Raw genomic sequence first — 71138 nt, 5'->3', positions numbered from 1 at the left:
TGTGGCCCAGGCCTGGCCAGTGTTCTCCACTGGTCTGTGTTGCAGAATCGCCAGCTGTGAAGGCAGGCAGCCTGCTGATCTGTCCTGTCAAGCGCCTTGATCCTGTTCCTTCAAGCTTCTCTTAGAGCACATTGGGCATGGCTGTGGGCTGGCAGGAGCGGCAGAGTGTAGGGAGAGGGTCTGGGGAGACTTTCTCTTTGTCTCTGCAGAGCTGTTTCTCTTCTCTCCGTTCCCGCTGTAAAGAGCTGGAACAAAGCTAGCAAAATCAGGGTCAGCAGAAAAACCTAATTTTCACCTTAGGCACGTTTGTAGCTGGCGGACAGTAACCCAGCTTCTAGACTTTCCTTCCAGACACGGCTGAGCTGAGTCCTGCCCTGGACATTGGGAGACCTGCTCTGTCACTAATTCCCTGTCTCTTGTGAGGCAAGACAGTTCTCTGTAGGCCTCAGTTTGTCCACCAGTAAAAAGGGGGTGGTGGTGATCGTGGCGGGGTGTCACAAGCCCACTTGCCTGCAGGGGCCCTCCAGGAGAGACAGAGGCGTGAAATAGACCAGGCACAGGGCAGAAAAGGGCGTGGGAATACAGGGGCCTGATGGGCACATGCTCGCCTGGCAGAGTCAGCCCCAGCTCAGGGCCAGCCAGCTGTCGCTATGTAGGGCTTCTTGGGCCACATCTTTGGGGTATTTTCAAGAAAATCCAGAAATCTGAACTATGCTCCAAAATAATTGAAATTTTAAATGTTAGCAACTTATTTGAAATTTTTGAAAGACAGTATAGGCCAATAATAGTAGCTCCGTGGGCTGAAACTGGCCTATGGGGTCACCAGCTTGCAGTGTCTGGATTATTTGGGTCTCCTCCAGCCAGATGAGCTATGGCTACATTTAATAGGCATATAAATAAAAATCAGATATTTGCCTTCTAGATATGTTGATTTGTATTTATTGATGAGGTCTGTGGTTTATAATTTGCATCTGAACTCAGAGTTAATAATGGGGTAGAAGCCTCTTTGAGAAACTTTATTCAGAGATTTAGAATCGGTGTGCTTATACCTCTCCCTCTGGATTACTTCCTCCTCCTAACGTCTATCTTTAATCCTTCCTGCTGCAGACTTAGCCTAGCCTAGTTTCTATGGCAACAGAGTATGCTACCTTTTCTCTCCTCATAGATTCAGAGAGAGAAGCAGGGAGGGTGGCCTTGAGATTTTCATAACTCAGATGGCAGTTCCAGGGACCTCTACTTTCTACCCCTGCTGCAAAATCAGGGGCAGGACAGGTTTGTTTGAAGCCAGTGAGCAGCCCAAGAGCAAGATTTATCGGCTCTCATACATTTTTAGAGACCTCTGGCTAAGAGCTACCGGCTTTATCACACTGGCTGCTACCTTAGTCCCCAGTCTGGAGGATGTTCGTGGATTAGTTTCTTTAGTTTCCAGAGAGCAGTGAGTTTATAGATCCTTTTAAGGGTGGGCTTGGGAAAGACCTATAGGAACCCAAGGCTTAAAAGCGAAGGATCTAGGGGTCATATTGGCCAATGTGCTGGTCCTTTCATTTCTACCTGTGCAGAGCTTGGGAAAGACCTCGGAGAGACAGTAGTGGCAGAAGAGGATCTAGAGGTCATAGTGGCCAGTGAGCTGGTCATTCTCACCATGCACAGTGAAACCAAGATGGACTGTATAGTCAGGGAAGGGAGTGGCTCCACTGGGGCTGTGGTGGTGACAGCAGTTGTCAGTCCTGGGCTCTGACCAGGAAGAATAGGGGAGTGGATAGGGTACAGACATTGGAGTCAGATGCCTGGGTTTGAATCCTGGCTTCACTGCTGTGAGGCTGGGGGCGTGGGCAATTTACTTAACATCTCTGAGCTTCTAAGAACTCATCTGTAATGGGAAGATGACAGCAGTTACCTCCTCATAGGTTATCGTGAGGATTGAGATGATACTTGTAAAGTATATAGAATAGGGGCGGCAAACTTTTTCTGTAAACGGCCAGATTATAAACATTTTGGGCTTTGTGGGCCATATGGTCTCTGTCGGACGCTGCAACTCAGCTGTTCTAACTTGAAAGCAGCCATAGATAGATAATATGTAAATGATGGGCGTGGCTGTGTTCCAATAAAACTTTATTTATAGACATTGAAATTTGAATTTCAGATACTTTTCATGTGTCACAAATAGTCTTCTTTTTCTGATTTTTTTTTTCAACATTTAAAAATACAAAAAACATTCTTGGCTCTCAGGCCATATAAAAATAGGCAGCAAGCCTGATTTGGCCTGTGGGCCATAGTTTGCCGACTCCTAGTATAGAATAATGCCTATTACATGTCTGTTAACTGTCAGTCACTGATATTACCTTGATCTTTATTATTTTTTCATCTCAGGAGGGTGGGTTGAAGACAGTCAGATATTTGGCCCAGAAAGAGATGACTTGGTTTGGGGGAAGGAGCATATAAACCATTACCATTAGGAAGGGAAGATGAGATTTGTTCTGCACTGTCCCAGAGACGTGTCCTCCAGGCCTGATTGGCAGAATTGACAGGGAGGTAGATTTTTGGCTTTGAGGCTCCTAGCAGCTAGAGGTACTGAAAGTTGCTGTAGACTGCCTTGGGCGTAGTTGAGTGCCTGTCACTGAGGGTGTCAAGCAGAGGACAAATGCCCCTGACACGCTGCAGTGGAGGGGGCCTGCTCACTAGCTGGACAAATGGACACTGAGGTGCTGGGGTCCCCACTGTTTCTTGCAGCACTGTCAAGGCTAATGGAAGAGGGGGTGGTTTCATATTCTTCCACAGTGCTTTTCTTAATTCATGAAGTATCTTGTCCTCTTCCTGGCTTCTCAAATAATCCAGCGATGTGCACAGGCCACATTCTCCCCATTTGACAGGTGGGAGAGCCAAGGCCTGGGGATAGAGGATGAGATGGATACTTGGCCAGACCTGCTGGCTTAGGCAGGGAGGTATGGCATGGTGGAAACATGTGGGCTGTGGTCCTGGCCCTGGTTCAAATCCCTTCCCTGCTGCTTGCTATGTTTGTGACTCTGGGTAGAAAAGTCACTTAACCTTGCTGCAGCCTCAGTTTTTGCATCTGTAAAGTGGACGTATATTATCTCCTTGGCCAAGCAGCTGTGAGGATGAAATGAGTTATTGCACACAGAATGCCTAGCTTGGTATCAGGCAGAGAGTAGGTGTCTGAGTAGCGCTCATTCACGTCCATTCTGGTCCTAGCCTTTGATCCCAGGGGCTTCTGACATGTCTTGGGAGGGTCAGGGAAGAGCTTGTCCTTTGGGATGTGGCCTGTCCACTAGTAGTTTGCTGTGGCATAGTCTTCCCCTGACCCTGTGGTGCCAGCATCACTGGGGGAGGGTTGGGGGTTGTAGGGTGGTAACCCAGCCCAACCCAAACATCTCCGGATCTAGCAGGGAGGGGAGGCAGAGTCTAGGCTGCACAAAGTCCCATTCCATGGGCGGGGACTGTGTCTCTGTATCTCTCTTCTGAGATACAGAGATGTGCGCACCAGGCAGGGAAGTCTGTGGCCCTGATGGTGGCTTTTGGATGGATCCAGCAAACTAGAAGTAGACTCTCTTCCTGCAAATGCAGGCTCTGTCCTCTGGCACCTCTGAGTACTATTGGGGAGAAGAACCGGGAGAGTGGGTGGGGTTCAGCAGACACAGTCTGGAGTTATACCTCAGCTCCCCCTGGCACGTCCTATGCTGGGCCCTCTGCCTGATTGACTTACACAGGGGATCCCATTCATCTTCATGACCGCCTCGTGATGAGCATGCAATTTGTACCCTCACTTATGGGTGACCAAACTGAGGCCAATAGCCTAAGTCACCTGTCCAGGACTGCAAAGGAGAAGGCAAGAGAGTTAAGATTTGAACCTGAGTCTGAAAACAAAAGACTCCATCCCCTATCCCCAACCCAGTCCCTGTCTCTTGTCACCTTTTGGCTGGCATCGGAGTCTGCAGTGGGTAGGGTAAGCCTTGATGATGTGGGTAGCCATCATTTTGGGGCGATTACAGGACTCCAGTTACTATTCTCAATAAGCCCTCTTAGAATGGATAATTTTGTAATTCTTGCAGCCTCTCTGAGAGCCATTCCCATTTTACAGATGAGAAAACCAAGGCACAGAGAGGTTGCATAATGTGCTTGAGGTCATAAGGCTAAGCCATAGAGCTGGGATTTGAGCCCAGGAATTCTAACTCAGAAGCCTGGTCTCTTAACCACTCAGCTCTCTTCCTTTGAACTTGGCTATTAAGGGCTCTGCATAGCTCAGGGTACAGAATAGGTGAGCCATGAACATCAAAATCTAAGACCAGAGGGCCGGCACACACATACTAGGATGTTGGTGAGTCTTGACCTGCTCTGGACTTCACATTCCTCTTCTGTGTGTTGGGAACGGTGGTCCCCCACCCGACTGCCCTTGCCTTGCAGCGTGGCTTGTGCACGTGAAGAGCAGCCTGTTCTGCCATAACGTGGCACACGCTTTCCTTAAAACCACTGCGCTACGCAGAATTGCACAATAAAAGCCACAGGGTTTATGGGAAAAACACTAAAACACTTTCTCAGTGACACACACACAAAAGATGGGAATGTAATAAAGTGGTAGCAGAGTCTTATCCATGTTTCATGGTTAAGAAATACATAAGTATGACCATAAATACCATATATTATCTCGAAAAAAGACTGAAGTTTGCTTGTGGAAGTGTGTGCTCACTCTGATTGCTGGCTGCCCGCTTGATTCCCACACCTGCCACCCTGTGTGCAAGGCGAAGAGAACGGGAGGTACAGAGACAGGGAAAGAAAGCAGGGGAACAGGGAGGTGGTGGGAGACAGGACGCAGAGCTCTAACCTTCACTGCGGACGGTGTGGCTCACTGTCCTTGTGCAGTGTGTGCGCTTTGTGTATCCTTGTGAGGCTCAGCTCTGCTGGGTGTGGTTTTCCATGTTCACCTAGTGTTTCTAGGGGACAAATTCCTGCATCAACACATGAGAAGTTTGCATAATGCTGAAACTGTTCCCTAATATATCCATTGCATTGGAACAAATATGCATTTTCAAAATTAATGTTATAGCAGCATGGATATAGCACTTTGGATCAGGAATTATGAGGCGTGGGAGGGTCTTTTCTAGATAAGGACTTCCTTGTAAGGCTCGCCTCACCCCAGAAGGTGGGCTGTTACTCGACATTTCAGGGCCTGTGAAGGTTTCTGGTCTTTCAGTGAGGTTGGTCCTCTCCTAAAGTCGGTTTCTCCCCCAAACCTCAGCAGCTTGTCTTTTGGGATCTCAAGGCACCATACTGGATCCTCTCATAAATTCTGGATCCCACCCTTTATTTGGGAGAAAGCCAACACCAGCGGTGTAGGGGCAGCTCCACAACTCTGACCACACAAACTTGGCAAAGATGTAGTTTATGCAGGATCATGCTGGACCGGAGAGAGGGAACCCAACAGTGGTAGGAGGAGGTGGGGGGGCTCCCTTTTGGACGAGAGGAGAGCAATGACGTTTAGCAGGAATTGGCCATACATCCCTAGCTCCCAGCTCCCCGGAGCCTCTGCCATTTGGCCAGTAAGTCCCACGTGCTCTGGAGCTGCAGGGACCCAGAGGAATCTTTCTGGGGCCAGACCCAGGCAGTCTAAGAACCGCTTTCCTTTGCATCAAAGCCCACACTGTGTGGGTAATGAGGTCTTGTGAGTACATCTTCCTTAGAGCAAAGAGGAAAGGGGAGAAAAAAAAGGATTTTTTTTTCCTGGAATTTATTAGTCTAATTACATTTTCCTAATGTGGTTGACCCTCGCTCACAGCAGCGAGCTTATCAAAGCAGCAGTCACACCAGCATTATTGGAGTTTTCATAAGAGTCAATTGGTGATTGTCCTCGCTGCGTCGGACGCTGTCGACGTAATCCCCCGAAGCCCCTTGGGAAGGCAGGGAGTTTGCTTTCTTTGCTGGAATATTATTTACATTAATAACAAGGATTAGAGGCTTGTTTTATGTGTTTAGGAGAAGCAGAGCTTTTCTTTGTTCGAGTAGCTCCTGGCTGCCGGCTGTGTGCCTACGTGTGGCCCTTCTGAAGTCTGGAGAGCACCAGGCTGAGAGTCGCTAAGAGCCTGGGGCCGTAGCTCCAGCTCCTGGCTCACCGATCGCTGTGCCTTGCTATGTGAGCTTAGCCAAGCTGTCTCACCTCTCTGGTCCCTCCTATGTGAAACGAGAAGACACAAGTAATAACAATTAGCGAGAATGCAGGGGAAGCCTTTCCTAGCACACGGCGAGCATGAACAAATGCAGGCTATTCTAAAATAGACAAATACAGCGGTAGGTGCTGGCTAGCTCTACCCTTATGCATATATTTATGGGGCCATAGAGTGGAGCAGCTTTGTGTCAGGATTGAGCATTTCCAGAGTGCCAGGTTCTGTCCTAGTTACTTGGCACAAGCTGGGGAGCAATTTCGCCTGATGAAGAAGACACAGGGCTGCAAGGCTCACATTTCTGCTCTCCCCTTAGCTGCGTGACTTTGGGCGACATTCTTGACCTCTCTGTGCCCAAGCAAGGATAATCAAAGGGTCTCTCTCACAGGGGTGGTGAGAGGATTAGGAAAGGCAATTCACGCAGAGTCCATAGAACAGCACTTGGCCTATGCTGAATAGATGCTGGTTATCGTGAGATTAACGGGATTTCTGAGCTTCCATCTTCTAGTTTGCAAAAGGAGGGAGAAGAGACTGTGCAGGGCCACAGAGGGTGCACTAGAGTGACATTTATGCAATGCCTGGCACAAGAGGGTAGCCAGAGGTGGTGGGGTGGGCATCACTGTCATGACCTGGAGGTAGCGCCACCTTCCCTCTCACAGATGAGGACTGCAGAGCTGGAACTAAAGCCTGGGGTCCTCTGAGGCCAAAATCTGGGCTCGTTTAGCTCCAGCGGGGGCTTTGGGGGGTGCTTTCTGTGACCGAGGACTCAGCAGCCTGACGAATAATCGCTTCCTGCCTTTCCCTCATTTTGCTAATGAGGAAAGCTCTTCCACCAGCTGCGCAGCTAGGCGCCCTTGCCCGCCCCAGTGGCGGGGGTGGGGGTCGGGGTGGGGGCTGCTGAGTCCCAGGGCCAGACCCAGCACCAGGCACATAGTAGGTGCTCCGTAAATATCAGCCCCGCGTGGAGCTTACAGTATGTCAGATTGGAATGGGGACAGGATACTGGGGGACTGGGGGTAGGGGGTGTTTAGGGAGCCTTGACTATTCAACTTTCTAGAGGTCAGGGAAGGCCCACTGAGAAGGTGCCATCTGAGTAGAGAAATCCAAGGTTATGAAAGAGCAGGGTGTGCCACTGTCAGGGGGAAGGTTGTTCAGGCAGCAGGAAGAGCAGGTGCAAAGGTCCTGGGGTAGGCACGTGCCTGGAGTGTTTGAACAGCAGAAGGGAACCAGGGAGGCTGGAGTGCAGCACGCAAGGGGGGCTTGTGGACAAGGCCACAGCCAACTCTGGGACCACAGCAGCTTGTGGGGCTGGGCTCTGAGCTGCTGTAGAGGTGTTGACAGAGGCACCTGACCCCTGGAGCAGCTGAAAGAGGGCTGAGGGCCGCCTCTTTTGAAGATTTGACTCCAGTATCTTTGTCTCCGTCTCCCAGGAGATGATGCTCCTCTCAGCTGGGTGGATGCATCTGCCATGCCAGGCTCCCCTTTCATCTCTCCAGTCCTCTTCATTTACCTGATTCCTAGACAGGAGGCATGGGCCCTGCAGTCTGGGTGAGGAGAGAGAGGCCTGGAGGTTCCTGGGAGGTGCTCTTTGCTCCTTCCCAAAAGTTCTAGGAGGACATCCCTGCTGGCTTAGCCTTCTGCAGCTGCCCTGTCTGCACTCTGAGAGGACTCATTACATCAGAGCAGAATTTAGCCTGATGCTCTCTAAATACAGGTGGATAGACTGAGGCTAGATGGTACAGGGGTTGGCCTGAGTTCGCCCAGCAAATTAGAGACCCAGAACTGATGTCAGGCAGTACATTTGGAGCCCAGGGGTCCAGCTGGGCAGGGTCCCGGGAATAGCCTGCAGAGGCCACCCCCTCCCTCCTCACTCAGCTGATTGGCTCCTGGAGCCTGAGTCCTCACTGCCTGGAAATGGAGGAGGAGGAGGGTTGGCTTTTAGGATGGGAATGGCCAGGAAGCTCATTAACCAAGCACCGGGCCGGGGAGGTGGAAGATTCTGGAGGGAAGTGAAGAGAGATACCAGAGGCCAGGAGGTCCAGCCAGGGCTGTACTGTCAGCATTAGAAGCTCAGGCAGACCCAGAGGTGACATCGCAAGGAAACCATCACAGGCCTGGACCAGATATGCCACCAAAAGGCTGTCGTTTCCTGCCAAGGTCACCTGTGTCCCATGATAGCTAAATCTAACAGCCACGTCAGTCCTCATCCTGTTCTCAGTAGAGTTAAAGATACTCTTTCTTGAAATGCTCTTGAGCTTTTGGCTGGACTCCACTCCAGGCACCTGCTTAACTTTGAAAATGTCCTTTTTGGAGCTCCTTGAGGCCTCTCCTCTCTTCCCCCATCCTCCTTCCTTCCTAACACTCATGCGCCCTAGGTACTGTGAGTCTGGTAGAGTGGACAGACCAAGGCTAATGAACCTGGCATGAGGCAGGGGGTTCTTAGAGCTAGGACAGAAGATTCCCGGGATGGTATAGGGAAGCACCTGTTCTACCTGGAAGAGTCAGGGAGGGCTTCCTGGAGGAGGCTTCAGACCAGATCTGTCACTGTTTGTGCTATCAAGATGCCGAGGTTCAGGGAAGTGAAGTCTCTCACCCAGGTCACAGCCTGTAAATGACGGGGACAGGGTTTGTCCCCCTTAGCCCTCTTTCCCCAACCAAAACTTGTGACCTGCCTCAGAGGGCCACAGGGAGCCATGGGAAGCTTTAGAGCGGTGGTCAGAAAGCAGCCCAGGATGAAGGCAGCATGAAGGTCCTAGGCAGGATGGGACTCACCCAAGGAACCTTCACCCTGCCCCTTCACCAGGCTTTGGTGACAGCTGCCCTCTCTGAGAGGACCTAGAAGACAGTCAGATCATGGGTTCAAACCAGATCCTGTGTACAGCCACTCCAGGGTCGATGATTTTGGTTGCTCGGTGCCTGGAGCCAGTGGTGAGGACTGCTGGGTTGGTCCTGAACTTGCCTTCCTGCTGTTTTGGTCCTCCCACTGTGCCCCCGGTGTACAGCTAGTTACAGGAGTTGTGGGGTGAGGCCCACTTGCTCCAGCTCCCCTGCAGCCTCGCAGAAGCTTGGACGGCTGCTTCCTTGCAGACCCCCTCTCTGTGGAGCTGAGTCTGCTTCCGTTCCATGCTGCTGTTGTCCCTTCTTCCTGCCATATGTTCCTAATGGCCTCATTTTTCCTCCCAGGCAGAGTCAGTGACCATCTGCAAACTTGGCAGTGTCACATACGTTCCACTACCCAACTTGCTCAGAAGGGTTTTAAATAAGGCTGATTCCAGCACCGGTCCCTAGGGTTACCTCCCATTTTATGAGTTCCTTCCAGAGTACCTTATTTGATCCTATTGTTTGTTTCCTCTTTCCTTTTTCTTTGGACAGGGTCTCGCTCTAGCTCCCAGGCAGGAGTGCAGTGGTAAGATCATGGCTCACTGCAGCCTTGACCTCCTGGGCTCGAGCAGTCCTCCCACCTCAGCCTCCTGAATAGCTGGGACTATAGGCATCCACCACAATTCCTGGCTAATGATATATATATATATATATTTTTTTTGATACAGATGGGAGGTCTTGCCATGTTGCCCAGGCTGGTTTTGAATCCTGGACCTGGGCCCAAGTGATCCTCCTGCCTTAGCCTCCCAATGTGCTGAGATTACAGGCATGAGCCACAGAACCTGGCTATTTCCTCTTTCTAAGCCAATAGCCTACCTGGCAGACCAAGCGCCTCTCTTTAAAAAATGCCAGTCATGTGCCTGTTGTCCTGGGTCAGAACCTTCAGAAAGTCCAAAGTCCCATGTCCTGATTCTCCAGGAACATTTTAGCCTCCCCAGAGTGCCACTGGTTGTTTACATTGTAGAAATGCTGCTTCCTCCACCAGTAACTTCTCCTGGCCAGCAGCTCTTGTGTGGCACACTGCCCCCTGAAATCCTTCATCCCTCAGCCCCAGGCTCGCACCGTTCCCACTTCTAAGTGTGTCCCTGTTCTCTCGCACATTCCACCAGATAAACACGTGCCTGGGCCTGGAAGGTGTCTGAGATCCTTGGCCGGTGATAGCAGGTGTGAGACGTGGTGCTCAACTCTGATAGATTGGCGGTTGCTTACTGGAGTGTGGTGTGGAGCCATTCCAGGCTGTGCTTGGGCTCGTGGGAAAGAATCCATCTGCTGATTGATTCGTGATGTCTGCCACCACTGTGATGGAAAAGACTGGTGGTGTGTGTGCTAGAAAGTGCCATCTGAGGCCTGCTGCCTTTTGTTTTTTGTTTTGAAACAGTCTCACTCTGTCACCCAGGCTGGAGTACAGTGGTGCAATCTCAGCTCACTGCAACCTCTGCCTCCTGAGTTCACGTGATTCTTCTGCCTCAGCCTTCCGAGTAGCTGGAACTACAGGCATCTGCCACCATGCCCAGCTAATCTTTATGTTTTTTAGTAGAGATAAGGTTTCACCATGGTGGCCAGGCTTGTCCTGAACTCCTGACTTCTGGTGATCCGCCGGCTTCGGCCTCCTAAAGGGCTGGCATTACACGCGTGAGTCACTGTTCCTGGCCCTGCCGCCTTTTTGTCTTGGGTTCCTTGTCATGCCATGTGCTGTGGAAGGTGACATTGCTGGATGGTGGTGCATGTTGGCTGCTTTGAGGACTGAATGGGAGACAAGCTCTGCTGGTCTTAACCAGTTTGGGGAACAGTTGGGAATGGCTCTGTGCGTCGCAGCAAAAAGCTGTGGGTTGTCCCCTGCGTTGGGCTCGGGCAGCTTTGGTAAACAGAAAGGGTTTATCCTGGCATGGAGCCTTGGGATCCCTCCAGCCTTGGTGCAGGGCCCGCTCTTTTCCTGGTGGCATCTCACGGGCCCCGAGGGGCTGTAAGGCTGAAGCATTTCCTAAGCCGTACTCCAGGGTGTTTCAGGATCCTGGGTGGGAGGGTACAAAGGGGCCGAAGCTTAGCTGCTCCCACTGAGACTCTGAATCGCCTTTTCATTCCCTTGTGTCTCAGGACTGTAGATCTGATGTCTAGTTGGCTGAAAGCGTGTTGTCGGGTGTGGCTCCTGATTCAGAGAAGGGCCACTTTTGATGAAGCAGAAGTCCCAAGGACCCTGGGATCCCAAGAAGCAGAGTAAAGAATAGTATTCTTGGGGCTTAATCTGCATTCTAGTCACACAACTGTACCTTGGATTTGCTGTGTGACTTTAGGCAAGTTAATTCCCTACTCTGGGCCTATCTTTCTTCTCTGTACAAAGAGGAGGATTGACTAGCGATCTAAGGGCCCTTTCTGCCCTAACTGATAAGATGGGCTGTCTTGGGCACAGTGTATCTGATTAGCAGTCGGCGGGGCTTGTTGGAGAGTCCGAGCCCAGGGATGGTGAGTCCTGGAGGCTGCTCTCCCAGACATGGATTTGGTGCTCGTGTGATGGGTGATGAGTTGAAGAAGAGATGCCGGAGTTTAGTGGCCGGTGTGGGAATGATAGAGGGGCTGATGACACAGGCCTGACCTGGGTCATCAGAAGCTGGGCCCTGCCTGCCTCTCCCCAGAACTGTTTTTGTCTGGAGGTGGGATAAGCACCCGTTCTAGAAATGCCTCCTTCTCTAGCCTCCCCACTTACCTTGCACTCTTTCTCTGCCTCTCCAGCCCTGTTCCTCCTATACATACCTGAGATTCCAGATGTGCTAAATGACTCACAGGCTCACAGCTCAGTGCTTGATTTCTTCCCTGGGCATTTGTACACGCGGACCCCTCTCCTGGACCCCTCTCCTTCCCACAGCCCCTTCTGGCCTCCTTCAACACTCAGCTGGGGTGAGCCTCCACAGAAGCCTTCTCTGACCTCTGCCTTGTACCTTGCACCTGACTTAAGTCAGAAGCCATCCAAGACTGCCTCCCTCCCCAATAAATTCATTTGCTGCCCTGTCTGGGTTTGATTACTGCTTCCGCACATTATAGCTGTGTAAATTTGGGAAAATCCCTTTGTCTTTCTGCCTAGATCCCTCATCATCAGATCTTCAAAAGGAGACAATACTTGTGTTAGGCAGGATAGGCCAGGCTGTGTTGCACTCATACATATATCCTGAAGTCTTGGTGGCTTAAAACACCCAAGTCTGGTTCTTTCCCCTGCAAAGCGATAAGATGAGCTGGGTGACTCTCTGGAGTGGCTCTCTTCCATGCAGTAACTCAGAGATCTAGGGCTGCTTTGATTTATGGCTCTACCCTCTCAACATGGGCCTCCGTGTTTATCGCTAAAGGGGACAGAGGATACAGACGGCCCACTGCTTTTTAACAGTCAGCATGGATGTCATCACTTCTGCTCATACTTTATAGGCTAAAATGTCTCATGGCCCTACCTGGAGTGGGTCTTCCATGTTCCTGGGGAGGGAGACCTGGCTAGGGGTAAGCACTAGGGAATCTACTACAGTCCATGAATCCAAAAAGCTTAAGAACCTTTTGGCTGGGTGCAGCTCTGGCTCATGCATGTAATCCCAGAGCTTTGGGAGGCTGAGGTGGGAGGATTGCTTGAGTCCAGGAGTTTGAGACCAACCTGGGCAACATAGGGAGACCCTTTCTCTACAAAAAATAACAAAATTAGCTGGTTGTAGTGGTGTGCACCTGGAGTCCCAGACTCTTGGGAGGCTGAAGTGGGAGGATTGCTTGAGCCCAGGAGGTGGCAGCTGCAGTGAGCTGTGATTACGCCACTGCACTCCAGCCTGGGTGACAGAGTGAGACCCTGTCTTGAAAAAAAAAACCCCAAAACAAAAAACCCTCTGGTTTAGTGACTGGCTTGTAGCAAAGAAGTGGCATTAGCCTGGGAAGACCTTACGATGTTCCTGTCTGAATGACGGGTGGGAGAACTGAAGCTCAGAGAGGGCTGGGGCCTTGCCTGAGATGGCATGTGGAATCTGCGGAGGGGCTGTAGATCTTAGTTCTCCCACGGTCCAGGCCATATTCTTCCTTCCTTGTTCTGCTCACTGTAGCCTGGCCTCCTACTGTGGGATGCAGGCAGGGATGGGGGCGTCATCTCTGGGCTCCTGTCAAATTATTTTAAGACCATGGAAAACAAATTAGAATTTCAAACCATCCAGCCCTCTTGAAAGCAGACTGGGGGTGTGTTCGAAGTAATTTAATGTTTGCTTTGTTTTATTAATAGGATGTGGGAGGTGAGGGGAGGGTGTGAGCCGATGGTGGCTGAGGATGCTGGCTTCGGTGCCTTGGTTGACAGTGCCAGTCCTGAATCGGGAACACTGGAGGAAGATTAGGGGTGGGAGTGTGTTTGGGGGTGGGGGTGGGGAGGATAAACCCAGTTTGGGACACACTGAGGCTGAAGGGCGTTGAGATAGTTCTGGGGAGCATCCAGGGAGCCCTGACCTGGACATACAGACTTGACAACTCCTGGACTGTATCCAGGAGGTTCTACACTGGAGTCTGTGGTCTCCCTGGGACTGGGGGGCTGTGTTAATTTCCTTTGGTTGCCATAACAAATGACCACAATCTGAATGGCTTATGAGAAATGTATTGTTTTGTAGTTCTGGAGGTCAGAAGTCTGAGATCAGTGTCACCAGACTGAGATCAAGGTATCAGCAGATCCCCAGTCCCTCCGAAGGCTCTGGCAGAGGATCTTCCTTCCTCTTCCAGCCTCTGGGGAATCCTGTTCCCTGGCATGTGGCTATGTGGCTGCGTCACTGCCATCTCCCATCTCCGGCTCTGTCCTTACACGGCCTTCCTCTCTGTGTGTCTGTGTCCTCTCCTCTTCTTAGAAGGATACCAGGAACATTTTTTTTTTTTTTTGAGACAGAGTCTCACTCTGTCACCCAGGCTGGAGTGCAGTGGTGCGATTTCAGCTCACTGCAACCTCTGCCTCCTGGATTCAAGCGATTCTCCTGCCTCAGCCTCCCAAATAGTTGGGATTACAGGTGTCCGCCACCACGCCCAGCTAATTTTTGTATTTTTAGTAGAGATGGGGTTTTGCCGTGTTGGGCAGGCTGGTCTCGAACTCCTGACCTCAGGTCATCCACCTGCCTCGACCTCCCAGAGTGCTGGGATTACAGGTGTGAGCCACTGCGCCCAATCAGGATACCAGGAACTTCTAAGTCACTGGGCCTAGGGCCCGGCTTCAATCCAGGAAGATTTCATCTTGAGATCCCTAACGAGTTACATTTACAAAGATCCTTATTTCCAGATAAGGTTACATTCTGAGGTCCTGGGGTAGACATGAATTTTGGGGGACATGATTCAACCCACTACAAGGGCCATTTATGGGTGGGCTTCAGGAGGGCTGCACATCACCTGGATCCATGCATAAAATCCCATGCATACGCTTCCCCTAGAAAGACACACGGCTCTCTTTGATTTGTTAGAACCCCCACAGATGTGGGGACCCCTGCTCCTCCAGGACCCATCTCTGTCAGGTGGGGCTATTGGGACAGAGGACAGGCCACAAACACGGAAAGAAGGGGAATGTGGAGAATGGGCCACCCATGAAGGAGCCGGATGGAGCCAACAAGATACGGCAGAAAGATGTTTTGGAGGGTTTGGGAGAGTGGCCATACCTCCTAGGTGTTACAGGCATCTTTTAAGAACCTGAATTTTTTGGATCTATTCCCACAAGAATGTGCATAATGAACACACACACTTTTGGTATACAGCTTCAGGGGCACGTGCCTCCTGTACCCCAAAGCCCATCCCAGGACCTCTGGGGACCCTGGTTCAGACTCTAGTTAGGATACCCTGCTAGAGGAGAAGAGTTTGAGGACAGGGGGAGGGAGCAGCACTAAATGCTGCAGACAGCTTGAGGCAGATTGACAATTAGGAAGACAGGGGCCATTGCATCTGCTTCTGGCATTGAAGATTACAAGAGAGAATATGGGCGAAAGTGCTCTGTGGTTTTAAAAGTTAAATGAGTTGGCCGGGCGCGGTGGCTCAAGCCTGTAATCCCAGCACTTTGGGAGGCCAAGACAGGCGGATCACAAGGTCAGGAGATCGAGACCATCCTGGCTAACCCGGTGAAACCCCGTCTCTACTAAAAAATACAAAAAAAAAAGCCAGGCGAGGTGGCGGGCGCCTGTAGTCCCAGCTACTTGGGAGGCTGAGGCAGGAAAATGGTGTGAATCTGGGAGGCAGAGCTTGCAGTGAGCTGAGATCCGGCCACTGCACTCCAGCCTGGGCAACAGAGCGAGACTCCGTCTCAAAAAAAAAAAAAAAAAAAGTTAAATGAGTTATCCTGTCTTTTTTTATTTGTTAAACTATATAAAGCACTATCTGTCCATGGTAGAAAAAAATGAGGAAATATGCAGATAAGCGAAAGGAGGAAAATCCCTTTAATTGTATGATGCACAGATCGCCACGGCGGCCACCTGGGTATGTGACCTTCTGAACCTCCTTCTCTGTATTTTATTTGACATGAATGGGACCATAATGTACACAATGTAACTCACATTTTCACGTGAAGAAGTACTCATGAAATGTTTTTTACCAGCCACATAGAGTTCTGCTGTCTGGTTGTGCTGCACCTTAACCAGTCTTCTGCTTCTGAACAAATTGTTTTACATCATTTCCTTGTTGGTAAACAATTCTGTAGTGAACATCCTTGGGGTTTCTTTTGTGCATCTGCTTCTATAGGGGAAAGTACACTGTAGACTCTAAACCTTAAAGCACTTTACTGATGCACACATCTCACACGCCTTTATTTGACACTGAATCTGTGTGAAGCTAGTCCTCAGCTATCCCATTCCACATCTGGGAACTGGCTTTAGGCAAGTTAATTCCTCACTCAATCAGTGGCACATTGCAGAATGGAATCTTTCCAGTCGACATGGCTCACCATGTGTTTGCCAGCACACATCCAGTATGCCAGGCCAGGTGCTGACTGGGCACATGAGGCCAGACACTGAAGTGGGCCGCATAGGCCCACCAAGAACAGGTGTTGCTTCCAGTCTATGGATGAGGAAACAGAGATGTGAAGGTCATACAACTAGTAGGTAACCCAAAAATCATTCAGACTGGCTCTTCTGGGTACCTGATATGGTTTGGCTGTGTCCCCACCCAAATCTCGTCTTGAATTCCCACACGTTATGGGAGGGACCTGGTGGGAGGTAGTTGAATCATGGGGGCAAATCTTTCCCATGCTGTTCCCATGATAGTGAATAATGCTCATAAGATCTTCTGACGGTTTTAAAAAGAGGAGGGTTTTTTTTTTTTTTTTTTTTAAACTCCAGGGCTTGTGACCCTAACTGGTCCCCTGTGTTGGATAATGCCTGGAGGCTCTCTGTGAAGGTGGTGGTCCTTATTGAAAGCATCATCACCTGTGCTCGCTTTGGCAGCACCACATATACTAAAACACTCATTACTTAATACTTGTGTTGTGTGCTGAACTGGAATAGAGGAAAAGGAGTTCCATTCCTACTGCTGTTTGGCTCTCTAGCTTCTGCAACTCTGGCCTCCTTGTGTGTCCCCGAGGTGAGTTTATTTCTCGTGATGTTAAAGAGATCTAGAACTGCACGGTCGCTGGGCTGGAGATGTCACCTCCAGGCCTCTTCTGCAGTCAAGCTGCTCCTATGTTCACTTTTATTCGAAGGAAAGGCTCCATTTTCTGGAAAAGCTTCTCTTAAGCTCCACTGGCCTACAATTCTGAAATGAGAAATAGCTGTTGCCTTGGGTTGGTGTAAAGGGGATATCTTGGGCCATTGGCTGAAAGCTTTTGAGTTGTTAGCTTGGAGCTTAAGAGTCTCTAGGGTGGGTCTGACATCATCACCCTCTAGATCTAAATGGGTATCCATCTTCCATTCTGCCTCTCACATTGCAGACTGGTTAAGCTGCTTAACCGTTTCGAGCCTTAATTGTCTAGTCTGTGATATGGGAATCATATCAGTCCGTTTTCATACTGCTATAAAGAACTACCTGAGACTGGATAATTTGTGAAGAAAAGGGGTTTAATTGACTCACAGTTCTGCAGGCTGTACAGGAAGCATGGCTGGGAAGGCCTCAGGAAACTTACAATCATGGCAAAATGGTGAAGGGAAGCAAGCACCTTCTTCACATGGTAGAGTGGAGGAAAGAGAAAGAGTGAAGGGGGAATTGCTACGCACTTGTAAACAAGCAGATCTCACGAGAACTCACTATCTTGAGAACAGCAAGCGGGAAGTCCGTCTCGTGATCCAGTCACTTCCCACCAGGTCCCTCCTCCAACACTGGGGATTACAATTCAACAGGAGATTTGGGTGGAACACAGAGCCAAACCATATCAGGAATTGAACTTCCACCTTCCATGCCTCATAGGAACATTAGAAAGCGAGTTACATTGTCCTCTGTGAAGAAAAAGTACCATATGTTTTGAAGACTGATTTATCATAAGCCAGTCTCTCCTGAAGTTATTACTGTTCTGAAATTGAACTTTTGTTCTTTTTATCATATGTTTTGAGAGCAGTATAGAATGTTAGGAAAGATATTCTGCAGCTTCCTATGCTGGGTACCATGAAGTGCTCTTCTCAATACAATGCTATACCCATTTATTCCTCATGGGATAAGCACCACACGTCTTCCCATTTTACAGGTAGAGCAGACTGAGGCTCAAGACATCACATGGTGTGTTCAAAGCATAGGTTGTGGAGTCAAATCAGACATAACATGGGCTTGGGTACTATATTAGCCCATTTTCACGCTGTTGATAAAGACATACCCGAGACTTGGCAAATTATAAAAGAAAGAAGTTTAATTGGACTTACAGTTCCATGTGGCTGGGGAAGCTTCACAGTCATGGCAGAAGGCAAGGAGGAGCAAGTCACGTCTTACATGGATGGCAGCAGGCAAAGGGAGAATGAGCTTGTGCAGGGGAATTCCTCTTTTTAAAACCGTCAGATCTTGTGAGAATTATTCACTATCATGGGAACAGCATGGGAAAGATTTGCCCCTATGATTCAGTTACCTCCCACCGGGTCCTTCCCGTAACGTGTGGGAATTCAAGATGAGATTTGGGTGGGGACACAGCCAAACCATATCAGGTACCCAGAAGAGCCAGTTTGAATGACTGTTGGGCTACTTACTGGTTGTATGACCTTTAAATCTCTGTTCCCTCATCCATAGACTGGAAGCAACACCTGTTCTTGGTGGGCCTATGGGACTCACTTCAGTGTCTGGCCTCATGTGCCCAGTCAGCACCTGGCCTGGCATACTGGATGTGTGCTGGCAAACACATGGTGAGCCATGATGACTAGAAAGATTCCATTCTGCAACATGCCATTGATTCTTGATAGGAACATTTGGACTATCCCCTTTTGTCCTGGGAGCTAAGAGGACACGTCTGGTAGGTTGTTGTGACGATGAAATGAGCAAATGCAGGTGAATTTCCTAGAGCAGTTGATAGCACAGATGTCCACTGCCTTGCTGGTCCTTCAGGGCCTTAGAGTTCAACCTTCCCATCCCACTGTGACAGGGATGCTTGTAGGGTCCTTTGCCCTAACTCACTATGGCTCCAGATGGTTGTTAGCCAGTTTATATCTGCTATTCTCCATCTCAATCCTCACTTCTTACAGTTATTAGTATCTTTTTTTCACTCCACTCTGTTGTTTCTTAATTTGTTGAGTGTGTTAGTTTTTTTCTTGTTGCATAACAAATGACTACAGATTTAGAGGCTGAAAACAGCACTAATTTATTATCTCACCATTTCCATGGGTCAGAAGCCCAGGCAAAGCTTAGCTGGGTCTCCTGCTCGGATCTCACAAGGCCACATTCAAGGTGGTGACTGGGCTGTGTTCTCATCTAGAGGCTGGACTTGCGGGAGAAGTGCTTCCACACTCATCCAGATTGCTGGCAGGATTCATTCCCTGTGGCTGTATGACTGAGGGCTCCAGCTTATTTCTGGCTCTTGGCTGGGCCTATCCTTGGGTGCTGCAGGTCACCCTCAGCCCCTAGAAGCTCCCGCAGGCCTCTGCCACGTGGTCCTCTCCATAGGCAGAGCCCAGCGTGGTGCTTTGCTTCTTCAAGGCAGACGATGTCTCTCTGCAGTCTGTTCCTAGACAGAGTCTAACAGTAACAGGAAATAGAATGAAACGCCATCACAGGAGAGACAGTTTATCACCTTTGCCTTACCCTGTTGGTTAGAAGGAAGCCGCAGATCTCACCCACCCTCAAGGGGAGGGAATTATACAAGTATGTGGATCACTGGGTTCACCTTCAGGCGTGTCTGCCTCAGTGAGTTTGGTAAGCTGACACCTTATTGAAATACAAAATAAGAGTTATTAGTTTAAAGCAAAGACAGTGCATTTTGACTCTCAGATGTCTGTTTGCGTTGTGGTTCTGGAGAGTGAAGGGTGCCAGATAAATAAGTTATTTAGCCTCTTTCTTAGCATCTGTTTGGTTTTTTTTTTGTGTGTCTAAATGGCCTGAAGTGAGGAAGAATGGAGAATACGGGAGGAAAGTGAGCAGGACCTTAAAAGGGATAGAGGAGAGAGGGGACATATACATAGGGCTTCTTTACATATGTATGTAAATGCCTTTTGATAGACAATTTTATTTTTAATTATGATTTTTTTAGAGATATGGTCTCACTCTGTTGCCCAGGCTGGAGTGCAGTGGCATGATCATAGCTCAGCACAGCCTTGAGCTCCTCAAGCAATCCTCCTGCCTCAGCCTCCCAAGTAACTGGGACTACAGGTGTGCACCACCATGCTGGCCTATTTTTTAAAAATGTTTTTTGTAGAGACGGGATCTTGCTTTGTTGTGCAGGTTGGTCTTGAACTCCTGGCCTCAAGCAATTCTCCCGCCTTGGCCTTGCAAAACTTTGGGATGACAGGTGTGAGCCATCACACCTGGCCCTGACAGTTTTAGATAAGTGCATAAATGTTACATTTATAAAGTTCAGTATGTTTTTTCCCTTGTTTGCATATCTCCTAACTCTCCTTCAGGGACATCCCCCCTCACTCCCACCCTGGAACCCATGCAATGATCTCATATAGATCTTTGTCATATTTTTCCATGCCCTTATAGTCAGTCACAAGCATATATGAATGCTTGCACATTCCTGGATCGTTTTTCGTTCAACCATGTCCTACAGCTATTGAGGTCCTTCCACCTCAATAGCTGTAGTTCTAGTGCATTCTCTTTTTTTTTTTTTTTTTGGAGACAGAGTCTCATTCTGTCACTGGGGCTGGAGTGCCATGGAGTTATCTTGGCTCACTACAGCCTCTTCCTCCCAGGCTCAAGCAATTCTCATGCTCAGCCTCCCAAGTAGCTGAGGTTACAGGTGTGTGCCACCGTGCCCAGCTGATCTTTTTTTTCTTTTGCATTTTTAGTAGAGACAGGGTTTCACCATCTTGGCCAGGCTGGTCTCCAACTCCCGACCTCAAGTGATCCACCGGCCTTGGCCTCCCAGAGCGCCGGGATTACAGACATGAGCCATGGCGCCTGGCCTCTAGTGCATTCTTTTTGATGGTTACGTAATATTCCAGTGTTGGGTGTGCCATAGTTCAACTGACCATTCCCCTGTTGATGGGTAGTTGTTTTATTTCTCATTTTTTTTTTGTCGTAATAAATAGCACCAAGATAAACCTCCTTGCGTGCACGTACATCCTACAGAGCTCATTTTATTTCTCTGGGGCATAATCCCAGGAGTTGGATTGCTGGGTCAAAAGGTTTGTGTGCTGTTAATTTTAATAGCTGTTGCCAACTGGATTTCCCCAGAGGCTATCATACTTCACATTTACCCCAGTAATTTGAGAAAGGTCGTTTTCCTGTATCTCGCCAGCAAGAGATGTTATTGGCCTTGTTAGTCTTGCAGGGGCTGAGAGGTATAAAGTGATATCTCATTGTTGCTTTCCATTTCCATTTCCCTGACAAGCAGGGGGGCTGAGTAGCCTTTCATCTTTTTGGCCCTTTGGCTGTGCTCTTGTGAGTTGCATGTGCGGATCCTTTACTCATTTCCCCGTTGTGTCCTCTGCCCCTTCTTGTCCACCGTCAGCCCTGTGTATAGCATAGATATTAACCCTCTTTTTGCCTTCTGTGTAGCAGTTATTTTGCCAGAGATGTTGTGTGTTCATTTTGTTCATGATATCCTTTGCCATGCAGAAGTTCTTATTGTTAGTTTAAAAAATCTGTGTCTTCTGCAGTCTCTGGGTCCCCAGGGTTGGTTAAGAAGCCTCCTTTCCACCCCCTGCTCCTGCTACATGCCTACCTTCCTTTGACATCCATAGCTCTGGGCTGGGGCCGGGAGTCAAGGTGGGCTGCTGCCTCAGCTCAGAGCTTCCCAGTCAGGATACAAGTGTGCCTAGGTCTGATGCTCTCAGCCCTCAGAGCAGCCAGGCAGGGCCTGGGGTGGCCAGAGCCCCCAGGAAGATCACTGCCTGCCACGGACAGCCTCATCCCTTCACCCCGCACAAATATTTCCTGTTTTCCAAGTGTGCATGCTTCAGGGATAATGGCTGAGTGAGCCAGGTGCAGAGGAGAAGGGTGGTGTGAGATAATTCCTGGAGGAAAGAACAGCCAGAGGAGTGAAGTGGGAGGTCTTGTCCTATCTGAGGAGTCCCACCCTGGGCCATAGGGAGGGTTGGGCATGGGGCGAGGTGTACCACCAGGCTGCAGAAAGCCCAGGGCAAACCAGAAAGGGACCCAGAGTGGGTGCCCACCATAGTGGGGACGTGGAGAGAAGAGTTGAACTTGGACACTTTGCCTCCTTTTTAGTACATCTGAGGTGGGAGGGGCAGGGCTCCTGTGTGCCAGCTGACCTCCTGGCGTGGCCCAGGTCGTCTCTGCTGGCTGCTCTTGATCAATGGTCGTCAAAGAGGTGTACACGAATTTGCAGGAGAGTTTGAGAAGACCTGCGGAGTGCAGGATACAGAATTAGAGCTGCATTTCTATTTATGTTCTCATTTCTTCCTCTAAAGGTGTATTTGTGTGTGTGTTTAATGATGTACATAATATTAGGAAGGCAGTGCATGTTCTTAATTATAAATATGTATCAGGACATGTGCACAATGTGAGTTTGGAGACAACTGCTCTTAGTGGGATGATGTATGGCAGCCCTTGGTCCTCTCACCTTCAGCCACCCCCAAGAGAGAGGAGATCCCCTGACATGGAAGGGAGGGATGCTCGTGTGGGCGGGGGAGGCCTGGGAAAGTGATGGCTGGGAAGGGAATAACTTCTCCTGCGCTCCCAGAAGGGTCATCTCCTTCTCACATATCACTCCTTAGAGCAGCCCCTCTCAGTGCTCCTTGCATGTTATTCTAGCCCCCTTTTTTCTTTCCAAGGTATCTTCTAATTTGTAGTTATTTTGCCTATTTACCTTTTTCCTATTTCCCCACTAGACCGTAAGCTCTGTGAAAGCAGAGATGGGAGGTTTCAGTCTTGGTGGTGTCCCCAGCACTTAGCACAGTGCTGGGCAACAAAATTGGCCCTCAATACAGAGTTGGGTGTGTAATGAGTGGATGTTCCAAGCACATGTTAGTGTTTTCCATACCTTATTTATTTCTGTGTCCTTGAAGGTAGATATCATCATCTCCATTTTGTAGGCAAGAAACTTGGGTTCAGAGAGGTTGAGTAATTTATTCTAAGTCACACAGCTGTTTGTGCCTAGAGGTGGGAGAAAGAGAGCTCACATTTTCTAAGTACCTGCTAAATGCCTGACTCTGACCATGCCGTTGTTATGGGACCTTTGGGGTGTCATTTTTTTTTGACTGGAAACCTCTGTGACTGGTGGCACCTTTCCCTGACTTTTACTCAGGCCTGCTGGGCTCATTTCACTCACTCAGCCTGGAAGGCTGCACTTGGCTCACGCCACTGGCCTGGGTCCTATGCCTGCCAAGGGAGAGTCGGGTGTGGAATGGCAAGGGGTGTGTGAGCAAGTGTGGGGTGTGGCCACTGCACACAGTCAGACATGCCAGTTGCTGCAGTGGGGCAGGCAGCTCCAGGTGCTGGCACAGGTGCTGGCTCTCTGTGGGGCCACGGCTGGGCCAGGTGCACCACAAGCAGCTTCCACAGCTAGCACCGGGGAACACAAAGGCACCCGGAAGCTTGGAGATGCCAGGAACCACAGGGTCCCAGTGAGGGAGTCACAGCCCTGGCTTGGGGAGCTCCCAGCTCTGGGCTCCCTGAAGGGCTGCAGCTCTTTTCTCCTCTTCACCCGCAATGTGTTGAACAGGGGACCTATTTCAGCCCTGTTTGTATTACAGCTCTTTTAGCCTCATTCAGCAGGTCCCAAGTTGTTGTCCCATGCCCAGGAAGAATGAGATAGGCAGACAAATGGAGGGTGAGCAAGACAAAAAGGAGCTTTGTTGAGCAAACATAGCTCAGTGGAGGCCCTGGAGTGGGTAGCTCCTCCCTGCTGCTGGTTGTCCTGATGTCTGCTCAGCTCTGGCTGATCCCAGGGCTTTTATGGGCCTCAGAGGGAAGAAAGTGCATGCTCATTGGTCCTTGGGCACCCACGGGTGGGCTCAGAAAAGGCACCACAAGTTCCCACTCTGTGAGACTGGCAGCTGGACCTGCAGCCTTCAGGCCCTCCCTGGCCTAAAGGTGGGGACTCACCAGGGACCCACCCCCTTCTACCTAGGAACTTGTCTGCCTCCTGCTGCTGTTCATGGCACCCAGGCTGTAGGTGCCAAGGGGCACCTGCAGGCCAGTGCCAAGTTGCCCTTAGCCCTCCCTTGGCTTCCCTCCTGTGCTCATCAGCACCCAGAATTCAGAGGGGGCTGTGGCAGCAGGAGGCTGGTGTGTCATCACTGCCCTGAGCGTGTGCACATCTGGCTGGGCTGTGACAGTGCCTGGGCTTGACCTTGGCTTTGCTCTGGGGTTGGAGCAGATGCTGACAGCAGGGAGAAGCCAGGCAGTGGGAACAGGCCTTTCTGAGCCTATGAGGGTTGTGGGGAAGGGGGCCTTCCTGGGCCCCTAAGAGTGCAGAGATGACTGGGTCAGCAGCCATGGTTTGGGTGGCTGCAGCTGTGCCTGGTGGGGAGTGGGGCAGGGCTCCTGCCTACTCCATGGAGCAGGAGGCCCAGGTCTGCTGCCGTGGTTTGGGGAGCTGCAGCAGCACCCTGGGAGCTCCTGCCCCAACTCGGAAGGTGCAGGCCTCCTGCTTGTCCCCACCTCCTGCCAGCTCTACAGAGTGTACAGCCCTGACCACGCCTCCCTGCTGCAGCTTGCATGATGGTAGCAACCACTCCAGACAGCTCACTGCTGCCATCACCTTGATACCACCTCATTGGCTACGAAGAGGAAACCCTGTTCACAGAACAGTAAACTGAGACTCAGAGATAAGAAGCAACTTTCCCAGGGCCACATAATTAGGGAGTGTAAGAGCCAGGATTTGAACCCAGGTCTCTGTGAGGCCTAGGCACATTATCTTGCCACCACCCCAGCAGCAATTTCCTTTATTTTGAGTCAGCTCAAGTGCCTGGTGGTGGCTCTGAGGTCTGCATGGGGCACATCGGGGTGCAGAATGAATGTGGGTTCCCCTGGCAGATGCCTCCCTAAGGGGCCGTCAGTGTGGTGAGGAGGCTGGCTAGATCAAGCCGCCCTGCGAGTGGGCACGGGGCCATGGGCACCAGGCCCCGGAGCCAGCCTGATTTGCCTGTGGAACGAGGAGGGTGATGTTTTATGCATGGTGCCTAATTTTGCCCCAGCAGTCTCTGGCTATATTTAACACCATTAATCATTATTGTTGGCTCCCAGGGGGATGGATCCCTGATTAGTGTCAGGAACACATCTTATGAGGAAGAGAGAGGGAAAAAGTAAGAGCTTCATCCCCAACCTGATTTCTTCCAACTGAAGCCGGGACTCCCATTCCTGTCACCATCTCTCTGCCATCTGCAGAGGTTGTGGCTCGTGGCATCCTTGGCTTGGGATCCTGCCCCTCATTAACCCCATCAGCAGCCCCCATCTTCGGGGCTGGAGCCAGGGCCTCTTACCCCAGTGGGCCCCTCTCAGCCCATCAAAGAAGAGGAGCCTCTCTTCTTTGCATCAAAGCACTGTGTGGCTCAGCCAGGTCAGGTCAGCTGCCCCACGTGGAGCTCAGAAAAGGGTGAACCAGGCACTTATTAGGCTCTTGCGGTAGGCAAGTCTCACTGCTCAGTATCTTACCTGCCTTATCCCAATCATCCCGACTCTCACCGTCCTAGCGGATGTGTTTTTCACCCTTCTTGACACATGGGGAAACTGAGGCTGGGAGTTAGCTTTCATAGGCCCATGGCTGGTTTAATCAAATGTGTGTCATCACCCCCTCTCCATTTATAAAGTACCATGTGAACATTGTGTAACCCTGTGGTTTTGCCTTCAAATATCTGGAAGGGTCTTCAGGCCACATCCAATATAGGCAAGCACCCATCTTTCTGATAATCAAACATCACCATGCACATAGACCAGAGATTCATGTACAACATTCATGTTCTGCTGTCTTCGGGCCCCAGATGGGGAGCTTGAAGACCCTTCTGCTCATCTCCATCCTCCTCCTAACTCTGCCCTTTGACCCCCACTCCCTTGGGGCCCTGCTCATCCTCAAGCTTGACCAATAATCAGACCTTCCTGTCATTCTCCCTTCAGAATGCAGTGTAGTGTGCGGTTGAGAGAATATTCTGGAAGCCCGCAGGCCTGGGTATGGCTCTGGCAGCTTCCTGTACTTGCTGCCTGTTTCCTCTCTGAACCTCAGTTTCTTCCTCTCTCGAGTGGGGAGAGGAATCCCCAGCCTCCCAGGTGGCTGAGAATTAAATTGTGGGATGGAGGCAAAGCGGTTTGCACAGGGCCTGGCCCTCAGTGGGCATCCAGCAAACGGGAGCCAGTGTTCCTGGCAGGGGCTGGGTACGGGGCAGGGGAGCAGGAAATCTGACTTGGCTGCAGGAGGAGAGGAGGAGGATGGCAGGTACTCATCCTGCCATTATCTTTGTGTTGACATTGGGGCAGTGGCTCCTTGTTTCCTCTTGGAGACCATGAGGCTCTTTCCTGAGCAGAGTGTCTGCCCTCCTGCTCATCATGATGGCTTTTCTTGACACGACTTTAGGGCTCACTAAGAACCTTCCCCAGCAGGGGCGTATATGAGAGATCAAAGAGAAGGCAAGGACATAAGACCCTGTTATCATCCAGGGAGGTGGCAGACTGAAGATCCCAGAGAACTAGACAGAGGTCAGTGTAGAGTGGAGACAGGAGGACACGGGCTCTCCCTCTGGGGTATGGGAAGGGACAGGACCACCATCAGGTTCACATCTGCATTTTTAGGGGACCAAAGGCTTCTTGCCCTGGGAGAGGTAAAGCAGGGGTGGGACAGTTGGTAATCCACCAGCTTCCCTCCCATCCACCAGCTTCCCTCCCATCCACCCTGCCCAAGCCTGTCCTGAGTGGTGTCTTCTGACTTTCTTGCACTGTCGAGAGGATGATAACCACACAAATGACATCAGATGCTGGCCTGGGAGTAGAACAGCATTTCCTAAACAAGGGCTGGACCTCCCTCCCTTTTGTGCCAGATCTGGTGTCTCCAGGTTGGACCGCAGTGGGTGCTCTTGGTCTGAAATGTTCAAATCCTGGGGCTCGGAGGGATCCGGAGTGACCACCCAGGGCCCTCTCACTCTTGCATATATGGAGCTGATGAACTGTGAGCACCTACTGGGTGCACAGCGTGTGCAAAGGGCTTTATCTGCAGCTAGTTAACTGAGGAGATTTAATGCTTTATGGGTAAAAATGGGATATGGTTTTCATTTTTCCACTTGTTGCTTTTAATGGAATTCCTTCAAGTTCCCCTTTTTATTTTGAGCCTTAAGGTCCTCAGGCAGATTTCATTATTTTCTGGCCATTTCCAGTTAAAATATAATCCGATTCATTTTAGAACCTGGGCTCTTACATCTCATCTAAAGCACTCTAAACCCTTCCCCTACAGCTTTTCCAGGCTGCTCCAGGAGTGGGGAGAAGGAAGGAATCTCACTCTCTATTGGACAGGCAGGTTGCAGAGGGTGAGTGGCCACCTACCCTGGTCTGGGTTAGCTCTGCCTACCCTGGTGGTCTTCTGCTGTGGTGGCACCTCCTGGCTCCTGTTTCCTGACAGCCTCCACCTCCCGGCCTGTGTCACCTCTCATGGCCCATGCTCTGCTCTCTGCAAGGATGGCATCCTTTGTGTGGAATACATGTGGGGAGAAGTGGTATTGGGGGTGATTCTGTTGGCTTGCGGTCAGTGCTGCCTGGCAGAGGATGGGAAGGGAGCAGGTCTGGCCCCAGTTGTGAGTAGCTTCTTGTCAGCTCTCTTGAGAATCTCGGGATACTTGGCCCTCCTCAGCCTCCTTCATTTTGGCTTCAGCTGTCGTTCCAGGGCATCATGAAAGGTCCTCCTCACGTTCTGTTACATGGCAGTCTCTCTTGCTGACACCTCACAATCACCCTGCTTAGTTTATGGGATTATTCCTATTGACAGATGGGGAAATAGAATCTCAGAGAGATGCAGTCACTTGGCCAAGGCTACTCAGCAGTGGAGAGTAGGTAATATCTGAATCTAGGTCTGGTTAACCTTAAAGCCCGTGGTTAAGAGCCCTGTGGAGTGGAATCACAGTTCTCCCATTTCCTAGCTGTGTGACCTTGGACATAGTTAATTAACTTCCTTTTCCTCATCTATAAAATGAGGAGGGTGACTAGCAACAATACCCTGGGTTTCTGGGAGGATTCAATACATTATATACCATAAGACTCATGATTGCATTAGCTACCAGGAGTGTTGCTGGCATTGTCCATCAATTGCACTGTCCCCTCTAGGCCCCACAGGAGAAATGGCTTTCAGGCCATGATGTCTGGAAAACAGATGTTGAGCAACCAATAGTCACCATCAGTTGATTGTGTTTTCCCCTTTGCTTTGGCTGCTAGGAAGCTCAGTGAAATTGCTCAAAGTATATAGGCCTCCCTGGTCTCATCTTATTTTTTCTACTTTTCTCTTTGCATAAGTTTTATTTGTGTCTTACTTCCTACACAAGTATGAAGTTGTATTAACATTTTAAATTTCTATAACAAGCTCTTGTTATCATAAGCCAATGTTGCCATCAGAGGGGAAGTTGGGGGCAACATAGAGATCCCACAGAGAGTTGCTCTCCCAGATCGTGTCCAGTTCCTATTCCTTAAAGAAAAGCACCTTTGAGAACAGAATTTGCCCTTTTGGGAGTGGGAGAGGGGGCTGGGGGTGGTTAGTGAGACTAGACTTTCCTTCTAACCCTTTGGATGCTGAGGTGTGTGGTAGGGAAATCTGATGATGATGTCGGCAGAAGGAAGAATGCTAATGCTTAGCAACTCGCTGTATCAGTTTAAGATTAATGCAGAAAATCCCCAAATAAGGGGCTTAAAGAATCCAATAGTTGATTTCACTTTCATGTTCAAATAGTTTAGAAGAAGGTCATTCCCGGAGTGGCACAGGGCCCCAGAGTCCAGGTACGTTAATAGCATTCTCGCTCACACTGCTGTGTAATAGCTTCTATTCTCAAAGGCACTCATGTTCCATGTCCAGAGTCACTGTCGTTTGCCCTCACACCCTGCATTTCAGAAAGGAGGGCAAAGCAAATAAGGACACTTCCTAGAAGTTGCAGAGACAGCCCCTCCCCACCCCACTTTGTCCTCATTGACTAGTTTCAGGACCAGCCTAGCTTCTAGGGAGGCCGGGGAAAGGAGTCCTCATTCTGTGCAAACTTTGGCTTCTCTGAGCCTATTTCCTCCACTATAAACAGTCTAACTGCCTTGCAGGGTTCTTGTGAGGATTAAATAAGAATGTAGTAAAATATAACAGGTGTTCTGCAAATGTAAATTTGCTTCTATTTTTAGTTTTCTTCTCTCCATTACTTGGGACTAAGAGAGAAGCTTTAGCTACACGAAGGAAGATTTAGGGGCAATAAAAAAAGAAAACTCTTTGAGAGGAAATGTTGCAGCACACACCAGGAAGCTGGGATAACAGATTCCCTTTGGCTCCAATAAGGGAGGCAGTGAAACTGAAATGAAACAGAAGGGTGGGAGTCCTGCGTCAATCACTAGAGGTTAGATAGGTGTAGAAATGGGGTACAGACCCTCAGAAGGACCTCCCATGCCCTTTGATTCCCAAATCTTGTTGTAATCACCTTCCCCAAGTTCAAGGTGGTGCATGCAATACATGGGCAAGGCGGGTTGGGTTTGAATGTGCAGCTGTTTTCATCCTCAAGATGAGCTCGGGCAATTCCAAGACTGTTTGCACACCAAGCACACTGGCATGGGGTACAGCATTGCTCAGCATCTCATTCCCCTGATACCCCTTTCTGCCAGGGCTGAACCCTCAGGAAGTCCTCTGGGGCCTTTAAAAGCTGAGCCAGGGAGGGAGGGAGCCCAGCTGGTGGCTCGCTCTGCTCAGTGGGGACTGCCAGGAAATGCTGTTCTTCCCTGGGTGTCTCACCAGGGTGGAGATGTTGAAGTCAGCAATGGGGCAGCAGGTCCTGGGGACCCCAGCTGCTCTGGCTACTGAGCATGCTCAGACGGTCTCTGCTGGGGATGGTTTGGTTCCCTGGAGGAGAAGGAAGAAGAGGAGGAAAAGGTGGTTTTGGGTGGGGTGGGCTTTAACTTGATGGAGAGAAGAGGATGGCTCTGTACATGTGTGCACATGTGTTAGAGTGATGGGCAGCTGGAGGTGAGTTGGCTCATACATGCCGATGCCTTCAGTATCTCATTTAATCCTTACCATCCCAAGAGGTCGGCATCACATCCCCACTTACCAGAAGGGGAAACTGAGGCTCACATGGGCGAACAACTTGTCCAAGGTCAGTGGCAGCTAGCGGTATATTTGGAGAGATTCAGATCCAGGTTTGTTAAGTACTCAGCTTTGCCTTCTACCCACTCTGGGGTAAATGGGCATAATCCCTACAGAGGATGCTGGAACTTTCCAACCCCTAGCTCTCACAGCTACCCTGTGGCTCATCCAGGATTCAAACCCCAGGTCCACTTGGCTTCAAAAGCCAGCCATGTGCTTCTTGATCTAGTCTTCCGACCTCTTCAAGCTGGACTCTTCTTCAGCAGCTGAGAGGATGCTGTAGACTTATATTGCAACGAGTAGGGAGGTTTAGGTGGCTACTTGTTGGAGTGTTAACTTCTAAGCTGGGAATTTCTAGAAGGATAGAGTTTGCATAGCACTGGCACTGCCGTGGTAACTGGGCCAGCCCCGAGGGCCTCAGAAGGCAGAAGTCTGCTCTCTGCTCTGGCCCGCTCTAGGGACATGCTGCTCAAGTATGGCTCGTGCAGGGCCTTCCCGAGGGGTGGTATCCACACTCCCAGCATGGTGTTTCCTGGGTTTCAGGCCAGTAGCTGAGATCTGGGGCACCTGCTACTAAGAAGTTCTTGGTTAAGCAGAAAGAGCTCAGACTTCCAACCCTATCAGGGTTGGGACCCAAATCTCTTCCGCCTCTCTGTGGTCCCTGCTGGCTGAGAACTTCAGTTTCTGCACCTCTCCACGCAGGACAGCAGCTGCCACCTGCTAGGGCTGCTGTGGCAATTCGAGGTGATGCTGATGTTGTACCCACACCCTGCCATGAGGGTGCTTGATGCATGGTATCTATTAGTCATAATTTAGGACCTCTCTGTCCCTCCTGTGAGACCATGATTGCTTTGGAGCTAAGGACCCCACCTCTCTGAAGTGCCTGGAGCCTTCTTCGTGCCATATTGGCACTTCCCAGGCTGTGTTCTGCAGACAAGAGTGTTCCTGAAAGGAGTGTTCTGTAACCACCATGCGTCAGAGGCATTGTGCTCAGTAGCCTTCTCGGGGTCTTTAATACGGCAGAAAGCATTGTGACTCTGCAGGCGGACAGGGCCAGGTATCCAGCATTTCTCAAACTTGACCAATAATCAGACCTTCCTGTCATTCTCCCTTCAGAACACAGTGTAGTGTGTGGTTGAGAGAATATTCTGGAAGCCCGCAGGCCTGGGTGTGGCTCTGGCAGCTTCCTGTACTTGCTGCCTGTTTCCTCTCTGAACCTCGATTTTTTCCTCTCTCGAGTGGGGAGAGGAATCCCCAGCCTCCCAGGTGGCTGAGAATTAAATTGTGGGATGGAGGTAAAGCGGTTCGCACAGGGCCTGGCCCTTAGTGGGCATCCAGCAAATGGGAGCCAGTGTTCCTGGCAGGGGCTGGGTATGGGGCAGGGGAGCAGGAAATCTGACTTGGCTGCAGGAGGGGAGGAGGTGGGAGCAGGATCGTTGAGAAACTGAAATGCTGTGGAATCTTGAGTGGGGCAGAGGACGGAGCTGAGTCTCCTTCCATAAAGGCGTTTTGTCCTGGAGTAAATTCACAATCTGTGTTACCTCTACCACATCTTCACTCTGAGGGCACCTGGCTTCTCTCCTAGGATCTCAAGAAATTAGCTAATTAGGCTGGTCTGCCTAGAAGGCAGAGGTCAAGTGGGTCTGTGAAGCTGTGAAATGTGCAGGGAAACGAAGTAGCAGTCATCAGTCCTCGCTCTGCCTTCCCTTTTCCTGAAATAGGCAGTGGAAGTGCTGCAGGGTGTGGCACATGTCATCATTTCATGCCACAAATATCTACCCCAAGATACTTGCCCGAGGTGCCCTAAGGAGCTCATGGTCTAGGGGGGAACTAGATCAGCAAATGCAGAATTAGAATAGGTGACTGGGGAGGGGCCAGGAGGGTAGAGGACCCACTGATGCTAGGAGGGAGGACCCAGACGGGAGTAAAAGTAGATGATGGCAGAGCTGCTGGCTCTTAAAGGAAGCCTGCAGCTCTCCTGGCAGATGCTGGGCTTGGGAAAGGACATTTTAGGAGAGGGAGTTGGTGGAGGGGGCCATTCAAAAGGACCAAAGAGTTTTCTTGGGAGGTCTGTTTTAAGATTTTAGTCTGAGTCACATCCTAATTTCTACCAGGGTGATTGAGATGCATGAGATTGACTTGAATTTGTTCCAAACATGCTTTTCAAAAGTGAAACTGCTTTTTAAAAAATTCTGTTTTTGTTCCCCCAGGTAAAACAAGTTCGTGTCATTCTACCATTTGTCTGGCCAAGGGCCCTCTCTGGTTTTCACTTTTTAAAAGTCTTTCCTTCTCCATTCCAGTTCCTGGACCCTCCCGGTGGGAAGCCACGTGTGTGTTGTCCTCAGATATGTGTGCATCTGTGTAAAATAAGCAGGCGTTTTGCCTTAACCGACATCACTAGTCTCATGCTATTTAAGTCCTTGTTTTACATCTTTACGATATCCACCCCACACTGTTTGAAAGCTCTGTCTGCGCTGCTGTGAAGTCCACTCACAAGAGCTCTCCATGGATGCATTCCTGGCTCAGCCTCTCCCTGAGCGATGTCTACTTTGGTCCCCTCTCTGGTTTTCCACTTCATTAATGATGCTGTAGAGAACGTCCTTGTAGAGTCCCATCACAAGGTTGGAGGACCGTGGTTTCTCTGGGGGGTGTGCTAAGGTTTGGGAAATGCCGAGTCAGCAGGACATGCACATGGAATTCACTGTGTTCCCAGATGCCTTTCCAGCCAGTCCCACTGGGCTCACTCCCGCCAGCGGGGTTGGGAGCTTCCTTTTCCCTGCATCTGCGCCAGCACCTGTTGGCGATTGTCTAGTTTTGCTAATCTGATATGTTTAAAACATCTCATCCCTTTACTGTGTGCGTTGCTGATCCATGTATGGTTGAACATCATCTCCTTATATGCTTGCTGTTTGGATTGCCAGTCTCTGAATGGATGAGTTTATACGCTTTGTCCATTTCCTCATCTGTTTGTCTTTTCTTTTTCTTGTTGGTTTCTAAGTTCGTTCCGTGTCATTTTTAGATGTTGCTAGTATCATCTCCCATTTTGATGTGTTTCTCTTAAAGGTATCTGTGTGTTTTCACTGAACAGAAATCTATTTCTTTGTTGCTTCCTCTCTTTTTCTCTGGCCTTAGAAATTGTGTGTGTGCCTTCTGTCTTGTTTTTAGAAGTCCTTCCCTTTACCAAGGCCAAAAAAATTCTCCCACAATCTCTTCCCTTAGCTTTATAGTTTTACTTTTTATATTTAGGTCTTTAATCCATCTGGGTTCTGTTCTGTGTTCTCTGTCTGATAAGCACACAACCTCATTTTTCTCTGTACTGTAAATCAACTCCGCCCCCGCCCCCACCACCTACATCCATCCTTTCTCCTCCAGTTTCAGGAACCACCTTTATGGTGCTGAATTCAGCTCTTCACACACAGGAGGTTCTATTTCTGAGCTCTCTCTGCAGTTCCGTTGGTCTGTTTTTATATGAATGCCTTAGCTGTTTCTATTGTTGTACCTCTGGGACATCTCTTAATGCCTTGGAGGCCAGAAGTTTTACTCTTCTTTTTCATGATCAAGCAATTGGCAGACCCTTTTCTTCTTCTAGACAGTTTTAGAATTTATTGACCATATTTTCTTTTTTTTTTTTTTTTTTTTTTTTATTATACTTTAAGTTCTAGGGTACATGTGCATGACGTTTATATCATGTATAACTCCCCAATGCAATCCCTCCCTCCTCCCCCCTCCCCATGATAGGCCCCAGTGTGTGATGTTCCCCTTCCCGAGTCCAAGTGATCTCATTGTTCAGTTCCCACCTATGAGTGAGAACATGCGGTGCTTGGTTTTCTCTTCTTGTGATAGTTTGCTAAGAATGATGGTTTCCAGCTGCATCCATGTCCCTACAAAGGACGCAAACTCATCCTTTTTGATGGCTGCATAGTATTCCATGGTGTATATGTGCCACATTTTCTTAATCCAGTCTGTCACAGACGGACATTTGGGTTGATTCCAAGTCTTTGCTATTGTGAATAGTGCCGCAATAAACAAACGTGTGCATGTGTCTTTGTAGTAGAGTAATTTATAATCCTTTGGGTATATACCCAGTAGTGGGATGGCTGGGTCATATGGTACATCTAGTTCTAGATCCTTGAGGAATCGCCATACTGTTTTCCATAATGGTTGAACTAGTTTACAATCCCACCAACAGTGTAAAAGTGTTCCTATTTCTCCACATCCTCTCCAACACCTGTTGTTTCCTGACTTCTTAATGATTGCCATTCTAACTGGTGTGAGATGGTATCTCATTGTGGTTTTGATTTGCATTTCTCTGATGGCCAGTGATGATGAGCATTTTTTCATGTGTCTGTTGGCTGTATGGATGTCTTCTTTTGAGAAATGTCTGTTCATATCCTTTCCCCACTTTTTGATGGGGTTGTTTGCTTTTTTCTTGTATATTTGTTTGAGTTCTTGGTAGATTCTGGATATTAGCCCTTTGTCAGATGAGTAGGTTGCAAAAATTTTTTCCCATTCTGTAGGTTGCCTGTTCACTCTGATGGTAGTTTCTTTGGCTGTGCAAAAGCTCTTTAGTTTAATTAGATCCCATGTGTCAATTTTTGCTTTTGCTGCCGTTGCTTTTGGTGTTTTAGACATGAAGTCCTTGCCCATGCCTATGTCCTGAATGGTACTACCTAGATTTTCTTCTAGGGTTTTTATGGTATTAGGTCTAACATTTAAGTCTCTAATCCATCTTGAATTAATTTTCGTATAAGGGGTAAGGAAAGGATCCAGTTTCAGCTTTCTACTTATGGCTAGCCAATTTTCCCAGCACCATTTATTAAATAGGGAATCCTTTCCCCATTTCTTGTTTGTCTCAGGTTTGTCAAAGATCAGATGGCTGTAGATGTGTGGTATTATTTCTGAGGACTCTGTTCTGTTCCATTGGTCTATATCTCTGTTGTGGTACCAGTACCATGCTGTTTTGGTTACTGTAGCCTTGTAGTATAGTTTGAAGTCAGGTAGCGTGACGCCTCCAGCTTTGTCCTTTTGACTTAGGATTGTCTTGGCAATGCGGGCTCTTTTTTGGTTCCATATGAACTTTAAAGCCGTTTTTTCCAATTCTGTGAAGAAAGTCATTGGTAGCTTGATGGGGATGGCATTGAATCTATAAATCACCTTGGGCAGTATGGCCATTTTCACGATATTGATTCTTCCTATCCATGAGCATGGTATGTTCTTCCATTTGTTTGTGTCCTCTTTGATTTCACTGAGCAGTGGTTTGTAGTTCTCCTTGAAGAGGTCCTTTACATCCCTTGTAAGCTGGATTCCTAGGTATTTGATTCTCTTTGAAGCAATTGTGAATGGAAGTTGATTCCTGATTTGGCTCTCTGCTTGTCTGTTACTGGTGTATAAGAATGCTTGTGATTTTTGCACATTAATTTTGTATCCTGAGACTTTGCTGAAGTTGCTTATCAGCTTAAGCAGATTTTGGGCTGAGACAATGGGGTTTTCTAAATATACAATCATGTCATCTGCAAACAGGGACAATTTGACTTCTTCTTTTCCTAACTGGATACCCTTGATTTCTTTCTCTTGCCTGATTGCCCTAGCCAGAACTTCCAGCACTATGTTGAATAGGAGTGGTGAGAGAGGGCATCCCTGTCTTGTGCCAGTTTTCAAAGGGAATTTTTCCAGTTTTTGCCCATTCAGTATGATATTAGCTGTGGGTTTGTCATAAATAGCTCTTATTATTTTGAGGTACGTTCCATCAATACCAAATTTATTGAGCGTTTTTAGCATAAAGGGCTGTTGAATTTTGTCAAAAGCCTTTTCTGCATCTATTGAGATAATCATGTGGTTCTTGTCTTTGGTTCTGTTTATATGCTGGATTACGTTTATTGATTTGCGAATGTTGAACCAGCCTTGCATCCCAGGGATGAAGCCCACTTGATCATGGTGGATAAGCTTTTTGATGTGCTGCTGAATCCGGTTTGCCAGTATTTTATTGAGGATTTTTGCATCGATGTTCATCAGGGATATTGGTCTAAAATTCTCTCTTTTTGTTGTGTCTCTGCCAGGCTTTGGTATCAGGATGATGTTGGCCTCATAAAAAGAGTTAGGGAGGATTCCCTCTTTTTCTATTGATTGGAATAGTTTCAGAAGGAATGGTACCAGCTCCACCTTGTACCTCTGGTAGAATTCAGCTGTGAATCCATCTGGTCCTGGACTTTTTTGGTGGGTAGGCTATTAATTGTTGCCTCAATTTCAGAGCCTGCTATTGGTATTGACCATATTTTCTAAAAACCCTGCTGTAATTATTATTGAAATTACATGAAAATGTCTACACTACTTTAGGGAGTTAACATGTGACCAATGTTAACATGACAGTTGCTTTTTTGGGTCATTTTAATAATTTAAAACTCTTCTCCATACAAGTCTTGAGCATCTGAGTAAATTTTAAAATAGTTCATATGTTTTCATTGATAATATGAGTGGGATGTCATTTTCTGTTGTGTTTTTTTCTAGTTGGTTATTGCTAGGGCAGAAGAAGGCTATTAATTTTTAAGTTGATCACTTTGAATGTGTTCAGATTCTGTTGGATTTTTTTCTATAAATGATATTATCTTAAATGTGAACAGTAGTGGTCTCTCTGTCTCTTCTTCCAGTTAGTTTACGTGATGTTTCTCCTTTGCCCTACGGCCCTTGCCAGGAGTTTGTTTGATGTTGAGTTGTTGCAGTAGTGGCAAACTTTCTTGCCTTGGTGTCAATCTTGTGTGTGTGTGTGTTTTTTTTTTTTTTTTTTGAGACAGAGTCTTGCACTGTTGCCAGGGCTGGAGTGCCATGGCGTGATCTTGGCTCACCACACCCTCTGCCCCTGGGTTCAATCAATTCTCCTGCTTCAGCCTCCCGAGTAGCTGGGACTAAAGGCACGCGCCACCACGCCTGGCTAATTTTTGTATTTTTAGTTGAGACGGGGTTTCAATATGTTGGCCAGGCTGGTCTCAAACTCCTGACCTCATGATCCACCCGCCTCAGCCTTCCAAAGTGCTGGGATTACAGGCATGAGCCACCGCACCTGGCCACCTTAGTGTCAATCTTAAGAGAAATAAGGTGAAAATCCCCAGATAACAGTGGCATTTGCTGTAGGTTTTACTATGTTGTGTTCATCCAGTCAAAGAAATTCTCTTCAATTCCTTGAGTTTTTAAAAGTAAATATATGTTAAATTTGGTCAAATGCTTTTGCCAATCTATTAAAATAATTTTTGCACTTCTGTGCTAAACTCCGCTCTGCCTAAAAGTACTTATAAAGCTCTGCATGCCAGACTGTGTTGTAGGTGCTTTGTAAATATTTACTTTCTTAATCCTTATGACAGCTCTATAGAGCTAGACACTATTTATTATCTCCTCCTTGCAGATGAGACAAGACACAGAGAGGTTAATTAATTTACTCAAAGTCACACAGCTGGTCAGGCCCATCTCTAGCATTTGCAGTACTGGAGAAGAGTATAAATGGACACACAGATACCAATTCCAGATATTTAAAGCTCTAAAACAGGATAGCAAACTGTTAAATAAAACATCTATCCTCTTATCTGAGAAAGATACATTGATAAAGATAAAATCTACAAGATACCAAGATGGCCAAAGTTAATGATTATTGCACATTTTGGCATTCCATTGTAAGTCTGAGATAGCTGGATGAGTGATAGTCATACATAACTCATAAATTATATATTCCATAAAATGTTTCTCACCTTCAATAAATTCTGATGTAATCAAGACTTTCACATAGTTTGTGTTCTATTGATAGTAGTGATATAAAAGATTAAAAATAAAACATAATTACGCTCAAAGCATACAAAATTAAATTTTTATCACCTAGACATGAAAGTAAATGTAAAAAAAGAATTCCTGAAGCTTTCAAAAAGTTTTTCATCTAAAATTCAGAATTATCTGTAAACATTAAGAAGCAAAATACAAATCAGTAAGAATTTTAAAATTAAATGTATTTAAAACTGAAATGTATTCATGCTTTGAAAATACAGTGTTAGCATTTGGTGTCCATCTAGTTGTCAGCATAAATCATTGGTCTCACGCTTTTACCCTTATAATATCTAGAGATGGGTATATGAAGGGTCGTATGAATTGTTCAGGGTTTCAAAATGTTCCCAAGCTGCAGCGTGGAGCTGTTGTGAACTCTGTTCTAATTTAGCTAATTCGCATACCTCTACTCCCGCAAGGCGGAGCATGAAGAGAAACAAGAAAATGGATGCCGTGCGTTTCTAGGAAATGATTCTTCATTTCGTGGGAATCTGTTGCAAGAGTGCTAAGAGAAAGATGTGATAAGTTGGTTAATTTGTCTTTCGAAGGGCTTTTGCGGCTCAAATCTTCCCTGTACCTCAGAGCCGTGCCCTCCTGCTGTCGGCAGCACTACATACAACCAACTTCCACGCTGTTTAGGTTCAGGTTGCTGCTTGTTTCTGTGAAGTTGAGCCTGGGCTGCTGGGGAGCCGTTTCCCTGGGCCCTGAATGGTATTAGTCATGAGAGTGGACGTGGAGCCAGGAGTTGCATTGTGCCGGCGCTGAGCAGCAGACCCTGGATGACTGTGCGCGCGCGCGCGCGTGTGTGTGTGTGTGTGTTGGAGGGCAGTGGTGCACATATTTATCAGACAATGGGGCTTAGGATAGGATTCCCTTGCCAATCTCCAACATGGGGAGATCACGCCTGGGATTACAGGCGTGATCTCCCCATGGTGGCTCACGCCTGTAATCCCAGCATTTTGGGAGGCCAAGGCGGGCGGATCACCAGGTCAGGAGATCGAGACCATCCTGGCTAACACTGTGAAACCCTATCTGTACTAAAAATACAAAAACAAAATTAGCCAGGCGCAGTGGTGGGCGCCTGTAATCTCAGCTGCTCAGGAGGCTGAGGCAGGAGAATGGCGTCAACCTGGGAGCACCGAGATCGTCCGGACAGAGCTAGACTCTGTCTTAAAAAAAAAAAAAAAAAAAAAAAAAAAAGGATCCTCTCTTACCTGCTTGCCTGGGCTGAAAGGAGTTACCACAGTGGGTAAGGAATGGAGCTGGCTGGGGTGTGACCTCAGGCTGCCTGACTCGAGCCATATCCCCGATCAAAACATCATGTAACTTGTTCTACCATATTGTCTTTAATTAACTCTTAAACTTAGCTAGCTGATACTTGATTTTGCAGAAAAGAGGTCTTCAAACAGTTAGTGATGGCTGGGAGTGGTGGCTCATACCTGTAATCCCAGCACTTTGGGAGGCTGAGGTAGGCAGATCGCTTGAGGTCAGGAGTGAGACTGGTCTGGTTAACATGGCAAAACCCCATTTCTACTAAAAATACAGAAAAATTAGCCGGGCATGGTCGTGGGCACCTGTGATCCCAGCTACTCGGGAGACTGAGGCAGGAGAATTGCTTGAACCCAGAAGGCAGAGGTTGCAGTGAGCCGAGATCACGCCGTTGCACTCCAGCCTGAGTGATAGAGTGAGACTGTTTCAAAAATAAAAATAAAAATAAAAAAATGGTGATGTCTGCTGCTATGGTTTGGCTGTGTGCCCATCCACATCTCATCTTGAATTGTAGTTCCCATAAACCCCATACGTTGTGGGAGGGACTTGGTGGGAGGTAATTGAATCACGGGGTAGTTACCCCCATGCTATTCTCGTAATAGTGAGTGAGTTCTCACAAGATCTGATGGTTTTATAAGGAGCTTTTCCCCCTTTTGCTCGACACTTCTCCTTACTGCCACCATGTGAAGAAGGAGGTGTTGGCTTCCCCTTCCACCATGATTGTAAGTTCCTGAGGCCTCCCCAGCCAAGTGGAACTGTGAGTCAATTAAACCTCTTTCATTTATAAATCACCCAGTCTCGGGTCTGTCTTTTTTTAAGGCGGAGTCTCGCTCTGTTGCCCAGGCTGGAGTGCACTAGTGGTGCAGTCTCGGCTCCACTGAAACCTCCACCTCCTGGGTTCAAGTGATTCTCTTGCCTCAGTTTCCCAAGTAGCTGAGATTACAGATGCCTGCCACCTTGCCCAGCTAATTTTTGTATTTTTAGTAGAGTTGGGGTTTTGCCATGTTGGCCAGGCCTGTCTCGAACTCCTGACCCTAGGTGATCCTTGTGCCTCAGCCTCTGAAAGTGCTGGGATTATAGGCGTGAGCCACTGTGCCTGGCCTGTGGGTATGTCCTTATTTAGCAGCATGAGAATGGACTAATACACCTGCCAAGGGTGTAAGTGGGGAGTGAGAGTGTGTGCTGCATAGGTCATTCCTGACTTAAATCATCAAACTCAGCAGAAGGTCCCTATGATTGTAAAGGCAGACAGAGTGAGCGAGGGAGACTGATAGGGAGTCTCCACAGAGCAGGACTTTGGAGCCAGCAAGACTCGGTTCAAATGTCAGCTTTGCCAATTTCCATCACTACGCCTCTGGACAGTTTATTTTTCTAATTCTCAGTTTTGGTATCTGTAAGGTGGAAAATTGGAAATGCACTTACTTCCTAGGGTCCTCATATGGTCTAAGTGACATCACATACAAACCCTAAGAATTCTGTCAGGAATCTAACCTACCCAAACTGGCTCAAAGGAAACAAGGACATTGATTGATTCAATGAATTTAAAGCCCCAAATGTAGTTCATGCTTCAGGAGCAGTTTGATCCAGAAGTTCATGGTGATGTGCCCTGGCTGTATTTCTCTGTGACATTCTTGGCCCTGCTCTTCTCCATAGGCCTGCCTCTTCCTCAGGCTGTAGTGGGAAACAGTAAAGGCTCTGGTGGTCTCAGAGCTGACACCCACCAGCTGAACACGAGCAAATGGGTCTTTGGGGATCTCGTGTGATAAGGAGTGAGAAAGCGTCTTTCCCAGAAGCCCTTAGTTAGTGTTTCCTCCTCTGATTGGCCTGAGTTGGGTCATATGGTCCTCCCTGAACCTTTACTTTATCAAAAGGTTGGGCTGTACCCCTGAGCAGAGAGTGGGGTGAATACATCCCATTTAGCCCACAGGCTGACATGGGGAAAGGGCAAGACCTGGGTGCTGTTAAACTGGGGAGGCACCGAGGACACAGGGACCCAGCAAATGGCTGCCCCTGACCATTGCAGCCGCCTTCCAGCTAGTCATCCTGCTTCCATCTTTGTCCCCATCTTTTTTTTTTGAAATGGAGTTTTGCTTTTGTCGCCCAGGCTGGAGTGCAGTGGTGCGATCTCGGCTCACTGCAGCCTCTGCAACCTCTGCCTCCTGGGTTTAAGCGATTCTTCTGCCTCAGCCTCCTGAGTAGCTGGGATTATAGGCACACACCACCAAGCTAAGCTAATTTTTGTATTTTTAGTAGAAACCGGGTTTCACCATGTTGACCAGGCTCGTCTCGACCTCCTGACCTCAGGTGATCCACCCACCTTGGGCTCCCAAAGTGCTGGGATTACAGGTGTGAGCCACTGCGCCCGGCAGTCCCCATCTTCTATCCTCAACCCAGCAGCCAGTGTGATTCTCCTAACACGTGGGACAGATGGGACCCACCTCCTGTCTGCTCAGAAACCTTCATTGGCTCTCTCCATCTCTCTAAGGACCAAAGTCGTATTCTTTACAATTTCCTAACAAGGCCCTAGATGGCTCTGTGCACCTCACGCCTCCGGGACCTCACTTCCTCTCCTTCCAGCTCCCTTCCAGCCACACAGGGGCACACCCATTTCAGGGCCTTTGCATTTGCCCAGACCTCTGCCTGGAATTCTCTTCCTGTGTGTGTGTGTGCTTCCTGCCCTCACTACTTTGGGGTCTTGGCCAAAGGGGATCTCCTGAGTCTAAAACAGGAACTCTTTCATCTTCTGTCATCTTCTGCCCCTTACAAGTCTTGGCTTTATTTTTCTTTATAGTCAGTGCTTTATAAAATGCATATATTTTCTTTTCTTTTTCTTTTCTTTTCTTTTCTTTTTTTTTTTTGAGATTGAGTCTCACTCTGTTGCCCAGGCTAGAGTGCAGTGGTGCGGTCTTAGGTCACTGCAACCTCTGCCAGGTTCAAGCAATTCTCCTGCCTCAGCCTCCCGAGTAGCTGGGACTACAGGTGTGTGCCACCACGCCAAGCTAATTTTTGTATTTTTAGTAGAGACAAGGTTTCCTCATATTGCCTAGGCTGGTCTCGAACTCCTGACCTTGTGATCCGCCCTCCTCAGCCTCCCAAATTGCTGGGATTATAGGCATGAGCCACTGCACCCGGCCAAAATATATATATTTTTCAAACAGACACAGACATGTAGATACACCCTCCACTCCAATGTCAGCTTCCTTAGGGCAGCCACTGTTGTCTTGTTCATGGCTGTATCTGCAGAGCCCTGTGCAGTGTCTGGTACATAGAAGATGCTAAGTATTTGTTGAGAGCTGTAGTTCTAACTCCACTGCCTCTTCCTTACAGCCCACTGAGGGTCTCCTCTCTCTCACCTACCTGCCCACTCTTGTCCTAGGGACAGGCTGGGAGGCTGTAGGGACAAGATGTCACCTACCCTGATGATTCGTGACATGTGTCCTGGACATTGGCGTATCTACTCTGGTCCTTAGGAGTGGCTGGTTAAAGGCATCTTCCTGCTTCCTCCTTTTCCTCCTCTTTCTGGGCTGCCAGGATCTTATTAGCCCTGTTTACACAGCCGGGATGTCGAGCGATTAATTTTTAATGGCTTGGTTTATTGCATGTTTGAATGGTTTATTGAGTAATTCCCACATTTAAGTGATTAATTCTCCAGAGTTCAGAACGACTGGTTAGTTTTACATTAATCGGGGTTTCTAAATGCCAAGAGACAATCAATCAATCCTTCCTGCCAGGGAGAGTAATGTTAAGATACCTCAAGGTACAATGAGGTTAAGAAAAGGCATAATTAAAACCCTGTCCTGCCCTCATGCAAATTTGATGTCTTTCCCTCTGTTTCTCCTTCTCTCTTCTGGCACTCTCCCCACTTTCTCAGTTCAGCCCTACCTGAACCCGGTTGCTCTTTAAGAGGTGCAAGTCTCCCTTTGTCCTTGGGGGCTCTGACTTCCCTGGTAATGAGGCCCAGTCCAGCTGCTGCTGGGAGTGGGACTTGCTTAGCTCTTGGCCCCCAGGGAGGGGACTTTGAAGCGGAAGAGGCCTGTAGTGGAGGTTCCTGATTTGCAGGGAAGCTGGGCCACGTCCTCAGGATACAAAGTCCAGTCACACCTTGTAGCCAGACAAAGCCCAGGTGGACCTCAGGGAGGATGTCTGCACAGGGAGCAAGGGAGGGTTTTGGGATGGGATTTTGCCTTTGGATTCTTCCACGGAGCCCTGTGGCCTGCTGGGCTTTGAGCAGGAGAGAAATGGGAGCTGATTTTGCATCTGCAGGAATCTCCTATTATTACTGTAGCAAATTACCAAATGCAATGGCCCCAAACGGCACAAATTCATTATCCTGCAGTTCTGGAGTTCGGAAGCACGGGATGTGTCCCACTGGGCTACAGTCAAGGTGTTGTCAGGGCTGCCTCCTTTTGGGAGTTCTAGGGAAATATCCATGTCTTTGCCGTTTCCAGCTTGTGGAGGCCACTTGCATTGCTTGGCTCATGGCCCCTTCTTCCATCTTCAGAGCTGGCAGCATTGCTGCATCTGCGCATCTTTCTCTGACTCTGGCCACACTCTTCCACATTTAAAGGACCTTTGTGATTACTTTGGGCTCACATGGATAATCCAGGATGATCTTTGCCTTCTGAAAGTCAGATGATGAGTAATCTTAATTCCATCTGCAGCCCTCATTCCCCTTGATCTTGTAATCGGACATAGTCACAGTTTCCATGGATTAGGACATCAGCATCTTTGTGCTGTGGGGACTGCAGCATTGATAGGATGAGAAACAGGGTGGCTGACAGGTTGGAGGCACAGACCCTGGAACCTGATCCTTTGGGTTCAATCCTTGCTCAGCTCCTCAATAGCTGTGGGGACGTGGGTAAATTTCCCAACTGCGCCTCAGTCTCCTTATGTATGAAACTGAGGCAGATGATAGTACCGACCTCCTAGAGTTGTGCTGGGGAAATGAGGAGTGAAGCAGTTGGCCTGGTGTTTGGATCATAGCAAGTATGTCGTGTTACATGCGTTTATTGTGGCACTGTTCACAATAGCAAAGACTTGGAACCAACCCAAATGTCCATCATGATAGACTGGATTAAGAAAACGTGGCACATATACACCATGGAATATTATGCAGCCATAAAAAAGGATGAGTTCATGTCCTTTTGCAGGGACATGGATGAAGCTGGAAACTGTCATTCTCAGCAAACTGTCACAAGATCAGAAAACCAAACACTGTATGTTCTCACTCATAAGTGGGAGTTGAAGAATGAGAGCACATGGACCCAGGGAGGGGAACATCACACACTGGGCCCTGTGTGGGGGCGGTGGGGAGTTAGGGGAGGGATAACATTAGGAGAATTACCTAATGTAGGTGATGGGTTGATGGGTGCAGCAAACCACCATGGCACGTGTGTACCTATGTAACAAAATTGCACGTTCTGCACATGTACCCCAGAACCTAAAGTATAATAATAAAAAAAGTACGCTGTGTTAGCAGCAGTAGCAGTGCTGATACCTATAAAATGAGATGGAAACTGGAACGACGTTGCCTACTTCAAGAGGTTGTCTAGGATTCACTGAGAATGTGGATAAAAGTGCTAAGTGGAAAGTTCCTTGCAAGATGTTTACAATCACAGAGCAATTTATAAGGGTCCAGGATGGAGTCTCGATGAACAAACTCTGGAAAGCTTGTGTGTGCAAACATTGCGCAGACTTGAGAGACAGAAGGCCGTAGGTACACATTAACAGGAGGCAGATGGCAATAAGAGCTCAACAGACCAATGTGAGTGAACACATTAAGGTCTGTACCCTTTTTCCTTCAAATGTTATTGTTAGTCCTTTCATCTGTGAAAGACAGTTATTCTCATCTGAAGACTACGGTTTAGAGAGTTGCTTAACCTCAGGCCACATAGCTAATCATGGCAGTGGTTAAGAGCTTGGGCTCTGAACCCACAGGTATGGATTTGAATCTTGACTGCACTCAAAGGTGGGTGGCGTGGGGACAACTCCTTCGCTTCTCTAAGCCTCATTTCTTTATCTATAAGCTGGCGATGATACTATGCCCTCATCATTGGGTTTTTGTGCAGAGTAAATGAGAGAGATACTATGTGGGAAGTACCATACCCAGTGGCTGGTTCTTAGTAAGTGTGCTCAGCAAAGATTCTGCATTCGTGGTGGTCTGTGGAGGAAGGAGTTCCCGTTTGCAAGTTGTCTGGTGTTAGAAGCTTTATGGAGTGAAGGTTTGGTGTGGATCTTGAAGAACTGAGAGGCATGATGGAAGTGAATTTTAGGCAGAGAAGACATGTAGAAAGGACAGAATTCTCCAGCAGCAAATATTCCAGTGTGGCTTTAGCTTCAGGTGCATGGAGAAGATGGAGAAAGTTGGCCAGAGCCTGGTGGACTTTGTGTGTCAAGCTAAGTTTAGGCTTCAACTTGTTGGCAGTGGGAGCTGTTGAAGAGTTTAGAGCAGGAAAGTAACCAGAAGCCTATAGAAGAAATCCATGTTTTAGGGACACGGGAGTGCAGCCCATATGGAGCTATTATGCCGCCAGCAAACCAGTGTATTTTTAAAAATTTATTCATTCAACACAAACTGATTTAACAAAAATATGCCAGTTATGTGGTAGAGATAGGGAAGTCAAATACAAATATGATGAACTTGTCTTCCTGGAGCCTACATTCTGGTGGTGCTTCGGAGAGGTAGACAACAGCCAGCAAACACACAGCATAATTATGTATGGTAATAAGTGCTATGACAATAATAAAACTGGTCAATGCAGTATTGGCTTGGAGTGGAGTGGTCAGGAGAGGCTCCAGATCTCACTCAAGCTAAACAAGAGTGATGAGAGCTGGTTTCTGGAAGGGCTGGCCAGGGGTTCCAGACAGAGGGTAAGGCAAACGTAGGGGCTGAGGCAAGGAAGAAGCAGGCTGTGGTCCAGGGACAGAGGGAAAGGAAAGGCCGTGGCCTGTTAGAAACCGGGCAACAGGAGGTGAGCAGCAGGCAGGTGAGCCAGTGAAGCCTCATCTGTATTTACAGCCGTTCCCCGTTGCTCACGTTACCTGCCTGAGCTCCACCTCCTGTCAGATCAATGGTGGCATCAGATTCTCACAGGAACGTGAACCCTGTTATGAACTGTGCGTGCAAGGGATCTAGGCCGTGCGCTCCTTGTGAGAATCTAATGCCTGATGATCTGCCACTGTCTCTCATCACCCCCACAGGGGACCGTCTAGTTGCAGGGAAAACAAGCTCAGGGCTCCTACTCATTCTACATTATGGCGATTTGTATAATTATTTCATTATATGTTGCCATATAGTAATAGAAATAAAGTGCACAATACATGGAATATACTTGAATCATCCCGTAAACCAACCCCTACTCCAGGTCTGTGGAAAAATTATCTTCCACAAAACGAGTCCCTGGTGCCAGAAAGGTTGGGGACCACTGATAGTGTCCAGATTTAACTGTAGTTTATTCTGATTTTATTCAACTTTTTCTTCCACTGGATTATTCCCATCAGTATAAAACCTTAATACATTATTTTTTCTCTTGAACAAAACAACCAAAACCTCCTGGGGCCCCAATTCTCTGCACAATCTACTGTTGTCTTTCTTTGCTTCCTTTCAGAGCAGAGCTCTTCAAAGTTGTCTCACTGTCTCCCATATCTCTCCCCCATCCTTTCTTTTCCTAAAAGCTTTTCATTTAGAGAAGGTCCAAGAATAGTTCAATACGCTCTCCAATATCCATCGTATATATTCGCTAGTTACTATCTTTTGACCCCATTTGCTTTGACACTTTTTCTGTCGACACATGCTGGGTTTTTCTTGATCTATTTGAAAGTAAATCTCATGATATTTTACCTGTAAATACTTTTTCATGGATCTGCTTAAAAATAAGAATATTCTCTTTGAAAGCCACAATATAGAGATCAAACACAGGAAATTTAACATTGAAAATATAACCCATATTCAAATTTTACCATCTGTCCCCAAAATGTTCTTTCGAAAATTTCACCTTAAAATTTCATGCGGCGAGACTCGCTTTTTTTGTTGTATAGTTCTCAGTTCTGATAAATGAATGCAGGCACATAACCACTCTGGCAATCAAGATATGAGACAGTTCCACCACCTCCAAAAATTCCTCCAGGCCTGTGTAGTTAACTCTTCTCACCGCCCCAGAAACGACTGATCTGTTTTGTTACTATAGTTTGGCCTTTTCCAGAATATCATATAATTGGGAATATACAGCATGTAAGTCTGGTTTCTTTCATGTACACGTAGTGATTTTGACAGTCATGGATGTTGTCATGTGTATCAGTAGTTTGTTCCTTTTTATTGCTAAGTAGTATTCCATTGTATGGATGTACCACAGTTTGTTCATTTACTGGCTGAAGAACATTTGGGTTGTTTCTAGTTTTTAGTGATTATGACTCAAGCCTCTGTAAACATTGGTGTCAGAGTTTTTGTGTGAACATAAGTTCTTTTTTCTCTGGAGTACATAAGGAATAGGATTACTCATTTGTATGGTAAATATATGTTTAACTTTAAAATAAACTCCTAAACTGTTTTCCAGGTTATACATTTTTATATTCCCACTAGCAGCGTATGAGAGTTCCGATTTCTCCACATCCTTGTTAGCTCTTGGCATTGTCCTTCAAATTTTCTGGTTTTAATTTGTTTTTCTCTAGTGACTTACGACATTTAGCATGTTTCCATGTGCTTATTTACCATCTGTGTAGCTTATTTGACGAAGTGTGAAAATCTTTGGCCCATCTTTGGGAAGTGAGTTGTTTGCTTTCTTATTATGGATTATTATTAGGTCTTTATATATTCTGGATACAAGTCCTTTAGCAGATGTGTGACTTGCAAATAGTTTCTCCCAGTCTGTGGCTTTTCATTTTCATTCTCTTAATAGTGTCTTTCAAAGAGTAGAATTTTAAAATCTTGGTGAAGTCCAGGATATTAACTTTTTCTTTTATGGGTGGTACTTTTGATGTTGTACCTAAGAACACTTAAATGTTCTTAGATCTAAGGTCACAAAGATGTTCTCATGTTTTTTGCAGAAGTTTTATGATTTTCTGTTTTATATGTATATTTTACATGATCCATTTCGAGTTAAATTTTTTTATTTTTTTGTAAATAAGTGAGGAATGAGTCGAGGTTATTTTTACATGGAGGGGTCCAGTTTTTCCAGCACTGTTTGTTGAAAGACTATCTTTTCATCACTGAATTGTCCTTGTACTTTTGTTAAAATCAATTGATTAGATTTGTATGAGTCTATTCTTGGACTCTGTATTCTTTTCTACTGATCCATGTGACTGTGCTTTTACCAACATCACATTATCTTGATTGGGTTTTCTGTCTTTTTTTTTTTTTGAGACAGGGTCTGGCTGTGTCACCCAGGTTGGAGTGCAATGATATGATCTCAGCTCGCTGCGGCCTCCCAAGTAACTGGGACTACAGGCGCATGCCACTGAACCTGGCTAAGTTTTTTCTTTTTTTTGTATTTTTAGTAGAGATGGGGTTTCATCATGTTGCCCAGGCTGGTCTCGAACTCTTGAGCTCAAGTGATCTGCCTGCCTTGGCCTCCCAAAGTGCTGGGATTATAGGTGTGAGCTACCACACCCAGCTCTATCTTGATTATTGTAAACTTATAGTGGGCCTTGAAATCAGATAGTGTGAGTCTTCCAACTTTGTTCTTTTAAAAATTGTTTTGGCTGTTCTAATTCCTTTTCCTTACTAGATACACTTTAGAATCAGCTTGTTGATATCTAACAGTAATCCTGCTGGGATTCTGAGATTTTGATTAGAGTTGAATCTATAAAGCAGTTCAGGTAGAAATGACATTTTAATGATATTGAATTGTCTAATCTGTGAACATAGCATATCTATTTTTTTTTTCTTTTTTTTTTGAGACGGAGTCTCACTTTGTCACCCAGGGTAAAGTGCAGTGGTATGATCTCAGCTTACTGCAACCTCCGCCTCCCAGTCTCAAGCAATTCTCCTGCCTCAGCCTCCCAAGTAGCTGGGACTACAGGCATATGCCGCCACGCCTGGTCAATTTTTTGTTTGTATTTTAGTAGAGAAGGGGTTTCACTGTGTTGTCCGGGCTGGTTGTGAACTCCTGAGCTCAGGCAACCCACCCGTCTCAGCCTCCCAAAGTGCTGGGTTTATAGGCTTGAGCCACTATGCCCGGTCATCTCTCTATTTAGGTTTTCTTTGATTTATTTCATCAGTATTTTGTAGTTTTCAGCATATTTAATGTTTTGTTAGATTTATACCAAAGTATCTCTCTCATAATTTTTGATGCTATTGTAAATTATACTTTTTTAAAGAAATACTTTTCAGCTATTTATTGATAGTATATAAAATATAATTGGTTTTTAAAACATTTAACTTGTATCTTATGACTTAGTCAAACTCACTTATTAGTTCTAAGATCTTTTTCCTAGATTCTTTGGCATTTTCTACTTAGACAATTATGTCTTCTGCAAATAGTGATAGTTTTATTTCTTTCCAATTCATGTGTCTTCTATTTCTTTATTCTTGCCATATTGCACTGGTTTAGGACTTCCAGTTCAATGTTGAATATGCGTGCTAAGAACTGACCTATCTTTACCTTGTTCCCAGTCTTAGGGAGAAAGCATCCTGCTTCTCACCATTACCCATGTGGATTGTAGGTGTTTGGATATTCTCTTTATTAGGATAAGGAAAGTCTTCCCTGCTCCTAGTTGTTAAAAAATTTTATGATAAATGCATGTTGAATTCTATCCATTGATTTTTTTGCATCTGTTGAGACAATCATGTGGTTTTTCTTTTTCAGTCTGTTACTTGTTTGAATCATACCGATTTAAAAATATTGAACCAGTGTTGCATTCCTGGGAGAAGCCCCATTTAGTCATTGTGTGTTACTCTTTTTATATATTACTGGCCTTGCCAAAATCTTATTAAAGAATAATATATCTTCATGAAAGATTTTGGTTTGAGTTTTATTTTATTTTGTAATATCTTTGCTTTTGGTTCAAGGTAATACTGGCCCCACAAACTGAGTTGGGGTGCGTTGCCTCCTCTTTTGCTTTCTGGGAGAGATTGTGTACCATTAGTATTATTTCTTTCTTGAATGCTGGGTAAAATTCTCCAGTGGAAACCATTTAGACCTAGAGTATTTTGTGTTGAAGGTTTGTAACTAAAAAGTCTATTTCTAATAGTTATATGCCTATTTAAATATATATTTCTTCTTGACTGAGCTTTGGTAGTTTATGTCTTTAAAGGATTTATCTATTTTACCTAAATTGTCAAAGCATCAGGTAGAACGTTGTTCCTAATAATCTCTTGTTATCCTTTTTGTGTCTGTAGAGTCTGAAGTGATGCCACCTCATTCCTGATCGCAGGCTTTTGTGTCTTTTCTCTTTTTTCTTAGTCTTTGATCTTTTCAAAGAACTAGCTTTTAGCTTTTGGCTTTATTGACTTTTCACTATTTGTTTTCCATTTTCCATTTCAATTACAGTCATTCACCACATGACATTTTGGTCAACCACAGATGGCATATATGATGGCAGTCCCATAAGATTACAATATTGTAGTTCTACTATACCTTTTCTATGTTAAGATACACAAATACTTACTGGCTGGATATGGTAGCTCATGCCTGTAGTCGTGGCCCTTTGAGAAGCCAAGGCAAGAAGAACCCTTGAGGACAGGTATTCAAAACCAACCTGAACAACATAGCAGACTCCGTATCTACCAACAAAACAAAACAATAGGTACCATTATGTTACAATTGCCTACACTATTCAGTACAATAACATGCTGTACCAGTTTGTAGCATAGCAAGACTCTAGATCTGCCAACAAAACAATACATGCCATTATGTTACAATCGCCTACAGTATTAAGTACAGTAACACACCATACCCGTTTGTACCATAGCAAGACTCCATATCTACCAACAAAACAAGATAATACATACCATTATGTTACAATCGCCTACAGTATTCAGTACAATAACACGCTGTACCAGTTTGTAGCATAGCAAGACTATATATCTACCAACAAAACAATACAATAAGTGCCATTATGTTACAATCACCTACAGTATTAAGTGCAATAACATGCTGTACCAGTTCGTAGCTTAGGAGCAAATGGCTATATCATACAATCTAGGTAAGTAGTAGGCTATACCATGTCTTTGCTTTCAATGGCCATACATATTTTGAGAGGAGAAAAATAGACATCATAATTTTCTAAGTATTTACCATTTCTGTTCCTCTTTCTTCATTCCTGAGTGCTAGATTCAGTATTATTTTCCTTCAGCCTGAAGAGCTTTAATTAGCATTTCTTTTTAAAGCAGTGCTGCTAGTAATATTCTTAGTTTTCCTTCATCTAAGAATATCTTGTCTTCATTCCTGAAAGATTTTTTGCTGGGTATAGAATTCTGAGTTGATATCTCTTTTCTTTCAGTCCTTTAAAGATGCCTGACTGTCTTCTGGACTCCATTTCCCCTGGTGGGAAGTCTGCAGTCATTCAAAGTGATATTCATCTGTATTTAGTGTTTTATTTTTCTTTGGATTCTTTGAAAATTTAAAAAATATTTGGTATTCAGCAGTTGGGTTATACTATGGTTTTCTGGGTGGTTTGCATGGTTTTCTTTGAATTTAGTTTCTATGGGGTGTGCTGAGCTTCCTGGCTTTGTAGATTTGTCTTTGACCAAATTCGGGAAATTTTTAGCCATTATGTCTTTAAAACTTTTCCTGAGCCAATCTTTTTTCTCTCACTTTGAAACTTCAATGACATGAATGTTAGATCTCTTTATATTGCCCCACAGGTCTCTGAAGCTTTGCTCAGTAAATTTTTTCTGTTTTTTAGATTGAATAATTTCTATTGATATTTGAAAATCCCCTTACTCATTCCTCTGTCCTCTCCATTCTACTATGGAGCAGAACTTTTCTTTGTTTTTATTTTTTTGTTGTAAATTGAGAATTTACAATTGTACAAATGCATGGGGTACAACATGATGTTATAATTTATGAATACAAGGTAGAATAAGTAAATCAAGCTGGTTAACACATCCATTACCTCTAATCCTTAACATTATTTGTGATGAGAGCTTTCAAAATTTACTGTCAGCAAATTTGAAACGTACAATACTCTGTTATGAACTGTATTCACCAGGCTATGCAATAGAACTCAAAATATTAATAGCCTTTTTTTTTGTTTCTCGAGACAGGGTTTTACTCCCATTGTCTCTAGGCTGGAGTGCAGTGGCGCAAACTCTGCTTCCAGGGCTCAAGCAATCTTCCCACCTCAGCCTCCTGAGTAGTTGGGACCACAGCACACACCACCACGTCTGGCTAATTTTTTTTGTATTTTTGGGAGAGATGGGGTTTTACCATGTTGCCCAGGCTGGTCTCAAACTGCTGAGCTCAAGTGATCCACCCGCTTTGGCCTCCCAAAGTGCTAGTATTACAGGTGTGAGCCTATGCGCCCAGCCTAAAATTTTAATAGCTTTTTAGGGTAAAAATACTTGAGCATTATGCTGTGAGACTCTGTGTTCTTTTAACATCCCACGGAGAACATTTACTTGGTTGTATTTTAGCCTTCAGTCAACCCTGTTACACGCAGCCTGTAACTCCGTCTTGCCTTTTGTGGGTGGTGATTCCGCTGTGAGTTCAGTACAAAGGCCTGTGCTCTTCTGCCATGGGTGTGTCCCAGCCATGCACAGGTGAGCTGGGACTTGTGCCCGTTCGTATGTAGAATCTGGGGAATCCTGTCTCTGACTGGCTGCCATTTCTTCAGTATTCTTCCCCAACTCTTTGAGTTGCATGGATTCCTTTTCTTGGTCCAGAGAGACAGGATTTCGCTCAGTCTTGGCTGTGCTGGAAACTTGTCTCAGGTCAAAGTTTGAGAGAGGACAGGAAAATAAATAGGAACTTCATCCTCTGCAGGTTGCTTCTCCGAGTTTTGATTCTTTTCAGTCTGCCTATTATTTTTTTCACTCCTTGTCCTCAGGTAGTTGGGTTTTTGTTTGTTTGTTTCTTCATTTTGTCCAGAATTTGTGGTCCTACTCAGTAGGAAAGAAGGCTGAAAGAGGCTTACTCCATCCTGGTGAGCATTAGAAGCCTATGGTAATGTACCTTAATGCTTTTTTTTTTTTTTTTCCTGATCTGGGGTCAGAAAGTGTGCATGGTGTTGGCTGCCATGTCCTTCGGTTTTGAACACTTCTTTACTATTTCATTGTTGTGTATGCTGTGATATTTTTGCAGAGCCTGAGTCAGTTTGGTAGAATCGCTCTCAATGTCTCACCCTTTCTTGAATCAACCTTTTCAAGCTTTTTCTCACCTCTTCAATGGACATGCTTTAGCCAAGGCTGCTGGTAACTTCCATGTTGCTAAATGCAATGGATAGTCCTTTGTCTTCCTCCTAATTTCTCACCCCATTCCATTCTTCCTTTCTTTTTTTTTTTTTTTTTTGAGACGGAGTCTCGCTCTGTCGCCCAGGCTGGAGTGCAGTGGCCGGATCTCAGCTCACTGCAAGCTCCGCCTCCCGGGTTTACGCCATTCTCTCGCCTCAGCCTCCCGAGTAGCTGGGACTACAGGCGCCCGCCATCTCACCCGGCTAATTTTTTGTATTTTTTAGTAGAGACGGGGTTTCACCGTGTTAGCCAGGATGGTCTCGATCTCCTGACCTCGTGATCCGCCCGTCTCGGCCTCCCAAAGTGCTGGGATTACAGGCTTGAGCCACCGTGCCCGGCCCATTCTTCCTTTCTTGAAATACTTTCTCTGCTTGGCCCTGGGACACTGTTCCCTCTGGGCTTCCCGCTCTCCTCCCTGGCCACTCTTACTCAGTCCTCTTCATTGGTGCCTTCCCAAGGCCTGGCCACTAGACCTTAGAGGCCCTCAGGCATGAGTCTTTGTATACACTACATCTCTTTATGATCACTTCCATCCCAACCACTTGATTTGTTTTTTTTTGAGACGCAGTCTCACTCTGTCACCCAGACTGGAGTGCAGTGGCATGATCTCGGCTCACTGCACCCTCCACCTCCTGGGTTCAAGCAATTCTCCTGCCTCAGCCTCCTGAGTAGCTGGGATTACAGGTGCATGCCACCACACCTAGCTAATTTTTCTATTTTTAGGTAGAGATGGGGTTTTGCCATGTTGGCCAGACTGGTCTGAAACTTCTGACCTCAGGTGATCCACCTGCCTTGGCCTTCCAAAGTGCTGGGACTGTAGGCATGAGCCACCTTGCCTGACGTCAACCACTTTCAATTCCATCCATTCAGGAACTCCCAATGACACCATTAGCTCAGACATCTTTACATACATTTAATAGGCACCTCCAACTTAACATGTCCCAAATAAATTTCCTAATTTCCTCCCAAACGCCAAACTGTTCCCCCATGGTCTTTTGCATCATAGTAAATGGATACTTTATTCTTCTAGCTTTTCAGGCTAAAAATTGTGGTGTCTTCCTTCATTCTTCTCCTGGTCTCATATTTCAGTCTATCTGCCTTACTTAGGTATATACAGAATCTGATCACCTTGCACCCTCTTCCTGGCCACCACTTTATCGCAGGCCACCCACACCTTTCACCTTCTGTAATCTTTCTTCTGCTCTCTGCAGTCTATCCTTTCTGTTGGCCAAAATGATCCTTTCACAAGTGAAGTCAGATCATGCTATTCCTCTGGCCAACCCCCCAGTGGCCTCCCACATCTGCAAGCATGATACAAAGATCTACAAGGCCCTTCTCAGATCTCCAGTATCCTCCCTCCACTCACCGTGTCCCTGCTACACAGACCTCCTGGCTGATCCTAGAACTCATCTGACCTTGTCTTCCTCAGGGCCTTTGCACTTGCTGTTCCTTTGGGGTGGAGTGCTTTTCCAGGTATTCATGTGCTTTATTCCCTCACTTCATTCAGTTTTCTGCTCAGATGTCACCCTAGAGAGAGGCCTTTGATGACTGCTCTGCTTAAAGTAACATTGTGCCTCTGTGCCTCTTGAGTTCCCTGTCCTTACCAGGTTTTCTTTTTCTCTGCTGTACTGATCTTCCTTGGCATGCTGTGTTTGTTTTGGTGCTTATGGACGTTCTTTCTTAGTAGAATGTAAACTCCAGAAGGGGAGAAATCGTGCCAGCCCAGAACAGGTTTTATACCTAGGTAGATGCTTATGGGAGTTTGTAGAATTGGTGGCTCAGTAAAAATGCTTTTGCATATACGGATTTTATCTCTGTCCTCAAAGCTGGCTCCTTGGAGCCATCCAGACTTTCTTTTACAGTCATGTGCCAGGGGAAGGATGGCGCCTGCCTCCCACTCTCCTACTCCCAGGCCGGGTCACTTGGGCCACCAACCTGGAGTCCTCTCCCATCCCCTACCCCTGCCATGCGCACCTGGATTCACAGCCCTGGTGGAGATCACTCTGCCAGTGTCTCCCATGACTCCACATGCCAGGGCCGAGAAGCATTTATCAGTCACCTGCTGTCATGGTGCAGAGGGCGTTGTCAGCAGTGGAGCCCGCTTCCCGGAATGTCACGCAGGCAGCCAGTTCTCGGTCACTCTGGATGACTGAGTGTGAGGAATCCATCACTCAGCCTGCCAGGAGGTGAGGCAGGAGGCCGGGCCACCACAGCTCCATCTCCACGCTCCTTCTTGGCTCTCCCCGGGTCTATGTCAGAGCTGATTAAAGGCAGAGAAGCCTGTTCTTTGCCCCACGGCCGGTGACAGCAGGGAGCCGCTGGCCAGGGCCAGGCCATGTTTGTCATGCTCAGTAGTGATGGGTAAATGCAACTGCTGTCCAGAAACGAAGCCAAGCAGATAGCTGGGGGAGCCACAGCCTCAGAATGCTGCCTTCGGCCTGAGCTGCCTTTCTGGAGGCCTCTCTTACGGGAAACACCCATATCCAGTCTGGTCACCCAGTCTGTCTGACAATTTGTATTCTGCAAGATGAGTATATACACCTTTCATTGAATATTACCACACCCCCATACCTGCTGGATTTTTCCCTTTTTTTCTTTTTCTTTTTTTCCACTAGGGCCAGATGTGTTGGCTTACACCTGTAATCCCAGCACTTTGGGAGGCTTAGGTGGGCAGATTGCTTGAGCTCAGGAGTTTGAGACCAGCCTAGGCCGTTCGTTGCCCAGGAAAATTAGCTGGGTGTGGGTGGCTTGCACCTGTAGTCCCAACTACCCAGGAAGCTGATGTGGGAGGATTGCTTGAGCCTAGGAGATTGAGGCTGAAGTGAGATGTGATTGTGCCACTGCCCTCCAGCCTGTGCAAGAGCAAGATCCTGTCTCAAAAAAAATTGTGTTTTTACTCTAGAAAGAATATAGTTGTGGGAATTTGACAAATGCATACAGAAGTGTGCCCAGCTCCACAAACAAGATATAGCATAGTTCTGTCACGGCCCCAGATTCTGCCATGTCCCCTCTGGTCATCCCCTCTCACCACCTGGCAGCTGGCGGCCACTGATCTGATTTTGATCCTTATAGTTTTACCTTCTCCAGAATGCCATGGGAATGAAGTCATACGGTTTGTCGTCTTTGGAGTCGGGCTTCTTTCGGCCTCGGGCATTTGAGATTTATGCATGTATTCACATTATGGTGCATATCGGTTGTTCATTCTGTTTTGTTACCAGGTAATATTCCACTGAATGGAGATTTGTCTGTCCATTCCCTAGCTGAAGGGCTTTGGGGTTGTTTCTAGTTTTTGACCATTAGGAATAAGGCTCTCCAGCTACTATATGTATGTGCATAAAGGTTTTTGTGTGAATGTACGTTTTCATTTCCCTTGAGTTAAATACCTAAGAGGGGAAGTGCAGGTCATACAGTAGGTGTATGTTGAACCTTTTTTTTTTTTTTTTTGGGTGGAGGGGGACAGAGTTTCGCTCTTGTCACCCAGGCTGGAGTGCAGTGGTGCGAACTCGGCTCACTGCAACCTCCACCTCCTGCGTTCAAGCGATTCTCATGCTTCAGCCTCCCGAGCAGCTGGGATTACAGGCATGCGCCACCACGCCCGGCTTTTTTTATTTTTTGTATTTTTAGTAGAGACGAGGTTTCTCCATGTTGGTCAAGCTGGTCTCTAACTCGCAATCTCAGGTGCCCGTCTTGGCCTCCCAAAGTGTGTTGAACCTTTTAAGAAACTGACACACCATTTTCCAGAGTGCTGGTGTCATTTGCCATTCCCACCAGCTGTGCATGAGATTTCCAATTTCTCCACTTCCTTGTCAGCACTTGGTAAGGCTGGTCCTTAATTTCAGTCATTCTAATAGGTAGGTATACAGAAATATCTTGTTGTGATTTTAATTGGCATTTCCCTAATGAGTAATGATGCTGAATACATTTTTATGTGCTTATCTGCCATCCATCTATCTTCTTTGGTGAAGTGACTCTTCAAAGCTTTTGTCCGTTTAAAAAAAATCGGCTTGTTTCTCCTATTACTGGGTTTTGAGAGTTCTGTATTAAATATATGATTTGTAAGTATTTTCTCCCAGTCTGTGGCTTGTCTTTTCATTCTCTTTATAGTAAATAGCGTCTCTGGAAGGATAAAAGTTCCTAAATGTGATGAAGTCCAGTTTATCAATTTCTTCTTTTGTGGGTCAGGCTTCTAATGTTCTAAGGAAACTTTGCCTTCACGGTTTCTCCTACTAGGTGTTCTTTTAGAAGTGTTATGGTTTCAGGTTTTACATTTATTTCTATGATCCATTTTAAGTTAATTTTTTATAAGGTGTGAGATACAGGCTAAGATTCTTTTTTTTGTATGTGGACATCCAATTGTTCTTTGCTATTTGTTGTAAAGACTATCATTTCTCCATTTAATTATTTTTGGACCTTGTCAGAGATCAAACAACACTTGTTTTGTGTGTGAGCCTGTTTCTGGACTTTCTGTTCCATGGATCTATGTGACTATTTTTTTTTTTTTTTAATTTTTATTTATTTATTTTTTGAGATGGAGTCTCACTCTGTCGCCCAGTCTGGAGTGTAGTGGTGCAATCTTGGCTCATTGCAACATCCGCCTCCCAGTTTCAAGCGATTCTTGTGCCTCTGCCTCCCGAGTAGCTGGGATTAAAGGTGCACCACCACGCCGGCTAATTTTTGTCCTTTTAATAGAGATGGGGTTTCATCATGTTGGCCAGGCTGGTCTTGAACTCCTGATGTCAGGGTTATCTGCCCGCCTTGGCCTCCCAAAGTGCTGAGATTACAGGCGTGAACCACCGCACCTGGCCTTGACTATCCTTTTACCAGTAACCCCCACATTGTGTTGGCTACTGTAGCTTTTTAGTAAGTTTGGACATCAGGTAATGACCATACCTACCTTTTCAGCAGGGGGGCTGTTTTTCTCCCCGCTTTACAGATGAAGAAACTGATCACAGTCATGGAATCTTCCTGATAGTCTCCCTTATCAGGTGTTAGATGCTTAGCTCATGTTTAACACCTGATGCCTGATGCCTTTCATGCTTGATGCTCAGGACATCGCCTTTGCAGTCTGGCTTGTGTTTGACTCTTAACTCTGTTTTTGTTAGTTGTATATCCCTGGGAAAGTAATCTTACCCCTCTGTGCCTCAGTTTCTTCATCTATAAGGTGGACGTCACCTGCCTTATACATTGTGGCAGATATTAAATGAGTCCATGTATCAGGTGAAACCATGTGAAATTGCTGATCTCTGACCATTTTCACAGACACAAATGGCAGTTTTACCTAGTCCAACCTCACATGCAAAGTGTTCCTTGTGGTACTGGAGAAAGGGTATGTTCTCCAGAAATGGTCCCTGCAGCTGCTGCCATGCTCACTGATACAATGCCTGCTTCTGCTGCTGTTGCTATGACATTGTTATTACTGAAGGTGGTGGCTCTGAGGCTGATGTTCCATGTTCCTTGTGCCCTCGAATTAGGCAGCCAGTGTCTACAAGGACTTCCCAAGTGCCAAGCTTCTTGCTGAGTCTGCAAAGAGTAATCTAACCCTTTGCAGAGTTGGATCATGGGGCAGGAGTGCTCTCCTTAGGATACATGTGTGTGCAGAGTGCAGCGGGAGGAGCTTGAGTGGGCAGGAGGGGTGGGTGCCACTTCCTGGACGTGGCCCATTAAGGGAGCCTGGTAGGGTGATTGGGAATTTGGGATGGGGAGAGTGTTCCAGGCTCAGGTAATGGCTTGTGCAAAGGCTTGGAGGGGTCAGTGGACAAACTTCAAAGGGAGCAGGGGGAAGGACAAGCAGGGGGAAGCTGCTTATGGTGGCGTAGGCTGCCTGCACAACTAACCCCATCCTTTGCATCCACAGGTCCCACCGGCCTCTGCCTCCGCCATGGCTGCAAGAACCGTTATCATTGACCACGGGTCTGGCTTTTTGAAGGCTGGCACGGCTGGCTGGAATGAGCCTCAGATGGTCTTCCCGAACATCGTGAACTACCTACCGTGCAAGGAGAACCCTGGCCCCAGCTACGCCCGGAGGCGCGTGAGCCTGGGCATCGACATTTGCCATCCTGACACCTTTAGCTACCCCATCGAGCGGGGCCGCATCCTCAACTGGGAGGGCGTGCAGTACCTCTGGTCATTTGTGTTGGAGAACCACAAACGGGAGCACGAGGTCCCCCCTGTGATCATCACGGAGACCCCCTTGAGAGAGCCTGCGGACCGAAAGAAGATGTTGGAGGTGAGGCCTTCTGGGGGCTGCTCCCACTTGGGAGCGGGAAACAGACTGACACTATGTCTGGACTGATTGGGCACCAGGAATTCTGCTTTTTAAGATAAATTGCCAACTGAGTGTTGTGGCTTATGCCTGTAATCCCAACACTTTGGGAGTCCCCAGTGGGTGGGCAGATCGCTTGAGTCCAGGAGTTCAGGACCAGCCTGGGCAATACAGTGAGACCCCGTCTCTACAAAAAATGCAAAAATTAGCCAGGCGTAGGGTGCATGCTTGTGGTCCCAGCTACCTGGGAGGCTGAGGTGGGAGGATCACTTGAGCCTGGGAGGTCGAGAATAGAGTGAACTGAGGTCATGCCACTACACTCTAGCCTGGGCAACAGAGCAAGGCCCTGTTTCAAAAAAAAAAAAAAAATTAGAAACCAACAAATTGCCCCACAAACGTTTTCCAAGAGCCTAGTGAGTGCCTGGTGTGCCTCTAAACAAGGGAGCTCATGGAGGCCCCACCTGCAAACGGACATGTAGCAACCAAAGTGCTCAGTGGAAAGGGGGTTGTTACCAGGGAGAAAGACGTGGGACTATTTGCTTATGGATTCCATAATTGTTGATATAGGCCATGTTCTAGCCCTCAGTAGAGCTTCCATGAAGGAGTTGACAAATAATTCCAGATAGTGATGAGTTCTAGAACCGTAATGAAATGGGATCATGGTGGACTGTTGGGGGTGGAGAACCTGTTTGAAGAGAGTACTCAGGAAGGGCTTCTCCGACGGAGGTGATTTCAGCAGCAAGAGTGGCAAGAGGCAAGTAGGATGGTGAGGCTGGCGGAGGGTGGGCCTTGTAGGCCTGGTAGGCTGTGGGTAGTGCTTGGATTCTACTCTAAATCAAGGATTGGCAACCCAGTGAGCCAAATCCGGCCCACCACCTATTTTGTAAATAAAGTTTTATTGGAACATAGCCGCACCCATTCATTTATATATTGTGTAAGACAGGGGAGGAAAGAAAAAAGAAAATATGCTCATTGCCTGGTAGGCAAAGCCCTATTATTATTTTTTAAATAAAAACTTTCCAAACATCAAGACAAAACAGGAATTCTGATATTTAGGGTTTGGCAGAGCGTGCTTTCATACTACAGCATCTGAGTTAAGTCGTTGCAGCAGAGACTGTTTGAGACCATACATCAAGTTAAAGGCTAAAATATTTACTATCGTAGATTTGTTAAATAAAATGCATGATGTCCTAGTTAGACTTGAGTTTCAGATAAATGACAAATAATGTCTTAGTATTTAAGTATGGTTCATATTGCATGGGGCATACTTACACTATAATATTATTTATTATTGATCTGACAGTCATATGTAACTGGGCGTCCTGTAGTTTTATATGCTGAATTTGGCAACCCTTACTGTCTATCCCCTTTACAGAAATGCTTGCCAGCCACTGCTCTAAGTGAATAGGAAGTTCCTGGGGAGTTTTAAATGGAGAGTTTTAAATGGGGGAGTCGTATCTGATTTTCTATTTGAAAAAGAGGACCTTGGCTGCTATTTTGAGAAATGGCTGGTGGGGGGATAATTTTCTGAGAGTAATAATGGAGACAGCCCCCTCCCACTGAGGGGAGATGACAGGCTTGTGGGGGCTTGAAGCGGTGAGTAAGTGGTTGGGGCCACAGAAGGATTGACTGTTGTGATCTTTCTGCTTCTATGGGAGTAGAACCTTGGGAAGGCAGCCAGAGCTGAAGAATGGGGGGCAGGGAGACTTTGTAAAGATTCAGGGGTTGAGGGGCAGGGGGAGAAAACCAGCCCAGGGTCTTTGGCAAACCGTAAATATCCAAATTCCAGGTTTGTCTTGACGTTTGTAAGGTTTTTATTTAAAAAAAAAGAATAAATAAGGCTTTTGCTCCCAGGCAGTGAGCATCTTTCCCTTTTTTTCTTTTCTCTTTCATTTTCTTTCCTTTTTCATTCTTTCCACCCATTTGTCTTTTTTCTTGTCTGTCTTATCTTTCTTGTCTGTCTGTCTTTCTAGTCTTCCTCCACTTTTCGGAGGCAGTGGTGAATATGCAACACTTGTTTCTTTTCTAATCTGTTCTTCCTTCTTCTAAAGAGTAGGTTCAGGCTGCGCATGTGACCCGTGGCCATGTCGCTCCTGCAGCCAGTCCCAGAACCATTTCTTGCAGCCACAGAGCTCTTCTCACCTCTCCACCAAAGTGATCTTCTGAATGGCCATGACCAGACAAGCTCCTGAGGGCAAACCCAGCTCCCCTTCTAATCCTTTAGAGCTGCTGCTTTATCCTCACTGCATGAGCTCCAGGGTCCCTGGGCGCAGTATCCTGGGGCAGCCCGAGAGTCCCCGGAGGACGTGGCTCTGTGCTGACTTCAGCTTTGACTGCTGAGCAGGCTGGGGGAAATGCACTGAGTGAATTCTCCCTTGTTGCAGATCCTGTTGAGTTGCTGCATGTCCCATCCGTTCTCCTGGCCGACCAGCTGCAGATGTCCCTGTATGCCTCTGGCCTCCTGACTGGAGTGGTGGTTGATTCTGGCTATGGCCTGACCCGCGTGCAGCCTTTCCACCAGGGCCGCCCCTTGCCCGCCAGTGGCAAGACGCTGGAGTTCGCCGGCCAGGATCTCTCCGCCTATCTCCTCAAGAGCCTCTTTAAGGAAGATTGCGATAGACGCAGCCTGTTTCAGCTGGAGACGGTCGCCATTACTCAGATGAACAAGTGCTACGTGCCGCAGAATCTGGGGGAGGCCCTGGACTTTCGTGAGAGGCAGAAGAGTGGTTTGGATGAGAGCAACACCTATCAGCTCCCAGACGGCTCCCGCGTGGAGCTGACCCCCATGCAGCGGGTGGCTCCTGAGATGTTCTTTAGCCCGCAGGTGTTCGAGCAGCCAGGGCCCAGCATCCCACGGGCCATCGTGGAATCCGTGGAGTCCTGCGAGACTTCCCTGCGCCCCCTGCTGGTCTCCCATGTGATGGCCTGTGGGGGCAACACCCTCTATCCCGGGTTCACAAAGCGCCTGTTGGGGGAGCTGATGGGGGATGGTGTCTCTTCCACCAAGGCCACAGTCTGGGCGGGTTCCAATAGAAACTTCAGTGTCTGGCTAGGAGCGTCCGTGGTGGCTCACCTTTCTACCTACCAGTCTGAGTGGATGTCCCAAGAGGAGTATGGTGAGCATAGGAGGATGTGACCCTACTGGCTCTCTCCTGAGAGTGGGCTCCTGTTAGATGGGCACGGGCAGATTAATTTTAGCAAAATGTTCTGAGTGGTGGTAGAATGAGGTGAGGTGGGGTGAGCTGGCTTTGGAATTCTGGGGGCATAAGTGTATTTTTTAGGTTCTAAGGTTTTATCTTGTTGCAAGAGTGGGACCTACCCAAGGGGAAAGACAAGATGTCATCCTTGGAAACCCTGCAGGGGATGGTTTTTCCAGGGTGGCCTGTCATTGGAGTATGAGTGGCTGACTGCCATCTCCATGCCCGAGAGCCACTGGTTTTTCATTGACATTTCCCTTGGTTTGTCTCATTCTTCTTGGTTGAGTAGGTTTTAACTGGGGTAACACTTCTGCTAGGAGTCCCAATTATTTTTGACTAGGGGATGGGGAAGAGTTGACATTTTTGGTCCTACAGGCCCTTTCTGACCAGGGAGGCATTTCTGCAGGTGAGCCTGGGATGCCCTTGCCACCTGTGGTTGGACCTTGTTTTATGTCTGCAAATAAACAACTTGTTTGGAAGCAGCGCTGCCTCCTGTGATGGATGGGGGTAGGGTGGGCGGCCCCTTGGGGAGTCTCAGGGAGTATAAGTGTGAGAGAGCCAGGTAGGGGCCAGGGCGGGCCCTGAAGTGTCTGGGGCCTGTGAACAGTGGCTGCCACTGAGCCAAATAGGCAAGGGTCTGGACCCCATGTTCTTCCACTGACACATTCTATCCATCCATCCCAGGTGTCCCAATATTCTGTTTAAAGTTTTCTTTCTTACTTGTATTTGTTTGATATATATCTGATGAATATTCAGGTACCTACCGTGTTTTAGGAGCTGTGCTGGACACTGGAGACTTGAGGTGAGAAAGATGTACAAGGTTTCTGGTTTCAAGCTTACAGCATCCTGTGGGATCTATTGTAGACAGCACATATGTAAATATTTCTGATGATGAAGAATGAAATGAATCAAATGTGACACGGTCATGTGATCTGGAGGTGGAGGGATGGCCACTTTCAATGGAGTGGACTGAGAGGAGGTTGCTAGGGACCATCAGTAACTGTATTCTCTCCTTCCATGGCGCACTGAGGCAATGCTCCCAAGTCCTCAGCAGTTATATAGGGCCAGGTGGCTGAGTTCTGGCCCATTTGGCATGCATCTGACCTTAAAAAGACCCCTTCACAGCCTGCGGAATGGGTCAATGGGGAGGATGTGTAAGCCTTAGGGGATGGCAAGAGATGGCAAGAGTTGCAGATGGAAGAAGCCTGAGTGCCTGGGTGGAACAGAAACCCCTGCCCAACCCCACCAACACTAGCCTGTGACATGAGGAATCTATGTTCAGCCAGTGAGAGTGTGGGTCTGTTTGTTACAGCAACTGTTTTGCTTACTCTGACTAATACAGAGAAAGGAGCCACAATATGCAATTTATTTAATGAAATGTGTTTTCTGTTAAGTGCCAGAACTGGGGTTTGAACCCAGCCTGGGCTCTCAACCACAGTGTTATCCAGTGATTTCTGAAAGGGATTCTTGGCTCCTTAATGTTAAGAGCTGGAATAGAGTAACAAGTGTAGTTTGGAAGACTGGAGCTCAAGGAACCCAGATGTCTCAGGGCAAGTAGAAGAAGATTTGGAGGGCAGAGTCCAGCTCACCTTGTCTTTGAATACGTGAGCCATATTCTCATGTGTCTGCTCCCACAGTTGAAGCATCAGCAGTCCCCAGGGAAAAGAGTGGGAGCCTGGAATAACAACAGAGTGGTCAGTTCTTAGACCAACTGAGAACCAGCCTGGTGCAAGCCCCAGACTTGGTGTCAGATTGAGTTTCAGGGTGGCCCTATCACGAACTGAGCTGCCTTGGGCAAGTTATTTAACCTCTTTGAGTCTATCAAGTATAAAATAGGAAGTAATAACCACCTCCTGTCAGAGATTTGGGGTTGAAGACAAGCTAAGATAGGGGATGAGAACTCACTTTGAAGCTATGATGTGCTAGTGAGGTAAGAGAAGTGACTTTCAAGTTTTTAAGTTGTCACTCGCCTATTAAACATGAGTGTTGATAACAATGGCAGCTACCATCACTTGCCAAGCATTGTGGTGAGAGCTTTACAAATGGAGTCACATTTAATCCTCACGTGCACACTGTGAAATGAGTGATGTTTGTCCCCACTTGCAAATAAGAAAACCAAAGATTAGTGATGTTAAGCACTTGTTCAAGTTCACACTCAAGTTCAAGCTAATCATGATTTGTCAGAGTTAGGAATGGATTCAGCATGCCTAGAACACTAGGCTAAAAGTGGCCGAAACAGATTTATTTGTCTCAGGCAACCAGTAGACACTCCAGGGGAACAGTGTCAAATCTACAGCACCAAGGTCTCTCTTTATCTTTCCATTTCTCCACTTTCAGTGTGTAGGCTTGTTGGGTTGTGGTCACAAAACGGCTGTGGCAGCTCCAGGCATCACCCCCTGTATTTCCTGCAGGAAAAGGAAGCATGAAGAGAGTGTCTCATCTGGGTCTGTCACTTGCTATTAGAAAGTTGTCATCCAGCAGATTTCTGTTTGGCTCATTACTTGGAGGTAGCTGAAAGAGGTGACACGCAGGTATTGAGTGAGCTGATCCACAATGTTCGTTCCTTGGCAGAGGAGAGCTTTGAATCTACGTCTGTCCGTACTAAAGCCTGTGTTATCACCGACAGTGGCAGGCTGCCTTCTCAGCTTTCTCGGCCTTCTTGGTTCCTTTGGCCTGAGATGCAGATGTATTGATTTTCCCAGGCTTGTGTGAAAGCTGCTTTTGGATAGCAGTCGAGGCGTGGGCACCCTGGGCAGCAGTCTTTGCATTTGAAACCCCTATGTTTGTACACACCTGAGCCTTAAAAGGCAGAAGTGGGGGCAGCTTAGAAATGTAGGACAAGGAAAAGGAGGGCCTGGAGGGGAGATGGGCAAGGGGCGTTTTCTTTCCTTATTTAGCTCTGGGCAACCGTCATCAGAACCCTTTTCCTCATTTCATTCTGAATGTAACATTTAACCTTTCTGTTCAAGCATCAGATCTGGCTGCCTAGTGTATAATTATGAACTTTTCTTCACTTTTTCTCCCCCCTCCCACACCCCCAAAGCTTTTAAAACTCCCTTGTTGGGTACCATCTCTCTCCTCCGACTCTCCAATTAAATTAAAAATAGCAGCTCCATGGGCTGTGCAGGGCCATCAACCTAATGCGGAACTGTTGGCACGTCAGGCCTGGTGGGGTGGCACGTGGTGCCCAGAAGATGCCTGCCGGGCTCCAGCAAGGCCTGGCAGCTGCTCAGAGCTTGGGGAGGCTCATCCTCTGCGAGGGGTCTGGGCTGTCTGCCAGGGGCAGCCAGGTGCAGGGGGGAAGGAGGCAGGGTCTTGGCAGCTGGGTCAGGGGCTGGGTGGGGCTGGCAGAGGGGACAAAGGGAAAGAGCCCCCAGGCGACCCATCCCCATTTCTGAGGATACAGTTCTGCCAATTTCTGCTGCCCAGGCTGGGGCTTAGTACCCTTGCATCTGGGTGTGGGTAGGCTTCGGGTGCCTGAGTTCCCCAGGATAACCCTGGCAGAAGGTTTAGGTTCTGCTGATGCTGATAACCAAGTCAGCATGACACTGAGCATCCTCCTGCCTCTAGAGGAGAAGTGTATGGCCTCTCCCACCTCCACGGCCCTTTCTTAGACAGATGGTGAAAATGGACAAGTGCATGAGCTCTGAAGCCAGACTCCATGGACTGCAGTCCCCGCTATGCTGCTTTCTGGTTCTCCTAACCTCCCTTTGCCTCACTTTGCCTCTCTGTAAAGTGGGCATAACAAAGATGCCTACCTCAGTGTGGCTTTGATGATTACCATATAGTTGTAATGAGTTAACATACATTAAACACTAAGCAAGCTCCAGTCACATGAAGGTTAGCTATTATTTCATACATACCAGCCTCTATCGGCCAAGTCCTTAGGCACACACTTGGCTCATTTTATTTTTACGTGGTCACAGACAGATACATGCTAGTGATACAACATGATTAAAACATCATAAAGCGCTGGCTTAGTTTCCCTGGGGGAAGGCATTGCAGGGTAATTTCTTTTCTTGTCTGAATGTTGTGGTCTGAATGTGTCCCTACAAAATTCGTGTTGAAACCTCATCCCCATTGTGGTGGTGGTAAAAAGGTGGGGCCTTTTCGGAAGTGATTGTCATGAGGGTTCTGTCCTCATGAATGGGACTAATTCTCCATAAAAGAGGACCTTGGCTGCCTGGCTCTCCACTCTTCCACAATGCGAGAGCACAGCATTCGTCCCTTCTGGAGGATGTAGCGATAAGATAAGGTCTTGGAATCAGAGAGGGGACCCTCACCAGACACCACATCTGTGGGTGCCTTGATCTCGACCTCCTGACCTGTGAGCCAAACATTTCTAATCTTTGTAGATTATGTAGTCTGTGGTATTTTGCTATGGCAGCAGGAACAGACTAAGACATGGAGTGATGAAGTAGAATCGCATTCTGGACACGGACGTATCACAGATATCGGGGGTACCTGGCACCGGGGAGAGGTAGACAGCCAGAGGTGTCCTCTGTTGGAAGTGATGCCTGAGGCGGCTCTTGCCAGAGGAACAGGACTTTGCAGATGCTGTTCCTTTTGTTTGGAATGCTTGCTCCCACTGCCACCCCCATGGTTGCCTTTGACACCCTGGTATGGGGGGTTAAATAGATGGAACATTTGGAATGGCTGGGGAATGAGGGGAGGGAAGGATGAAGGTGGTTGTTGACAGGCTCAGCTCTTGAAGGACATCGGGGTCACACCAAGGACAGACTTGTAGCGGAATTGTGATATCACCGGAGAATGCAGGGCTCTGGGTGTAGCTCGGAGAATAGGGGCTCAGAGAGGGATCAGACAAGAGTGGTAACATACACCATAAAATAGGTATTTCACTAGACTCTAGGCTAACAATTCTGTATTGCCTGGGACCTTGTTCCCTTCTGATGTCTTGGGTTGGGAATTTGGCTCCAGTGATACTTGGAATCATGGTGAGTTTGAGGGGCTAACAGGTCTTCCCTGTCCTCCAGCAATGGTTGCCATTACTTATCAATTTTGGAGCTATTTTAGTGCCTGGGTTATGGCAGGAAAGGCAGCCCGAAGTGAAAGACTTCATCAGTTGTGTACATCTGTGCTTGTTGCATTAGCTCTTCCTTTCAGCACTACAAGTCTTGGACAGCTCCCATGGGCTTCTCACCTCCTCTCCCCTCTCATTCATGATCTCTGGTTCCAAGAAGCCAGTCCCTTCTGAGAAAGCAGGAACCCTGGCGGAGAGGACAAACTCTGTTGTCAAAGTTAGGCAGACACAGGCTGGAGTCTCTGTTCCTCACTTATAAGCTGTGTTGCTTTGGGCAAAGCACTGCCCTTCTCTGGTTCCATGGCCTCATCTGTAAAGTGGTGATAATAATACCTAACTCATAAGGCTGATATGGGAATTAAAGTCATTTATCCATTTAATGAAATTCAGTAAGTACTTTCTCTGTGCCCTAGGCCCTTTGCCTAGGCTCTGTTGGATTGAAGGATGTTTATAAAGTGGGTCAGCAGAGCCTGGCACATAGTAGGTGCTCAATAAAGGTAATTTTTCTCCCTGAATCACTGTCTGCAACAAAAATTCAGGACTAAGGACACCAGGAGCCTCCACAGTGATGCACGGGCCCCAGCACTCATTCACGCTACTAGGAAAGGTTCCTTTTCATCCTGTCCTTTTGATTAACTTTTCCACTAAGGTGTTAGGATCTTGATATACAACTATCTTAGGAATCTTTAGAGTTTTAAGAGACCCTAAAATCAGAGTGTGAGAGGTGGGTCCTACTGTTCTTCTGTAATTCATGCAGAGTTAACGACACTCGCCCAAATTCAGGCCATTCTCCTGATTACCTAGATCTGTGGTTGTCTCCTCTACAATTACCTCCCTCCAGGGAGAGGACATTGCTTTCATCTAGGAAGGACAACACTGATGAACTGAAGACACAGATTCATCTTGACAAGCCTTGCCGAACACCGGGTGGGGCTGCTGGGGACATGGAGGACAGATCTGACTCCCACTCCTTAGGGTTTGATGGGAGTGGACACACCCCCAGGGAGGTGGGGGGTAGGCCAGAGCCATCTCCTCTGTAACCGTGTGCTTGTGGGGTCATGATCTTTGCCCAGCTCTTCCAGCCAGCAGATCAGTCTCCTGGAGGGGCTGAGGGCTCTGCCGGGTTGCTCCCACTGGAGACATTCGGCAGGGGGAAGGGGTTGGCCGTAATCTGGGTTTAATTTCTCTAGGGCCTCCATTATAAATTCCATAACTCTACCAGTCAAAACATGACTAATTCCTGGAACTGCAGCCCCCACCTGGGAGTAGAAAGCCCTGTGCTGTTTTTGCTGCCTTTTATCACTACTAATAAAGGCTTGGCAGTCGGAATTTAGCTGCTGTGGGTGGTTTTCTTACGCCTGTGGGCTTTCCCTTCCCCCCACAGGGTCACTGGAGAGTGAATGCTTGCTTGCCTGCTGGGCTGGTTTTCCACCAGCTTTGTAATATTCCCAGCCTGAAATGCCATGGTTTTGGGGGCCGTTTGCAGAGGAGGGACCACGGCATTCAGGGTTAATTGGGCCTTTGATGATTCTGACAAGGGTAGGATGCTGCGTGGTTTATGGAGAAAAGAATGGGTTGGTTGAAAGTAAATAGAGCACAATTGCAGGTGTGATGTTTAACCTGCTGGAGAACGTGATTCGGGACGCATTCCGTCACCTAGCTGGTGTGATTCGGGAGAGTGGGCCGTGTAGGCGGTGAAACTGTGCAAATTGTTGTTTCACCCCCCTTCCCCTATCCCCAACTAACTGCTAAACCCTGAGCAGGTTACTTAGCTTTTCTGAGCCTCAGTTTCCACATCTGCAAAATGGTACAGATGGCCATCAGCCGCAACTGTGCAGCAGGGTTGTGTGTGGCTGTATACTTAGCACAGGGCCTGGCCCAAAAGGGAGCCATAGAGGTGGCAGAAACAATCTTCCTGTGGTCGTGTTATTTTATCAAACACCTTAGTCATTACATAGTCATTAGAGATGGTCCCTGAGGGCCTGGCTAAGGTATGAGTTTGTTGTCTCTGCAGGAAGCAGAGACCAACTTGGCTTTCATCTCTCTAAAAGCAATGCCCGGTTCCAACCACCTGGCCCTCTACCTGGAGTTAATGTGGTCTTGCTGTAGGTAGGAAATGGAGAAGCCTTTGACTTGGGGAGCTGGTGGAACTGTCTGTGCGTGGGGAGGGAGAGGGGGTACTTGTTGAAGGCTGGCCCTGTCTGGGAGGAGAAGGGTGGGGACAGTGGAGCCGGGGCCAAGGCGATGAGGAGGTAAAACAAGTTAGATCTGCCTGGTGAGCCCTTGGGAGGGTCCGTTCAGCCAAGAGCCGCTCAGTCTGGAAGACTAAAGGCTGGAGAAGAGACCCCAATTTCCACCCTGCCTCTGTCACTGGCCGTGTGACCTTCGGCTGATTACCTAGTGTCTCTGAGCTCCAAACTCCTCATCTCTAAAATGGGGATAATCGCAGTATCTACCCTATGACTCATAAAACTTACCTGAGCTTACCTTGAGCAGAATGCTTAGCGCAGGGCCTGGCACTTAGTGAATGTGCAGAGTGTTGGCTGCTGCTGCTGTTATTATCGTGATTGCGATCATGTTTACTCATCTTTTCAGCTGCTTTCATAGGGGATCCTTGGCATTAACAGACACAGTTGGTCTGGGATTGTCAGTTGTGGCTGGAGGCCGTGAGTTGGTGACTCTGTTGCAGGGAGCGGCATCTTGCCAGATGTAGATGGACGCCCTCAGCCTGACACCCCTGAGAGCTGCATGGCACGTCTCAGAGCAGGCTCAGACCCGGCCTCTCCTCCAAGCACTGAGTAAGAGTTTTAATGTGAAAAGCTGCCTCTCCTCCAGCTTCTGGAGGACTGGAGTCAAAAGAGAGGATGTCAGTGTCAGCCAAGGACTCCTTTAGGCTAAACTGTTGACCTGGTGGCCATGACCTTGAAAGTCAGATTCACCTTGGATAAGCTAGAGTCACAATAAATACTTTCCCTGTTGTCTCTGACTTCAGACTCTCTCCATAAACTGCCACTCTTCGCCTGTTCCACAGGCCACTGTCTCTCACCTGGGTTCCTGCAAGGAGCTCTTACCAGCCTGCCCTGCCTTCAACTTTATCTCCACCTCCATTCCACAGGGAATCTGTAAAAGGCCATGTCAGGCCATTTAGCCTCTTTGTTTAAAAGCCCTCCCATCTCATGCACAGTAAAAAGTGCAAGTCCCCACTGTATCCTATAAGGGCCTGCTCAGTCTGGCTCCTGGTCCACTCTGACAGCCTCTCCTCTCCCTCCCTCTGTCTTTAGGCCCCCCAGGAGCTAGACCGGCCTCTCCACTGCTCCCTGGTCCTGCCAAGTGTGCTCTGCC

General features: G+C 47.4%; 1 protein-coding gene across 1 annotated transcript; it reads left to right on the top strand.

Moving 5' to 3' along the window:
• Positions 1-31078: 31078 nt before the first annotated feature.
• ACTL8 (actin like 8) lies at positions 31079-63237 on the top strand. Its single transcript, XM_033228885.1, has 3 exons — positions 31079-31133; positions 59151-59522; positions 61903-63237. Exons 1-3 carry the CDS (start codon positions 31128-31130, stop codon positions 62692-62694), a joined length of 1170 nt encoding a protein of 389 aa, XP_033084776.1. The 5' UTR covers positions 31079-31127; the 3' UTR covers positions 62695-63237.
• Positions 63238-71138: the final 7901 nt, after the last annotated feature.

The sequence above is a fragment of the Trachypithecus francoisi genome, unplaced genomic scaffold (genome assembly GCF_009764315.1).
Source record: "Trachypithecus francoisi isolate TF-2019V2 unplaced genomic scaffold, Tfra_2.0 Lachesis_group12, whole genome shotgun sequence".
NCBI lineage: Eukaryota > Metazoa > Chordata > Mammalia > Primates > Cercopithecidae > Trachypithecus > Trachypithecus francoisi.
This window is presented reverse-complemented; position numbering and strand designations above follow the sequence as displayed.

Coding starts and splice junctions, on each gene's coding strand:
- ACTL8 (XM_033228885.1), top strand. Junction 59,523..61,902: donor ACCGAAAGAAGATGTTGGAG/GTGAGGCCTTCT, acceptor ACTGCTGAGCAG/GCTGGGGGAAATGCACTGAG.